Below are 72089 nucleotides of genomic sequence, written 5' to 3' on the forward strand. Positions count from 1 at the left end.
GCTGAGGATCTACCCTCCGATTAGTCTCGTTTGGTTTCTTGATTTCGACCGTAAGGGCCTCGGTCACTCCAATGTTTTTTACTCGAGACTTGGTTTTTCGTTTAGATCTCTGCCTACGCTTCTTTATTCTTGATACAATCTAGACTTCAGTCGACAAAAGGGGTTTAGCAGGGGTTTTGGCACCCAAATCCATCGGTTACCTGCGTAATACCCTTGAGCACGTAGCAACACTTTGGATATTCATCACGGCATTGTGCTGACCCTCCATCAATGCCTTCTTCTATAAGGCTTGGGCTTCTTTTGGGGTCTTCTATGATATTTGTAAGTCCAAATCCCGTCCTTGGCATTGTCTCCTGACCTTCTTGTTTCAGGCATGGCCTCACTCACTGGTTCTCGGTGTTCAACCTGCACTTGTATCAACTCTTCCAACAAGTCCTTGCTCTCGTTAGCAGGCTTGATTGTTATGTCACCACCTTCCTTGCCATTCCCTCGAGGTTCAATGAGGTCACCCTTGCTAAAGGTTGTGACTATCCTCACACTCGGTAGTGTCTAGTGTATCCTCTATGCTACATATTCGGCCTCACACTTGGTCGCCCTTTTGAAGGGTCTTCCTAGGAGGGTTTCCTTCTCACAATTAACACTATTTAGAGGAACATGAAATTGGATAGGCAAGCTTTCAATTTCAATTGTCGCAAGGATTTTGCACTTCCCTATGAGTGCTTGTGGGTGTCCCCCGTAAGGGCTAAGAGTTGCATTAGTCGGTGTGAGCTCTGGTTGGCCTAGTAGGGTCCATGCTTCATAGGTCAAGATATTAAAATCTGCTCCTGCATCAATCATAGCATCAATAGGGTGCTCTCTTTTCGCAGTGAGTTTGACCTTGAGATAAGCAGGCGATACTATGTCTTCATCTTCCAGGTCTTGGCTCATAAATTTAAGCCTTCTAATAAATGCCCTTGGGTCCCCAACTGCATGACCAGATGTGGATTCTCCACTAATGTCTTAGATCACTAGTGCAGTGCTATTCAAGGTGCATCTATCGTTAGGACTGTCATATCTATAATCCTCGCCGTTGTAGCTTGATGTTGTTGCTTTCCGCTTTGACTAGATGCAGTCCGAATGCAACACATATGTGTCTTTGCAGTGTGGCCTTTTTTTCCTTGTTGGCTATATTGGCCCATTGAGGTTCTAGGGTCTCTGTTTGTCTCTGTTCGAGTATGGGCTTTTGGTTGCTCTTTTGCAAGTGAGAATCCTTGCTCGTGTAGAGCCATTACTACACTAGGGTCTAATTTGGAGGACCTATCACGGTGCGTGTTTTCTCTCCAACCTACTCAATGGAGGTGCGGAGGGGGCAGAGCCCCCTCTGTGGGGGTCCAGGGGGAGCAATCCCCTCGGCCCACAGGGCCATTACGGTAAATGCCATGCATGATTTGAAGGACCAAGTTTTGAACTACTTGCTCTAGATTTCAGCCCAGTGATAGATCTATGATGTGGTTTCAGCTTGATATGGTCTCTCAGTCAATCTCAGGGTCTAGAAGTTAAAATTTGAAAAAAATCCAAATTCGGCCCAATAGCTCCAATAGGACATGTGGGATAGGGTGGATCAAACCCTTACCCTTTCCCTCGGTCATCCACTGGGGTCGGTAGGATTTTGGGTGTCTTGGAGCTAGTGCTTGGACCTTCGTGTCTGGGTGGGCTCATGGCTGCCAACTCTTCTTATCTTGAAGGTTGCTCCACTGAGAGGAAAATAGCGAGAGTTATGTTGTCTTCCTCCTTCTTCTTAAGCTATGCATCTTCCTCCTCAGCTCTTCTCTTTCTCTCTTCCTCAGCTCTTCTGGATTCCTCCTTTATTCTCTTTGCCTCGCCCCTTTCTTCTTTCTTTTGTTTTTCTTTCGTGCTTTTGGACTCACTTTGTGCTTTGTGTAGGTCTGTCTTCTCCTTCTTCCCCCTCTCTCCTTGGGCCTTCTTTTACGGAGTCTCTTTCTTTGACTTCTTGGCTCTTCCTTGGCCAAATTGTGCTTCTTGCTCTCCTTTGTCCTCACTCACTATCCTTTCACTGGACTTCTCCTATCCTTGGTGTGAAGGGTACCTATTTGGCATGCCACCGACTACCTCATCATCTTGTGCTTTCCCTAGTGCCTCTCTTATGATGGCTGTCAAGATTCCTCAGAAGCCAATGGTGGAGGCCTTTGAGGATGACAATTTCCTAGCTTTGGAGGCTAGGGACTCTCCGTCCGTAGGTATTTCGTGCTGATGGATAATGCTTTTTCCAATGTCTCTATTGTCTTTCTTACGAAGCCATTGAGGTTTACCTCATCAAAGGACCAGGGAGCAATGCTCTCCAACATTGGTACATTGATTCTGTTCATCAAAGTATTATACCATTGACTGGAGAACAGAGCATGCACCATTTTGGTCTAGATTTGAACCTCGAGGTCAGGGATGTTGGCTAAGCTGATGTCATCATTGGTGCAGACTATCACTTTGTCCATTCCCTAACATGTCGTACACATCTCGTTTTGGTCATTTTTCCACTTTGTTTGGTAGGCCTAATGCTTTCTATACTAGCTTAGGGCTCAGCTCAATTTCTACTTAGTGGGCTTCCTTTCTAGGTGCACCATGACAGTGCCTCGGTTTTTGTTAAAGGTCGAAAGGAACTCAGCACACTTCTCATAATTGATGGCTTGGCCCACCTTTTCCACGTACTTCTGCAGCCTACACTACTTCACCAGTTGCTGTTTGGTTGGTTCTTATACGACTATGTCTTCTAGATTTAGGACATACCTAAATTTGAATTGATTATAAGCCTTCCTCTCCAACAAGAGGTCATATTATCTTGCTCCTCCTCCAAGAATGGAAATTTTCTGCTTCTGTCTTGACCTACTATTGTAGGTACCTGTCATAATAATATAGTTCACCATTAGTGTCCTTAGGATAATTTCTTGCTAAATGGTAAGTAGGAATTGATTGTGCTTTCATGGAAATAATAAAATAATTAAGTTCAAAAAGAGAATTTTCTTTCAAGTAGTCCATTCAGTCCAATGAACTTATGACACTTCCCTCAATCACAAGTTGATTTTCATCCACTCTTTTTCATTTTTGGATGTTGATTGAGCCTTTTTCCTTGCATGTCTCCTTCACCTTATCTATTTGATTCACCTACCCCCTCCCCTTTGAACTTGAAAGGAATCCTTTTTAAGATTAAGGTTTGAGAGGTCAAGGGCATTCAACGCGTGCTTGTGGTGTTTCACTTTCACATGAGCCAATCATAGAAGTTTGGATTGTATTTGAGATTAGCATTGCAGTTCATGTTGAAAGGACAGATGCCTACTTGAGTGATGTAGGTGAGAACATCCGTGAGGAAGTCACCGGAGTCAATCCTGCTAGCAATGTGTAATTATTCCTTAGTTAGAATTCAATCTAAGTACGGGTGGGTCATGATGTGCTCTTCCAGGGGTTACGAATGGTGGTCAACACCCTATAAGAAGTTGGAGCTACATAAATGGGATCATAGTCAGAGGTCTTAATGGCACGTCATTGCTCAGCATTGGTCATGATTAGGCATCCTCTTTATTTCCACTAGATTTTGAGAACATACCACTTTTGTAAGAAGGATGAGTCATTATCAACTCGCTTGCGAAGTTTGTCCACAACTTTTGACTCATGGCAATAACTCTGCTCTTGCTATAGGAGGTAATTAGCCATTGTTTGAAGGCTTGGTCTCGAGATATCTTGGCATTGGCAAGCGATCAATTCTTCTACAACCATGGGGGTTTTTATCATCATGAATTTGTATTTCTCCCAGGTGCATGTCATGGAGTGGACCTCCCATGCTAAGGATGGATCAAGCAGACTTAAGTCCAAGTGCTTATAGATCTTAGCGAAGAGAGTGAACATGGCATCCAAGCACTTGATGTAGGTAAGCAAGTCGTCTTTGTGTTTTCAGCTAGGTATTTAGCCAACGTGAGGATCGTAGGATGGTTTAAGACCCACTGGTAGGTAGGGTTTGACTGAACTAGATAATTTGGCAGCTAACGGTTGCATCTTTGGTTACTTCTGAGAGTATGGTTGAGCTTCTTGTGTGATGGGCTTGGTTAGAGTCAGGGATGTTGCACCACTAGATGCTCATGAGGTCATAGGGGTGCCAGTAGGATTGGACTGAGGTAGTGTGTGAGTAGTAGGGTGTAGCTTTGGTCGATAGACTTGTTTAGTCTCTGCTAGTTCTACATTTGAGGCTTTGTGGGTTTTGTAGTTTGAGTCATTTGTGGCATTGGTGCCTTGTCTGTCACGTGGCTTCGTGTGGTTAAGTTTGGGAGTGGAGTTGGAGTAGGATCCTTGGCCATTCTAGCTTTAGGTACCCAAATCCAGGTGTTACCCTTGTAGTAGCATTGTGCTTGCAATAAGCTTTTAGGGACCCATCGTGGCTTGACCGTATAGGAGGACACTTCAATGGAGACACAATCAAAAAGTCCTTCAGTCTCAATTATGGTAGCCTACGATTTTCCATGATGCTACCAAGTTTGTCAAGCATTGCAATGAGTGTAAGAGCATACAAAGGTAGCCATTTGAAAGGACAAAATGAAATAGACACCAATGATAGCATGACAACCATTTGAAAAATACGGCATCAATTTCATTGGGCCCATTATTCCTATAGCCCAATACTCACAAGCTAAATACATAATTGTAGCCAGCAACTACCTCATGAAATGGGTTGAAGCTCAAAACACTAGGAAAAATGATGCTAGGATGACAACAAATTTCCTTTAAGAGCACACGATCTTTAGGTTCGGGTGCCCCATTAAACTAATAAGCAATTAGGGCACACATTTCATTAATGAAGTCATTGCTCATTTGCTATCCACCTTCCTAATGATCCATCAAAAATCATTCCCATATTATCACATGGCCAATAATCAAGTTGAAGCAATGAAAAAAATATTAGCAAGTGTATTGACGAAGACTGTGTCAACCTCATGTAGTGACTTGGGTAACAAGCTAATGGTATCCTAATGGACTTATTAGATAGTCTACAAAATGGCAACTTAAAAAACACCATTCAAGCAAACCTATGGAATAGAGGCAATCTCCCTAGTCAAATTCTTTGTTCCAAGCTTAGGATTGTTGTACAAGAAACATGGGAAGGAAAGGAGGCATGGATGAGCAGCTTGGTAAAGTTTGAACAGCTATCTAAAACTTTACTTATAGCCATCTAAGTATTCATTTGTGAGAAAGTGAGAAGAAAGGGCTAGTTTGACAAACATGTCAAAACACAAGATTTCGAAAAGGGGAAAATTAGTGTTGCTTTATTCAATTAAAGGCTACAAATAGAAAATAAAGTTCAAAGGATTGGCTCCCTTTGATTTTGTTAGTTCAACAAAACTATCAATTTGGATCTTGAAATATTACACACCGAAGGAGTAGGCTTCTTCAATGAAAGTTGAATTAAAATTACTACCCACTAGTGCACCCACTTTATGAGCCTCCTATGTTGCTACTGCCCATAGCTGTGCACATGCCTTCTCCATCACAAAGATTGACCCTAAAGATGAAGACCCATAGCACCAGACTAATTGAAGATGAGAACTACTATCCAAACGGATCATGTCCTCAATGCATTGATTGATGAATGAGCATATAATAGCATCCTTACCTACAAGGACTACTAGAATAGGACAATCCTAGTTGATTCCTACCACCGCTAAAGTCAATCTATATAGGGGAACTACTCCTTGCTAGGCAAATGCAAGATCATGATTATAATTGAGACTAAGAGCCTTTCGATAAATTTTTATGAGCTTTCAAACACTAAGGGGGTGGAAAAGGAAACATTTTTGGGAAGAGACTTAAAGAAATAGGCTTAATATGATGTTTACCCTATCAAAATTCAAAATCATAATAGCATTCAACAAGGGCACTCGGACTTCTCCAAAGCTTTTGGTACCACCAATGCCCACATCATGTACCAACTCTAGTGAGGGAGGTAAAAAACTACTAAATGGCATAAAAGAAGCCCATAAGAGCAAACATGAACCTGTTAGCAAGTTGACCACAAGTAGAGAGTACCAAATCAATTTTGGGTTTTACCAGTTTGAGAGGTAGAGAGACAAAAAGTCTATGTGATAGGAGCTTGAGAGCTAAATGGGGCTTGAGAGAGAGAGAGAGTGTGTGTGTCTTGCTCAATTTAGAGGAACTAGTAGCAAGGAGCTTGTAGAGGTGATCAACCACCAAAATCCATGCACCACTTATTGTTCAAGAGTTTCAAGCGAGCACTAATGGCTACCTCTCACATAGCCGATGTGCTATCCCTCTCTATGAGTGTAATGAGCTTACCTTGATGCCCGATTGAGTTGACTTCTCTCTCAAGCACTCTAGGTTTTGGGTGTGGATTGTTAGCCTTGCAAGGTTGTGGGTTTCTATTCCTAGGTGGTGCTCCCTATTTAGGTTTCCATTGGAATTGAGGTTCATGGGTTTCAGTGGCGGTTCTGGTGGATTGTTGGCCCCAAGGCTGGATAGGTTGTGACAAGTCATGACCCCCCTCTTGCACTTGGTGGTGGGTTTCTCTATCGGTGGTGGCTGCGTGGACTTGGAAAGAGACACACCGCCCTTGCTGAAAGATGTAACTATGCGAACGTTACCCATGGCTAGTTGGATGCACTGTGACTTGTAGTTGGCATTGCAATGAGCTTGCTTCTTGAAAGTTCACCCTAACAGATATTTTGTCCCTGCATCCTTAGTGTTGGGAAACACATAGAAAATTATTGGCATGCTCTCAAACTCGATAGAAACTGCAACCTTGCACTTTCCTAGAAGTTTGTAGGGTTGGCCTCCATAAGGGGTGAGACTAGCATTAGTAGGCTACAATGGCAGGTTGCCAATTTGGCTCCAATGGTCATGAGTTCAAATATTAAAATCAGCTCCCTCATCAATCAATGCATTGATGGTGTACGTGTGCTTAGTAGTGACCGTCATGTTGAGGTAGACTGGGGATACTGCTTTCTCATCCTCACCATCTATTTCAGTGATAGTGGCTACTTGTACGTGGATAGGAGGTGCTGGCATTGGGGGCTCATGCAATGGGTGTGTGGGAGGGAAGTACTTCTTTATGCGGCTGCCATTGAAGAAGTATATGCCTTCACTCTCTAGGGTTTTGAGTTCTATGTTGCTAGTTTGATTGATGGTCCGAACCTTTAAAGGTCCTAGCCCCCGAAACTTTAGCTTTTGCTTATGTCCTTTGACTGAGTATAGCAGTACCAGGTCACCCGATTCAAAGCTGCACTGCTTGACATGCTTGTCAAACTAGCTTTGGTGTCTTGCCTTCTCACATATAAGCGCATGGGTGGCTAGAAGTCGGGTTTCCGTTAAGCGTTCGAGTTCAATCAAGCATTCCATCCAAGCCCCCTTTCCATCCCATCTTTCTGAAGGGCAACGATCCTGAGGCTTGGCACAAAGAAGTCCAAGGGGAGGATTGCCTCTGTGCCAGATGTCAATCTAAAGGGGGGCTCCCTACAGTTGTTTTATAAGCCGTGCGGTAGGCCCATAAGATCGCCATCAACTTGTTATCCCAATCACTAAGTGAAGCAAAGACGACCTTAGTCAGGACGTTTATTAGGATTTTATTTATTATTTTGGCTTGATTTTTTGCCTGTGGGTAATAAGGCGAGGATTTTTTATGAATAATTAAGAAGGAGGATAGAAGGTGAGCTATCTCTTTGTTGCTGAAGTGGGTGCCCCGGTCACTAACTAGTTCGATGGGGTAGCCAAATCGTGAGATCACTTGCTCCCATAGGAACTTACTGGTGGTCTGAGCATCATTCTTTCTTGTGGCTCGCGCTTCTATCCATTTTGTCAGATAATCGGTAGCACAATAATGTATTTGCCTTGTGAATACTATGTTATAGGACTAATGGGTCTAATGAAGTCGATTCCCCATTTCTTGAAGGGTTATCGTGCGATAATTGGGGTTAGCTCCATGTGATCCTTACGAATCGATCCTTTGGCACTCGTCACAATGTTTCACAAAGTGTGTAGCATCTCAGAAAAGGGTAGGCCACTAGAAATGGGACTATAGTACTTTGCGAGTTGTCGCTTCTCCGCTAAAATGTCCTTCAGAGATTCTGTCATGTGCCTCTGTTAACACACCATGCATTTCATGTTCACATATGCATCTGCACAATAACCCATCTTGTCCCAACATGTAAAGTTGGCCTGCTATTAACTGGTATGGTTGGACCTTTGGGATGAGCCACCTAAGTCGGGATTTATCTATTGGTCACTCCGACAGTCTATGCTCAAGCACTTGAACTATGTCATATTCCCAATATGGTGTCATGTCAACTCTAAACAAATCTTTGTTGTTGGATAAGTGGAATAGGTGTGCGTCTGGCAATTCATCTATAATGCCTTGTCCAACCGCTTCCCCCGTGGGGATATGAGACAGATGGTCAGCCATGTAGTGATGTTTCCCTTTATGCACCACCATGGAGAAGTCAAATTCCAAGAGCAAAAGAAGTCATCTAGCAATGCATCCTGTAGCACATGGTTTATTAACTAGATACAACAAGGCTTGATGGTCGACAAAGAAAGTAAAAGGCATGGCCAAACGATAGTGCCAAAATTGCTTTGCACCAAACACCGTGGCCAAGCCCTCTCTCTCCATTGTTGACAAATTAATTTCAGTCTCAATGAATTGTCTGCTGGCAAAGCTCACTGGATAACCGAGATTGTGCTCACCAAGTTGGCACAACACAGCTCCTACGGCAAATTTCAAAGCATCGATGTGCACATGGAACGTGAGTGCACAATCTAGGGCTCATACTATTAGAGCAGTGGTTAGAGCCTTTTTTAGTTCCTCATAGGCGCGTTGACACTCTGCAGTCCATTCGAATACAATCAACATCTTATATAGAGGTCTAGCAATCAATGCATAGTTTAACACAAACCGTCGATAGTATTCGGTATACCCTAAGAAATATTGAACACCCTTGTAATTAGATGGGGGTGAAAGATTGACAATGACCTTGATCTTCGAGAAATCTATGGCAATGCCATTCCTTGACACCATGTGTCCTAGGATACATCCATGCTTCACCCAGAACTGGCATTTCAAGGGGTTCATAGCCGGCATTGTTCAAAGACCTCTCGAAGCGTGCCTAAGTGTTCTTGCCAAGCATAGTGAAGGCACAAGTCATCCACAAAGACTTCTAACTCTTCCTCAGCATGTCTTTGAGTATTGTACACATCAATTCGTTGGAAAGTGGCTGGTGCATTAGTCAATCCAAAAGGCATGACTGTGCAGGCAAAGACTATCGTCTTATGCCTATCATTAGGATGCACTTGCACCTGATTGTACCTAGGGAACCCATCCAAAAAACTGTGGTAGGCCCCCTTGCCAACTACTCTCTCAACCATGTGCTTTGTGTATAGCAGTGGGTAATTATCTCTTTTCATAGTTGCGTTTACCTTCTTGTAATTGACACACACTCTAATCTTTCCATTCTTCTTTAATACGATCACTATGGGGGAAACCCAGTCCGTGTGTTCAATTTTGTAGATGAATCCTCCTCTCATTAGCTTGTTGATTTCTTCCTTGATAGCATGGGTGTGCTTTGGATTCATGGGATATGGTCACTATTTGACCGGTGTTGCATCAAGTGTCATGGGTATGTTGTGAGTCACCACACTAGGATCCACCCCTTTAAGTTCTTCTAGGGACCATGCAAACACGTCTATATACTCTCGTAGGAGAGTAATGAAACTTTCTTCATCATCTTGCTCAACCAAGTCATCCGCTATAAAGACAGATCATGGGGTCTCCCCATCCTTAGCTAAATTGACCTCCTTAACCTTGGCGGGTCCCTCAATTGGTTCACTTGCTTGTCCATGCCGTTTGGCTCCCAGCAAGATCACCACCCTATCTCTCTTTTTGAATTCCGTGAATCGTTTTGGTAGGTCTTGTGGTTTTCGTTGTTCTTTTATCCATGTTTCTTTGCTCAGCATTTTTCGTTCCTCCCTTAATTGTCAATGTCGTAGGTGAATTGGCATGTCCCCCTTAGTGCATCTAATCTTGGGAGGCCGAGATATTTCAAGGTCACTATCAGAGCTGACTTTTGATTCGGAATCAAACTCTCAGTCTTCATTAGAAGGGGAGCTCTCTCCAAGTGGTCATAGCTCAGAAGGTGAATCCCTTCACAGTAGTGGTGCATCACTTGGTTGGGCTAGGCATGCCCGCTCGTAATCGATTGCACCTGTGTGCTCCAGCAAAGCTCAATCACAATCCTTATGTCAGACTCCACCTCTAAGTGCACTTTTCTTGCGTGGTCTGGGGTCTACTTGTATTTGTTCGATTATATGCCCCCCAGTGTCGTACTCTAGGGTATCGAATTCCTTTTCACTCCCATCAGTGGAGGAACAACAGTCCTCATATTCATCATCGGAGTTGTCTTTGTCCGGTTGCTCCTGATTCTCCTAGTTCTGACTATTCCCTTCTTGTTGATTGAGAAGTAAGGCCCAATTGTACTTCAAGTTCAAATCATGCACCTTGGACCATCGCCATTTAGGCTCATCCAAGAGATCTTGGAGTGGCTTAAGGTTCATTGCTAGATTGCCATCCAACTTATTGGTTAAGTATCCTAGGATCTCATGGAGCTCACATCTATTGCTTAGGACTTAGAATGCAACCTACGTGGGTCTTCCACATAGACTCCCGATCATCATGCAGACTGGCACTAAAGGTCAATGGTAGCAAGAACATGCATCCAGTCTCTTTCATCCTTAGGGCATGGGATATACTTGGTAAGAGCTCCATACGATCCCCTAGTCTGTACATCGCCCTTCAACATGGTGGAGATGGCATCTAGGTCAACTGGCATAGTCTTCCACAGCCTCTGTTCGATTTCCCGAGAAGATAAGACCGTTGCCACAGTCTTCTATGACTCTCGTGTTGCGCATCCAGGGTCGATCTAGTAGGATGTCATAGTTTACTCCCTTCATGACTATGAAATCTACAAAGAACTGGATCCCTTCAATCTTTACTGGCCAATTTTTTAGCACTCCAAACAGATTCATCTTCATTCCATTTGCCAGTGTGACGTTAAATCTAGCAGTCTCAACCAGTGGGTTGCCCCAAGTTTGGAGTACCGCATGACTTAGCACACTCACTCCTGCCCCTATGTCCAAGATCCCCTTTCTAGTGATGTCCCCCAGTGCTAAGACTGGTAGGACTTCATGCATTTCGGTGCCTTTCCAAAAGGCATTGATGTGTAGGAATTTTGGCATGGAGTGCAGCGTCAAATGCGGTATTTGAGTTTCTACATCATGCTCAAGAAAGTCTGTGGAAATTGGCTCATTTGGTCCTTCAACCCACTGCTTAAGCTCCCACCATAGCATTGGGTGCTCCCTAAGCAGGTCGCCTAAGCTCAAAGTTGCCGGAGTAGTCACTAGTGTATTAAGGAGGTTGCTAGTCACTCGCCTCTCTTCTAGGTCTGTGGTTCTTGGCCAATGGCCCTAATTAATTTGTCGGCTTGAGGTAGTTAGACTTTGTTCGGGAGGCCCAACTTGTGGTTCCCTCATCTCTCTTGATTTTGGTTGTGGGAGAGAGATTGGGGTGCCTATGCTTGAGAGATCGTCGATCTCATCCTCCAATATGGGCTCAGTGTCCTTTAGGTGCTCCTGGGCCTCCTCACCCATTCTTTCACCTTCTTGATGGCTTCGAGTTGGCACTTTGGGTTGGGAAAATCCCCAACCTTAGCACTTCCCTTTTCAGCCATTTGAGGCATCAACGTCTCTTCTTCTGCATCAATGACTTCCCCTCCAACTGGCAAAGTCGAGGCACTTTCAATTTTGAGGGTGACCTTAGCATCGAGTCTTTTCTTCCTTTGTCTCTGACTCTTTTTTCCAATTGGGGTTGCGTTAAGGTTGCTAGGCCCTGGCAATGATATGCCAGTATGCTTTGTTTGCGCATGGGTCATGACATGCAACATGATAGGTGTGGCCTCTACGTCAAGTGTCTTGACAATGAACAACCCCAATGGAACCGATGGCTCATTTGGTTAACTAGAGGATGGTCTCCGCCTAGGGCAGTTGACAAAGAGATGAGTGATTCCATACTCAGTGCATCTCAGGTCGGCCTTATCTCTGCTTGCTTGCTCCCTCTCGAGGCAGCGCGAAGAAATATGTCATGGGTGACTGCAAGTCCAGCACATGATTGTCTCTTAGGCTTGCCCTCCTAGGCCCTGCCTCTCCCTCTTCCCAATGCCATGGGTGACCGCAAGTCCAACACATGATTGGCTCTTAGGCTTGCCCTCCTAGGCCCCTGTGAAGAAATATGTCATGGGTGACCGCAAGTCCATTTGGCTCTTAGGCTTGCCCTCCTAGGCCCCTGCCTCTCCCTCTTCCCAATGCCATCATCGGTACTGATCGATAGTCCATGAGGATAGCATTTCCTTCCTCATTGTATGACACATATGGGTTTACATAAGGCTCATTGTTGCTAGGCTCGTCCACATAGTGGACTGGGGTGTCGCTCAGTGGATGGGTCACATAGGGTCCAAGCAGTCTAGGGATACCTATAGGATTTATTTCCATCCTAGGGATGGTTAGTTTAGCATCATTTGGTGCTGTAAGAGCCAATGGGACTCCCCTTCCAAAGAAATTCAATGGCTTGTTCACAAGGTGGGGTTGACCGTAAGGCTGTGGGTATAGGAGCCTCTGAGGTAATCGACAATGCATCGTGTCATGGCTGAGCCTACCACAACTAGCAAGGTTGTGACCTAGGGTCATGACAACTAACTGGAAAGTGGTTTCCACCACAATGCACACATTGGGCATGTGGGCATGTTGGTCATCTCATCATCTCCTGTAGTTTGGCTATGTCCATTCTAATCTCAGCAAGCTCTTGTCCCGACTCGGTGCCCTTCCCTTTGTCCTGAGTGCTTGAGTCCGCTCTCTCACTTGGTGTTGGGGCTCTCTTGAAGCTCCTAACATTGGACTCTTCTTGATTCGATCCACTCTAATAGCTTCTTCAAAGACCCTTGCCAGTGCGTCTCGCTGCAAACTTGAGTTGTCGGCCAAGGCTTTATAGAGCTCTTCGCTTTGTATTCCATTGATGAATACCATGGATACCGCCCTTTCGGTTGGTCTCTCACCCATGGGGATTCTCTTGAAGAGGCTCCTCACATGGGTCACGTAATCTCAAATATCCTCTCTCTCTTTCTGCTTGACATTCATAAGTCACACCAACAGGTTATCGGAGTATTTAGGTTTTGAAAAATCTCTTAATCAAGAAATTTTTCAAGCCATTGAAATCGGTATGCTTTGCAGCATCTAGACTCATGTACCAGGTCCGACCCTTGTCGTCTAAGCACAATCTGAAGGGTTGGGAGTGCTTAGTAGGATCAGTGAGGTTGTTGGCCTCGCAGACCTGCTCAAATTGTTCCACAAAGCTATATGGGTCATCGGTAGCTTTGTACTTGTCTAGCTATTTTGCTACCATAGGGATTTTTGATTCGCTCTTAGAGCCTTGGTTGACCCCTAATCTTGTCAGTAGCGTTGTTTCCAATGCTGCAGCACTTTGTTCGGTTGTGTTATCTAGCAGCTGCTTTGTCAAGAGCTTGCTCATTATGAGATTTTCTTCTAGTGCTCTCTCGCTATCTGATCGATTCCTACCCGCTAGGACCAGCACTCTCTGGATCTCTCACATTTCTAAACTCTGGCGTAAGTTCCTAGTTTATTGATACTGGTTGTACGTAGCTAGGCCTTGCAAAGCCTTGTGGGCCAGCTTTCTTTCCTCCTCTAGGCCTGCTATGATGTCCTCTACTAGTCTACCACAGTGTTCTAGTCAGGTTTGAGCATCGTATTTGTTCACTAACTATTGGACAATCTCAGGAAAGTCTCCTAGGTTGAGCTCTCCATTGCTTCTACAGCCTGAGCTACCTCCTTCCATGTCCAGGACTTCCTGTTCTATGAAGTTGTCGATCAAGTTGATAAGGGCGGGTAGGTCTACTTCCGCGATATTGTCTGTCCTTGTTGCATTTGGATTTTTAGCTATGTCCTTCGCTTGGTTCTACTTTTGCGAATTCGATCTCCCTTCTATGTCCTTGGGTCTTCTCTTACTGGTGGATTCCTTCAAGTGCTTAATTTCGAGTATATTCCTTGTTACTTACAACCAATCCTCAATTTACCCTCACTCTATGCGTGTGTGCGTGTGTGTGCTCTTTTTTGTGCACTATGCAAAATCAAGCTTTTAGCTTTTCTCCATCGTGCTTTGAGGGCTAGAATTTAGAGTGAGGGAGAAGACAAGTGCCTAAATGACTCTATCACTCTTGTTGTGGGTTTAGCCTGATAGGATCGTATGCCCATCCCTGCTGATTTGTAGGATTCATTGCTAGTCTCTCCACCCAGTCATGATTCGGTAGTGCTCTGAGACTCCACTCAATGCTGCTATTGGGTAGAATCACTAGATGGTTGGCTAATGTTGCCTCTATGTGCTCGAATCTTGCTAATCCCCTTATTCCTTGCGCTAGAATGGCTTCTTGAGCATATGTATGGCCTTTGGGTGCTCGGACAGCCAAGGTCTAAGGGGTCTAGTCCAATGTTTAAAAAATTCTTAAAAACTCAAACTCGGTCCAACATGTCCGAGTTGCCAAGGCCGAATGTCTGAATGGCCGAGGGCCGAATGCAATTGGTTTGAGTGTCCAATTTGGACAGCCCAAACAAGGTTGTTCGAGGGCCAAGTGGCCAAATAGTAGTAGGTCGAATGGCAGGGTCAAGGGCTGAGTGGTTTGCCCGAATGGGTTTGGTCCGAATCGTCGAGGGCCGAATGCAAAGTTGGTCTAAAAGGTTAACTTGGATGGGCCGAGCGGTGGGTGTCCAAGTGGTAGTGGCCTAAATGGCCAAATATAGTAGGTCCAAGGGCCAATTCTGGGACTTGGCCCAGAATTTTCGTCACTCGAATAGGCCAATGTGATGCGCTTTTCACCGAACTTGCACAAAATTAGTTGCACCAAACGATCGAGGCCTTTCCACTGGTCGAGCACCTCCACATCCTAGCTACACATGCTGGAGAAGGTGTGGGAATACCTATAGTGGGCAATGAACTCGATGACAAGATTGAAGTAGGTCCACTCAATGAAGCTCTCTCTCTCTCTCAAGCAACTAGGGTTTCAAATGAGCTTCCCCTTGGTCTCCTGGCTATTAAACCCTTCCTCGACCAAGTTCTTGCCACTCCTGCCCCCTTGCTTGTTAGTCTCAACCCCCTTCAGCTCTGCTTCCTCCCGTTTTTCATAGATCCGTGCCATGTTTGGCCTGTTTTACAACAACAAAACCCACACCTTTGTCAAGATTGTGGGAGAGAAGGAAGGAGTCTCACTTGTAGCTTTCTTGCTTGCACAATGGGGGAATACACACACAGGTGGAGGCTAAAAACAGTTTTCCTCTTCTTAGTTGTGTAAGCCAAAAAGAACTCAAGTACAAAGAAATAGAAGAACCCTATACATGGGTCTCAAACCAAACTCAACTAACTAAGGTGGCATACTAACTGAGCCACGAACTAGAGTAGATAAGGATAGCTGTCATTTAGCTATTATTCATGGGTGGTGTACCAACCACATCTGCAGCTAACAAGTCGGTGAGACTGGCGCTATAACTATGCCAGCTGTAAATAGGTGTAACAACGTGAATATAATAAGTAATGAGTCAGTGGCAATGTGAGAGTCATAATGACCGCTAACGTGCTAAGTGTAGATGTGTAGACCCATCTAACCAGGTGGTCCATCATCAATGTCCACATGTGTTGAGCTTGTCATCTCAACATATCCAAGTGGGCTAGAGTCGTAAATCGCTCGAATAGGGCATCTTCATCACCCAAAAAATGATTGGTTGAGAATCTTATGGACGACAACTCAATTTCTAAGGGCAAGATACACTTTTCCCCATAAAGTAATTTGAATGGGGTGTAGCAAGTGGCTCGTTTAAATGTCGTATTATACACCCACACCGCCACATACAATTTTGTATCCCAGTCTAGTTTCTTTTCGGAGACTATCTTGGACAGGATATCCACAAGCTGTTTATTGATACTTTCAACTTGTCCATTTGCCTGTGGGTTATAAGGAGTCGTCTTGTTATGCTTAATTTTCCATGCTTCAGTCATAATTTTAATCACTTTAATTTAAAAGTGAGTTCCACGGTTTGATAATATTTCCTTTGGCGGGCTGAAATGGTAGATGGTCTGCTCAAGTAGGAAACTGGCAGTCTCTTTTGCATTGTCATGCCTCGTCGCTTGTGTGCTTCTAATCACTTTGTGAAGTAATCCGTGGCTACTATAATATATCTCTTTCAAGTAGTAGACGACGGGGTAATAGGACCCACAAAGTCGATGCCCCACTTCTCAAATGGAAGGATAGCCATAATTAGAGTAAGTGGGTGCTTCCTATTCTCTCTACTATCATGTCTTTGACATGTATCATATCTCTTAACATACTCAAATGAATCTTGGAAGATGAACGGTCACAATGTCCAGCTCTTAAAGCCTTCTGTGCCATCAATTGCCCATCAAAAAGTGCCCCCCACAAGCGGAATCATGGCACTTCTCTAGGATAAATGCAATCTTGTCAGGTATCACTCATCAGAAATAGATATCATCAACACCCTACTGGTAAGTGTTCATGCGATCAAGGAAAATTTCAATGCCTGCTATTTAATTTTCCTCTTCTTGGATTTGGATAGAGCAACTCCAGTCTCTCCTTTGGTATTTGGACCAGCTTTGGTGCCTCTTTTTTAACTTTTTCCTTCTTTCTTTCCAATCCTTTATCCTTCTCGGGATCAACTTTACTATCAACAGGCCTTAGAGGTCCACCTTCCATATCAGGATTGAGGACTTGCTTTCCCCTAGCATCTTGCTTAGGGTTTTCCTCAACAGGTTTTATAGTTCCTTTGTCACCCTCTCTAGTCTTTTGACCTCTTGTTACGGCTCTTTAATTAGAAGTTTCAGTGTCATTGACAAGTATGGCCTCAATAAGACTGACTCCACTGCCATGAGGCAACTCCTCTACAATAGCCTTTCCTCTTTGCAATGCTTGTCTTGGTCCCTCATCTTGTTGAAGATTATTCCCTTGTGTGCAATGATTAAATGGACCTAGTTGTTTACTTCCTTGTTGGAGAGAGCTGATCTTACTCCAACTAGTAGTTAAGTGGCCAGACTTTCTACAAATATCGCATTTGACATTTGGACAATTTCTACGGAAATGTTGGCTACCACACCACTTACAACTGAATCTTGAGGGGGCACCCTCTTCAGGGCGTCGACTCCCTATTAAATTTTGCTACTTCTTAAGGAAATTGATATCCACAGATATTTGTCTATATTGTTCGCTAATCATGTTGGTGTAGTGCTTCATCATGTCCTTGACTTCACCAAGGACATTTGAGGCACTTGACTCATAGCCGCGATCGTCTATTTATCGTCCCATCGGCCTAACCACTTGATTAGGAGTTGGCCACTGACTTACTAGGACAACATTCGGGTTTGTTGTTTGGCCTCCACCATTTTGTGGGCTCGTCTAACTGGCCATAGGCATAGTCATCCTGGGAGGAGTTGGTAACACATGCAAATTTGGCATGATACTCCCTCTTCCATTCGAATTTGACATGGGGTCCCCTTGACTCCCATTGGTCAGTTCCAAATTATTACCATTCCAATTTATCCTTGCTGCATAAGCCGCTTGCAAGTGTGACTCTACTCCTTCTGCTTGGGTAATAGCAGTGTCAATGTCAGCCAAAGCAACACTACTCAGCTGCACCTGTATATTGAAATCTAATTCAACTTGTTATCCCAGTCGCTTCGTGAGGCTGAGACCACTTTAGTTAGGACATTGATGAGAATTTTGTTGGTTGATTCCGCCTAGCCATTAGCGTGAGGGTAGTATGGTGAGGATTTGCAATGGATGATAAGAAAGGCGGATAGGAGATGGGCTATCACTTCGTTGATGAAGTGCGTTCCCTGATCGCTAACTAGTTCGATGGGGCAACCAAAACGCGAGATTACTTGCTCCCATAAGAACTTGGCAGTCGTCCTAGCATCGTTTCTCCGCGTGGCTCTCGCCTCCGCCCATTTGGTGAGGTAATCCGTGGCCACCACGATGTACCTAGCTTGTGAGTATTGCGCCGTGGGGCTGATGGGTCCTATGAAGTCAATCCCCCATTTTTCGAAGGGTCGGCAAGCAATAACAGGGGTTAACTCCATCTGATCTTTACGAATCGGGAATTTTGTTCCTTAGCACTCGTCACAATGCTTGACGAATTGTGTAGCATTGCAAAAAAGTGTGGGCCACCATAGCTGGGACTGCAGCACCTTCCGTGCTGTCGTGTCTCCGCTGAAGTGTCCTCCTGCAATACCGTTGTACGCCTCTGAGAGAACATCGTGCATCTCATGTTCACATACTCACCTACGTAGCAATCCATCTTGCCCCAGCCTATAGAGCTGGCCTGCAATCAGCTGGTAGGGCTGGATTTTCAGGATCAAGTGCCTAAGCCGTGCCCGTTCTATTGGTCGTTTGGGCAACCCATGCTCGAGCACTTGAACTATGTTGTCTGCCCAATATGGTGTTAGATTGGCCTTGAATAGGTCTCCTTCGCTGGACAAATGGAATAAGTGGCTGTCCAGTAACTCTCCATGATGCCCTATCCAGCGGCTTCTCCTATGGGTATACGGGACAAATGATCAGCCATGTAATGTTGTTTTCCCTTCCGCACCACCACGGAGAAATCGAACTCTAGGAGCAGGAGAAGCCATCGAGCTATACGTCCTGTAGCACAAGGTTTGTTCACTAAATAGAGCAGGGCTTGATGGTCTACGAAGAAGGTGAAGGGGGTGGCCAGTAGGTAATGCCGGAACTTCTTTACGGTGAACACCATGGCTAATCCCTCCCTTTCCGTTGTCGAATAATTCATCTCCGTCTCAGTGAGTTGCCTGCTAGCAAAACTCACTGGGTAATCTAGGTTATGCTCACCAGGTTGGCACAACACTGCCCCCATGGCAAACTTAGAGGCATCAATGTGTACGTGGAAAGTAATGGTCTAGTCTGGGGCTCGTAAAATAGGTGCCGTTGTTAGAGCCTTTTTCAATTCTTCGTACGCCCGTTGGCATGCTTCGGTCCACTCGAATACAATTAGCAGCTTGTATAATGGCCTAGCGATCAATGTGTAGTTCAGTACAAACCGTCGATAGTATCCTGTGTGACCTAAGAAGCATTGAACTCCCCTGTAATTACCTGGGGGTGGAAGGTCAACGATAACTTTGACCTTCGAGAAGTCCGTGGCAATGCCGTTCTTTGACACCACGTGTCCTAAGATGCATCCGTGCTTCACCCAAAACTGACATTTCAAGGGGTTCAGGGAGAGACGATATAAGCGACACCGTTCAAAGACTGCACAGAGTTTGTCTAGATGTTCAATCCACGTTGAATGGACACACAGGTCATTGACAAAGACCTCTAACTCCTTGCGAAGCATGTCCTTGAATATGGTGCACATGAGGCATTGAAAGGTGGAGGGGGCATTGGTTAACCCGAAGGGCATGACAACGTACGCAAAGACGCCCCACTCAGTGGCGAAGGCAGTCTTGTGCCTGTCTACAGGATGCACTTGCACCTGATTGTACCCCGAGAAGCCATCCAGGAAACTATAGGCTTCCTTACCTACCACTCTCTCAAGCATGTGCTCGGTGTACGGTAAGGGGTAGTTGTCTCTCTTTGTAGCAGCGTTCACCTTCTTGTAATTGACGCACACTCGAATCTTGCCGTTTTTCTTCATCACAATGACTATGGGTGACACCCAGTCTGTGTGCTCAATTTCGTAAATGAATCCAGCTCTCATCAGCTTGTCGATTTCCTCCTTGACAGCATGAGCGTGCTTTGGATTCATGGCATATGGTTGCTGCTTAACCAGCATTGCATCCGTCGTCATGGGTATGTTGTGAGTCACAACACTCGGATCTACCCCTCGTAGCTCATCTAAGGACCAAGCAAATACGTCCATGTACTCCCGCAAAAGAGTGACAAGACTGGACTCTTCTTCAGTGGTCAAGTCCTCGGCAATGAACACTGGTCGGGGTACTTCCCCTTCCAGGGCTAGGTTTACCTCCTTGACCTTGGCTGGCCCTTCGATTGGTTCGTTGGTTTGCCCTTGGCGCTTGGCACTTAGCAGAACCACTACCCTGTCCCCTCTTTTGAATTTAGAGAAGCGTTTAGGGAGGTCTTGCGGCTTCCTTTGTTCCTCTGATCGTGCATCCTTGGGACGCTTTGCCTCATCCCGCCGCAACTGTCTGCGCCTCAGGTGGACAGGTAAGTCCCCCTTGGTGCGTTTGGTCATGGGTGGCCTAGGGATTTCTGGGTCACTATCCAAAGTAACTTTCGATTCAGAGTTAAACCCCCCATTTTCACTAGAGGAGGTGGTCTCCCCTGGTGGCCGCAGTTTAGATGGTGATTCGGTTCTAAGCAGTGCTGCCGTTCCTGGTTGGGCTAGGCCGGCTTGCTCAAGGTTTACTACTCCCATCCATTCCAACCAAGCACGATCACATTTCGTACACATAACTCCTTGGTCCACTCTAAGGGCCTGTCTCTTCTGCGGCTTAGCATCTGCCCAGATTTGCTCAATTTCTCGCCCTTCGATGTCGTATTCTATGGTATCTACCTCACCCTCACTTTCATCATCAAAGGATTGGCAATCTTCGTATTCATCACAGGAATCTTTATCGCTCGACTGCTTATCGTCTCCCAAGGCTTGCTCTGCCTCATCTTGTTGGTCGGGAACCAAAGCCTAGTTATACCTGAGGTTCAGTTCGTGTACCCTGGTCCACTTCCACTCGGACTCTTCCAAGAGGTCCTGGAGTGGCTTGAGATTGGGGGCTGCGTTGCCTGCCATTCGGTCCGTTAAGTGCTCCAGTATTCCCTGGAGTTCCCTCTTGTTGGAAGGTACTTGGAAGATGACAGGCTTAGGCCCTTCATGGAGGCTTGTTGCCATCATGTAGACATGTGTAGAGAGTGTTTCATTTGCCTTGCCAAATGTTTTGACAGCCTACTCGTACGCCTCATGGTCTGAGAACGGCAGGTAAAGTGTAGCGAGAATGTGCATCCAATCCTGCTCGTCCTCTGGGCATGCGATATACTTAGTTAAGGACCCATAGGGTTCCTTGACCTGAGTGTTCCCCTTGAGCATAGTAGAGATGGCGTCTAGGTCGACTGGCGAGGTCTTCCAAGTGTCCATCTCTATTCTCACGGCGTCAATTCGGTTTCCAAGGAAGATCAGACTGTTACCCCAATCTTTGATAACTCTAGCATTGCACATCCAGGGTCGACCCAATAGGATATCATAGTCCACTCCCTTCATGACTATAAAGTCGACAGAGAACTGGACTCCTGCAATCTTTACTGGCCAATTCTTCAAGACCCCGAATGGCTTCACTCGCATACCGTTTGCTAGCGTGACATTAAACCGAGCAGCTTCGACAGGCAAGTTTCCCCATGTCTGCAGCACTGCGTGGCTAAGCACACTAACCCTAGCTCTTGTGTCTACAATTCCCTTCCTCGTTGCGTCCCCTAGGGCTAGGACCGGCATGATTGCGTGCATCTCCGAGCCCTCCCAGAAGGCATTGACGTGCAAGGATTTAGGCCCGGAGTGTAGCATCAAACTTGGCAATTGTGTTTCCGCATCCTAGTCTTGAGGATCTGCCGGGGCCTGCTCTTGCAGTCCCTCGACCCACTGCTTGAGGTCTTGCCATAGGGTAGGGTGTTGCTTAAGCAGATCTCCCAGGCCAAACGTTACAGGGGTGGTCACTAGCGTGGTCAGGAGATTGCTAAACACTCATCCTTCCCTTAGCCTAGACTGTCTGGGCCAATGGCCGCGGCTGATCTGTGGCTCTATTGTGTCTAGGCTTGGCCTCAATGGCACTGCTTGTGGCATAGTAGCCGCGGCGGCCGACTTAGGTTGAGGCGGTGATATTGGCGTGCTTATGCTGGAGAGATCATCAATCTTGTCCTCCGTGATGGGTTCAACATCCTTGAGGTGCTATTGAGCCTCCCTCACCCATTCCTTCACCTTTTCTATGGTCTCTAATTGCTGCTTGGGGTGTGGGTATTCCCCTATCTTAGCGCTTTCCTTTTGGGCAGTCCCCCAATCGGCGGTCTCTCGCCTAAGGGGATTCTTTTAAGGAGGCTTCTCACGTGGGTCACATAGTCACGGATGCCCTCCTTCTCCTTCTGCTTGATGTTCATCAGGCGTACTAGCAGGTTGTCAGAGTATCCGGGTTCGGCAAACCTCTTGACAAAAAGGTCCTTGAGGTTATTGAAGTTGGCTCGTTCTATGGCGTCTAGGCTTGTATACCACGTCCTACCCTTATCGCTTAAGCAAAGTCCGAATGCTTGCGAACATTGAGCCTGGTCGTTGAGGCCATTGGCTTCGCAGACTTGCTTAAACTGCTTGACAAAGCTGTACGGGTCGTCAGGTGGCTGGTACTTGTCGAGTTGCTTGGCGACAATAGGTATTTTGGCTTAGCTCTTTGAGCCTTGGTTTGCTCCCAACCCTGCAAGTAGCGATGTTGCTAGCGCAGTGGCACTCTGCTCTACCGCGGTGTTATCGAGCAGCCGTTTCATGAGGAGCGTCAGGTCTTCCTCTAGTGCTCTTTCCTGGTCTGTCCAGTTCCAGCCAGCCAAGTTCAGCACTCGCTGCACCTCATGCAGCTCCATGCTTTGCCTTAGGCTCCTGGCTTGTTGGTCCCTATTATACTCGGCTATGCCCTGCAATGCCTTGCGGGCTAGCCTTCTCTCCTCCTCTAGGTCCGCAATGATTGCATCTACCGTCCTGCCACGGTGCTCGTACTGGGCATGCAGATCATAACTGCTCACCATTTGCTGTATAGCGTCTGGGAATGCGCTCACATCGAGCTTCCCTGTAAAGCGATGGTTTGAGCCTCCCTCTGTCATGGTTGAATTCTTGCGCCCGGTTGTGAGACAGATCCTTGTCGTTGACGCTCCTTGCTTGATTCTACCCTGCGCTTCACGCGTTTGCCTATACCTTGGGTCTTCTCCTATTGGTGGGTTTTTTGGGCGATTTATCTGAGTGAGTTCCTTTAATTTTTGAATGCAGTGCTCAACTTATGGTCACTCGTGAGTGTGTTGTTCCTCGTGCACTTGTGCTCAATCAGGCTTTCAACTTTCCTAAGTGTACTTCAAGTGCGGAAATTCAACATGAGTGTTGTGCGGAAATTCAACATGAGTTTCGGGCCTGATAGGCTTTGCTACTCCAGTCCTGGCCGTTCTATGGGTTCTAGGGTCTTGTGCTGCTTCCTATTGTTCGCACGGGGGTGGGTCCCTGGGGAGTGCCCCAGTATGTCCCTGGATGGGTCAGATTTTTGTTTTGGTTTGACTCTGGGAATCGGACGTCCGATTTACCAGTGGTCCGATTCTGGGAATCGGACCAAGTGTATCAGGGCTGAGTGGCAGTCTCAAGGTCCGAGTGTCCGATTCTCAAAAATCGGACATGCAAGTGTTCGATGAATCGGACAAGGGGGGTCCGATTCTGGGCTAGTCCGATTTTGGGTGGTCCGATTCGTCTTAATGGTTCGATCGGACAGGGTGGTCTGATTTCTAGAATCGGGAGGACTGGTCCGAGTGTCTGATCCTAGTGGTCTGATTATAGACGGGTCCGATTCTGGGAATCGGACCGGGCAGGTGGTCCGATTGGTGACGTGTATTAATTCATCCGATCGGACAGGGTGGGTCCGAGTCAAAGCGTCCGAGTCGGACGGGTTGGTCCAATTCTAGTAGTCAGACAGGTTGGTCCAATCGGACAGTTGTCCGAGTGTCCGATTCTAGGAATCGGACACTGGGTCGGACGTCCGAGTCCGCCGGTCCGATGAGCTTGCGCACACGGATTCGCCCAAATATCTCCAGATGTCTATTACTATTGACCACGAAATTCACCAGCGATGGAGTTGGAGTGGTGAGGGGGAGATCGGTTACCTGGGGATCACCGAACGCAATGTCCTCCGTGCCCTGGTCGATCGGATGGCTGCCAAACTCGCTCTCTCTCTCTCTCTCTCTCTCTCACTCTCCGTTGGTTGGAAATGGGGGTTCTCTTGCCCTCCCAGAATTTATACCCTGCTGGTTCTTCCTGAACACCACGGATCCCTTTCCTGGCGTTTCCTACGCAGTTACCTTCGCATTTACTCTATTTCCCCCCTTGTTTTCTGCGATTTTCTCCCTGTTTCATAGCAGCAACCCTCTGCCTCTTCGTGTGTGATTTCCTACTGTTAATCTACCCTAAACACAACATAAATCAAAAGCAAAACATTGAACTAGTTTCTCCATGTTTTCCAATCATCAACAACCAAAATATCCCAAAATACTTACATGTTCTAAAGATCGAAAACACCCAACTTCCTACCTATCTCAAGCTCCGTTTCGGGGATGAATACCCTACTTCGATGCTTGATATGAGGCGTGCAAGTGCTCAAGCTTGAATCCGTTGGTCCTGGCAACGGAACCAAAATGTGGAAGCTTTCGCTCAACCGCCAAGACCCTCGGACCGCTTATTCTTTGAAGCGTTTCAAGCGAGCTCCAATGGCTATCTCTCACCTAGTCGACGCGCCATCGATCCTACGAGTGTAGCGAGCTTACCTTGATGCTCGATCGAGTACCCTCCTCCCTCTTGCACTCCGGTAGCTCCACGATCCTAGATGCCAACTCAAGCATCCTCAAGCCTCCTCCATCTCCAAGCTCCATCCTCCATAGCCGCGCGCGCAAGAGGAGAGAAGAGAAGAGAAGAGAAGAAGAGGAGAGAAGATGGTGAAGAGCTTCACCCTCTTGATCCCTCACTCTCACACACACTTACTCCCTCACACTCTCACACTCCCTCTCTCAAGAGCACACACAAGCAAAAAAGAGAGAAGAAGAGAGGAAGAAGAAGACTCCTTTTGCCACACACCAAAGAATAAGCTTCTCATTCACTTTTCAACTTTATATACAAAACCCTAAATCCCTTTTGGGCGGTCATCCCCTTTTCCCCTTTTTACATGGCCGGCCATAGCCTAGGCCCTTTTCCCCATTGTCCTTCTATCTTCCTAGCTTCCTTTTCACTGCCCATCTACATTTACAAATTGCACGGGTGAGAGCCCGGCGCTCTTTTACAAGATTTCAGGGTGCGCCTTTTTATTTAAAAATGCACCTTTCCCCTTTTGTATTTGCCTTGGACTTTTAAGGTTGCCCTTGCGCTTTTGGCCTTTTCTCCTTTTCTTTCTTCAGTTGGGCTACCTTTTTTCCGCCTTTGCCCTACGTCTTTTCCACTTCCTTTTGCTTTTTTCATGTTGGGGTTAACACAAGTTCTTGAAGAGCTTCCACCACTTGATGAAGATGGAGTGATTGTCTATGAACCTGAAAAGATTATTGGGAAGCATGAAAAGGTTCTTAGGAACCGAAATCTCATTGAATTCCTGATCAAATGGAAGGGGCTACCTATGCAAGAGTCCACTTGGCAACCCTCTTCTTATTTGGATGCTTTTCCATGGCTTTTGCAAGATGAATGATCATAATCTGTGCAAGGACAACTTATTGTTGTTATTGATTAAATTTCCTTAATGACATTAAAAAGTGATCTTGATGGTATGAGATGATGTCTTAGGGTGTGTACTTCATTTCTACTTTTCAAACACTGGTAAATCTACAGAAGTAGCCCTATTTGGATAGCAAGCAATCAATTCACTGTTTCAGGTTCATTATGTTTTTTCTTCACACAAAGTGCTTCCACATGATTATGGATCTTCATCGACATAATTTGCTTCATTATAAACTTGCCTACTACTCAATATCTTCAGTTTTGAGGACAAAACATCTCTAGGAGGGGATGATTTGTAATGAAGCAAATTATCAACATGAGAGTTAAAGCCTATTTCAAGTATAAAACTTTGTAAATACTTGAGCCTAGAAAAGAGGACTTAGGTTTTAGTATAAAAGGCAAGAAGTGCTAATGTAGCATCATTCTTTTGGCATTATCAAAAATTCATTCTTCTTGTCTTTCACATTTTCTTGTACTTGGATGACAGTCCATGGCTACATTGTGCTATGGTAATGGAAGTTGTACCATGGTATGGCCATGTTGGAATCTCAGTTTAGTTCATTTCTTGTCATTTGTAGCTTAGAGTATTTTTTATTTCCTGTTCATTTCCATTGTTAGATTAGTCCTTCTTTACAAATCTATTTTAGATACAGAAAAAAGATGTATTTTAGGAGCACTAGATAAGAAACACATGTTGCCACCTTAAATAAGAGCACAAAATCCTAATAATATCTACCATTTGTAAAGGGTTGGCCCATTATGTGAATTAATGATACAAAATTAGATATACACTTCAATGGAGTAACAAACTGTTCTTCTTATTTTAGTACTCAAGGGTACATTACTTTTGCTAGCGAACGATTTAGAACATTTGCTGAATATATTTATAGATGTAATGCAACTCAAATGGTAAAATCTTTCACACACGTAACATAATGTTGTAGGTGGGAATATGCTAAGTGAAGTGACACGTATTATGTGAAAATACGTGTCACTTCACTTAGCATATTCCCACCTAGTATGACTACTTAATGTTCATTTTGCAATAAAAAATGACATTTTGTAAGCAACTACTAGAAAACATATCCCAATAAGATGAAGTGCAACAAATGTAAATAAATGGGCATATCACTAGTATATGTCCAAACTCTCTTGAAGTACCTGAATAATTAGAAGCTAACTATGTCTTCAAAGCATATGATGGCTGACTTTTCTAGTATCCATTGTATCATGTTTCCTTAAACATCATTGTAGCCCATTTTCTAAAGGCATACCATTGATTGATTTGGGGGGGAAGGGGGGGCATTTACAATGCCACCTTAGCATTAAGGGGGGCGGGGGGGGGGGGGTTTGAATTGAAGCATGGGAACCTTGGATAAGCAAGGGTGCATGAGGGAAGGTGAGGTGTGAATGGACTAGAGGGTAGGGGAGACCCTATCCCTAGTTAGCTAGAGGCTATATAAAATTTGCCAAGAGTCACTCTCAGTAGAGATGAGAGAATATCCTGGCTGTATTTGTGGGAAACTTAATAAGCAAGATTTTGTTCTTATTCTTTAAGCTCTCTTTTCCCTCTTGTGCACATTTCCCCATGTTGCTACTTTGATATTCTAACAATATTGAGATTGTGATAGATCTTGATATCAGTTGTGTGCATGCTCATTGCTCTTACGTATCCCATTTGTTGTTGGATATACCTAGCAATGCGAGCTTGGATTTTCTTGATCATTTAGTTGATCTTGGATTCATTATTGTGTTTATTATAGTAGTGCTATAATTGCATGTATATGCATTATTTATGAGAGTAGATGCTTTGATTTGACAGTTCACTATTGGCACTTAGTGGACACTCCTACATTTTGGTGTTTTCTTCTGTTTAGACCTTGTCTTGGCTATGATTTGGGGCTGATTTGCACTCATTTACAACAACTTGGTCTTCTTGTATTGTGCTTTCATTTGTAGGCATGATGGCTAATGGATCAAAAGATAGTGCTATATTTAACATTGACAAACTGGATGGCAATAATTAAAGCTACTCGAAGACATAGATATGGTAAGTTTTGGTACATAAATTGTAGATTAAGCCATTGAGACACAAGGATGTAAAGCTTGAACACTTTGATGCAGAGGATTGGGTTAAATTGGATGAGTTATGTATATCTACAATCATTTTGTCACTCTCTAAGCAGGTATTCTACAATGTTGTCTCTAAAGGGCACACTACATGGCAATTATGGGAGAAGATCCATGATGTCTATGATAAATAGAGCCTTACCTTTCAAATGTATTGGCTAAAGCAACTCATGGATCTTCATATGAAGGAGGCGACTTCCATGTCCATCCACTTAAATGAGTTTCATTTTATTTTCAGCCACTTTTCTTTGAAATGGGATTGACTTTAAGGACAATCTTTCGCTATTGTTCTTGCTGGTTACATTGCTGGAAGCATGGGACACATTTTGTACTGCTATTTGTGCAAATATGCCTGTTGATGGATAAAATTATAGGATGTAGAGGGTGCATTATTAAATAAAGAAGCTAATAGAAAGGATGTTGATGCTTCTCATACCTCTCATGCTTTGATTGTTAGAGATAATAATGTTGAGAGTAGTAATGACTACCATGGGAGAGACTCTCAAAAGTCTAATTCTTAGTCATGTGGATAGTCTCGTAGTAAGTCCCATGGCCATAAGTCTACATTGACTTGTCATTATTGTGGGAAACCATCTCATATTCCACCATAGTGCCATATAATGCATGATGATGAGTGCAAGGAAAAGAAAAAGGACAAAGTGTAGGAAAAGAATGATGATCGCAACATTGTTCCCAGTAAGTCCAATGTCAGGATTGAAGAGATTAATATAGTGTATACTAATTTGGATGATGATTACATACTTGAAGCTTCTTCTTTTAATGTTTCATAGTTGATTAATGCCTTGACTTCTTATGCTCAATGTTGGTTGATTGATTCAAAGGCTTATTTTCATGTTACCCCCCCATTGAGAGTGGTTCTACTCCTATCGTAGTATGATAGGATCTATTAGATTGGGTAATGACTTGGCATTAGATATTATGGGTATTGGAGATGTATGGGAACAATTTGCTTTAGGCATCATCTTTACTTTGCATGATGCATGCCATGTTCTGGCTTTGACCAAATGCTTTCTTTGTGCTAGACAATTGGATGATGTAGGTTATTTTGTATCTTTTAGTGATTCCTTATGGATGATTACTTGTCCTTGCATGAGGTGCCAAGTCTGACACTCTTTATCCCTTACTTGTATCTAGGTCTATTGACCATGTTTTGGATGTAGCTACAGTACCATCTATATTGTTATGGCATCATTGCCTTGGAAACGTGTCATTAAAAGAAATGAAAATGCTTACCTGTTTGTAATATATTCCATCCCTTGACTATAAATTATTTGATGCTTGTGATCATTTTCTTTATGGTAGGTAGATATGCAATCCACATAAGAATTCTAGCATTACATGCATGGGTGAGCCTCTAGCTCTTGTTCATTTTGATGTTTGTGGATCTATGCTTTATCAATTGTCATTAGGTGGCATAATATATTTTGTTACTTTCATTGAAGATTGCTCACATAAGTTTTGGGCATGTCCCATAAAGCAGAAATCAAAAGTATTGGCTATGTGTAGTATCAACTTGCTCTTGTTGGGAACCAGTTTGGATATAAGCTAAAATATCTATGATCTAACAATGGGGGTGAGTATATATCTAAAACCTTTAAGCAATTTTGTGATGAGAAGGGTATCAAGTGTCAATTGATAGCCTGCATATCCCACCCTAGAATGGTATGGCTCAGTGTATGAATATGATGATTCAAGAGAGAGTCTGTAGTATGCTTAACCAAGCAGGCTTATCACAACTGGGCTGAGGCAGTTAGTACTACAATATATTTTGGATTCACTGCTTTTAACTATCAAGTTGTAGAGGAGATATAGTTTGGAAAACCTCTATCATATGCTTGATTGTGTATCTTTCATTGTATGGCTTTCTACCATGTTCATAAGGAAAAGCACAATAAACTAGATTCTAAGTGAGTGAAATGCATCTTTCTTGGTTGCGGAGACGTAGGTGAGGTGGGGTATCACCTAGGGGTTTGCTAGCTTGGAAGGTTATTGGCAACCATGATGTTATTTTCCATGAGAAAAAAGTGCATAAGCATCTTGAGTAGGTAGACTAAGTTGAGGTCCATAGGGTGATATTTTAGGAGGAGCCTCTTGCCCCCGTATAGCTAGCTAGATAGCCAGTAGCAACTAATGCTCCAATGGCCCATGACCATGATGTTAGATAGAATGTACATATGTCATAGCCTAATTTGAGATATTCTACTAGAGATAGACATCCTCTTGAGTGGTTTGAGCCCTCCATGGATCATCTTATAGTGATAGATGCTGATGAATCTTTTACTCATGCTAAGGCCATGGATAAAGGTGATAGTTACTCTTGGGAGGGGGCCATATAGTCAGAGTGTGACTCGTTGTAGAAAAATCATATATGAGATTTGGTTCCTTTATCTAATGGAAAGCATACTTTGCCATGAAAGTGGATGTACAAGCTGGAGAGTACCTTTGGAGCCAATGTATAAGGCCAAATTGGTTGCTAAGGGTTTTAAGCAAGAGTATGGTGTTGATTTTGATGAAGTCTTCTCTCTTGTAGTCAAGATGACTACCCTGTGATTGATATTGGCCTTGCTTGCACAAGATCTAGACCTTTATTAGATAGATGTAAAGATGGCTTTTTTACATGGAACTTGGATGATGATATTTATATGGAGTAGCCTAATGACTTTGAGGAAAAAGGCAAGAAACACCTAGTGTGCAAGTTAAGAAAGAGCTTTTATGGCCTTAAATAGAAACCTAGGAAATGATACCACAACTTTGATGCTTTTAGGTATTCATAGAGGTATCCCTGCAATAATATAGATCTATGTTTATACACGAAGAAGGCCCGTGATGGCAGCCTTATGATTTTGGTACTCAATGTAGATGGTATGTTGATTGCTGAGAGTGCTAATGATGAATTGGATACCTTGAAACCTCAACTCAAGAAGAACTCTGAGGTAAATGTGCATGGGATAGGCCTCACATATTCTTGGGATGTGCATCACGTGTGATCACTCTAAGGGGCTCCTTTACTTATCACAGAAGGAATACATCTAGAAGGTCCTTAAGCGATTTCATATACAAAATGTTAAGCCTATCGGCTATCCTTTACCTTCTCATATGAAGGTTAGTTAGGCCGACTATTCACAATCTAACTAGCAAAAGGTTGAGATGGCTAAGCTCCCTTATGCATTCGTTGTGGGCAGTTTGAGGTATGCCATGATAACCACTTGTCCTAACATAGAATTTACAATGAGAATTGTGGCATGCTATATGGCTACATCTAGTAGTAGCATTGGAATGTTGTAAAGGGTATTGTATGGTACCTCAAGGGTATTGTAGATATGAGTATATATTATGGTGGCCAAGCTATAGGAGTGGTGGGATACATTGACTTTGATTATGTAGGACATGCAAATAGTAGGAAGTCCACCTCTGGCTATGTCTTCACCTTTGCTAGAGGTGATATTTCTTGGATGTCTAGGGTACAAAAATGCACAGCCCTCTCTACTATAGAGGTAGAGTATGTTATAGCCACTGAAGCTTGCAAGGAGGTTCTTTGATTACGCTGTTTGGTGGGATAGAACTTGGTATTACTGATGTGGTCCCTACACTAAATTCAAATTCTATGAGTGCATTTTAGGTGGCCAAGAGTTGCGGTCTTCCATGCAATGACAAAGCACATTGAGGTGCATTACCACTTTATTAGAGGTTATTTTGAGAAAAAGTCCATTGAGCTTGTCAAGATCTCACAACTGGCCAATATCCTACAAATCAGCTCACTAAAAGTCTTTCAGTGGAACGCTTTGCCTTCCTTGAAAAGATGATAAGCACATGATGAGATGACATCTTTCATCATCCTATTGTACGTTATGTACATTTATACTTTGTTAATTTTTTTCTTGTTCTCTCCTCATTAGAGGCACATTTGCCTTTAAGTGAGAGCTTGTTGGGGATAAAGACACTTGTGCCTATGCTGCCCATGTATTCACTATATTTATAGTACCTGCATAGTTGTACATTGCAGGTGGTGGACCCGCACAACTATACACTACAAGTGGTGGATGCGCATCACTATCACTTCATTCTTTATTCTTTTAGTTGATAAATAAGGGAAGTCGATCACACATTGTGACTATTGGGGTTCTTACATCTTGAGTCTCTCTCTCTTGCTCTCCTCTCCATCCTCCATAGCTTGCACTTTCCTTGCTCGTGCTTCCACTTGGGCTTCACAGAGAGAGAGAGAGAGAGAGAGAGAGACTTTTTAAAATAAATCCATTATTAAAACTAATATTTTTCACTATGGATTTTCGGGATACCCACCACATAGGTTTGTGTCAGGTTTGGTGGTATGTTTGGCACATGTTATAATAAAATATAATATAGATATAGGCATAGAAGTAGATTAAATGATTGTTGTTTACCGCAGCACAGAGGAGCAGGAAATGGAAAAAAGGAAATAGCAAAAGGCGCAGGACAAAAGAAAAAAAAAGGCGCCTTAACCGGTAACCAGACCTTGAAAAAATTAAAAGCACGGGCACGACCCTCAGGAAGTCTTAGAGTCGCCCAAGGAAAATAAAAGAGTAAAAAGCGCACCATTAAGTGTGAAAGCGCTCCCGAATCCTTGTAAAAGAGCGCCAAGCTCACTCCTGTGCAAATTGTATGCATTAGTTGGGAATAGGATAGATTAGAATGGTGGAAAATGAGAAATGGGCCTAGGCTAATGGCCGGCCATGTAAAAAAGGGGATGATCACCCATGAAAAGTAGAGCATGTATATAAAGTTCAAAAAGTGAATGAGAAGATCATTCTTGTGTGTGGCCAAAGCTTCTTCTTCTTCTTCTCTTGTTTCTTGCCTTCTTGCTTGTGCTTGAGAGAGGGATTGAGAGAGTGAGGGAGTGAGTGTGTGAGAGTGAGGGATCTTAGAGAAGAATCTCTCCATCTTCTCTCTTCATCTTCCCCTCCTCTCCTCTTCTCTTGTCTCACGCGTGGCTATGGAGGATGAAGCTCATGGGAGAGGGATTGAGGTTGCTTGAGCTTGCCTCAAGGATCGTGGAGCTACCGATGTGCAAGAAAGAGGAGGGTACTCGATCGAGCATCAAGGTAAGCTCACTACACCCGTAAGATAGGCATTGCGCATCGGCTATCTGAGAGGTAGCCATGGCCGCTTGGTTCGAAACACTTGAGCAATAAGTGGTCCGTAGGTCTCGGGGTAGAGCTTGTAGCTCCCCTTCATTTTGGTTCTGTTGCCGGGACAGACGGAATCGAGCCTTGAGTGCCACACGCATCAAATGGAGCATAGAAGTAGGGTTTGCAGCCCGAACTGGTGCTCGAGATAGCTAGGAGATTTAGGAGGTTTTAATCCGTGAAACAAGTAAGTGTTTTGGTTTGTTGGAAGCATTAGTGTAGGACTACCATTCTGCATCTATGTTTTGCATTTTGGCTGTACTAGATTAAGGTTAGATTAGGTTAAGAAAAGAGAAAACAAAAGGTTTTGGCTGCTGTTGGAAACAAGGAAACAGGGGACCAGATTCAAATTTCTGGGTAAAACAGGGAAAAGGGAACTAGCTTTAAGGTTTTGCAGTGCTAGGAAAGGACCTTAAGAGGCTTGGGAGGCCAGGGCAAACCTCATTTCACTGGTTAGCTTTGTGAGAGAGAGAGAGAGAGAGCTTTTGGTTGCCAGGAAGAGGGAGCACTATCACAATTCTGGGTGCCATCGATTTGTGCTACTCCAGCTGAGTCTAGTGCTTCTTAGTAGTGCCCTAATCATATTTGGAAAGTCTCTTGTGATTGTGTGTAGTAAGAGTCAAGTGGGATCGAAACGCATCGAAATCGCGCCTGCCCTGCCAGACGCAGTCGGACCAGGTCTCAGTGGTCCGATTCCCAGAATCGGACCACCCGAGTCCTATAGTCGAACCGTCCGATTCCAAGAATCGGACCGTCCGATTGAGGGAGTCGGACTACGTGCTTGTCAGACCATCCAACATTCGGATCGGACCAAACAATTTTAGAATCGGACCCCACTACCGGATCGGACAGTCCGATCGGACGTGCCACATGGCACTTGGACCGCCCATCATAGTCAGACCATCAGACTTTAGGAATTGGACCCGACCTGTCCTACTGCTGGACTCGGACCACTCTGTCCAACTGTAAGAATCGGACCTGACCTGTCCTACTGCTGGACTCAGACCACTCTATTCGACTGCAAGAATCAGACCGTTCGACTACTAGAGTCGGACCAGCCCTGTTCGATTCCCAGAATCGGACAGTCCGATTCTGGGAATCAGACCATCCTGCCAGAATAAAAAATAAGGATCTTTAGTTGACCCTGCCACAGACCTGACCCCTAGGACAACCCTGAACACCCCCAAGACCCAGTTTGACCATTAGAACCTCAGAGACCAATCTAACTTAGAGCAGAATAGAAAACTCAGCACAGACCTTCAGAAAGACCATAGAATAGCCAGGAACCGAGCTTAGAACTCAAATCAGGCTAAGAATGTGGAGAGAAACAGAGTGGAGTTCGCATTAAACGCTTTCTGCATCAGCACTTCACTCTTGTGTTCCACTAAGTTTGCACTGCAAGAAAAGAGAAAAGCCTATTTTCACACCAAGCACCACGAAAGCACTAAGCATAACGTGTGAATAAGGATTGCAGCTGCTTCCAAATAACAAGAAACACATCAGGATATCTAATAACATTAAGGAACCCACTAGTAGGAGAAGACCCCAAGACTTAGATAGGTGCCTGAGTGCCCTACTAGTAGGACCTGGAGAAGACACGAAGACACGGAAAGCAACAATATAGAGGATTGGACCTTGCCGGAGCTGCTTGGATTTATTGACAACCTCATGGAGGAAGTAGAAACAATGTCGGGATCAAGAGGCGAATGAGGAGAGGACCAATTAGACTAAAGAGAATTTCCAACCTCAGTCCAGGAACTGGTCCACAACTACGATCTACTCACTAGGACCGTGATCCAGGGTAGACCTGTAGAGGAAGTGGTAGCAAACTTGGAAGAAGAGAGAAGAGCAATCAAGAGAGCACTAGAAGGCATAATTGCCTACAACCATGAGCAAAGGGCTAGAAGGCTACAGCAAGACATAGATATGTACGAGGCTAGACGAGTGCTAGACCTAGCTGGAGCGGCCAAATCTGAACCGAATGTAGAGAGGGAACGGGCAGTAGAGGCTGACATGACATTGAGTGAACTGGTAGCAAAGCAACCCTTGGACAATACATCCATTGAACAGAGCGCTACTGCCCTAGCCACTGCGCTACTATCGGGATTGGGAGTCACGCAAGGGGCTAAAGGGTAGGCTAGAATCCCCATCATAGCAAAACAACTAGCTAGATACAAACCTAGCAGTGACTTGTACAGCTTCATGGAGCAGTTCGAGCAAGTATGTGAGGCAAACGGTCTTACTGACCTTGCGCAGCGAGCTCAAGCTTTCGGCCTGTGCTTAGGCGATAAGGGGAGGACCTGGTATTCTAGTCTAGATGACGCAGAACGTACAAACTTTGTTCGCCTTAAGGGCCTCTTCATCAAGAGGTTTTCAGAGGTAGGGTATTCGGATAACCTCATCATTGGGTTGATGAATATCAGTCAAAGGGAGAAGGAAGACGTTAGGGATTACATCACTCAGGTGCGTAGCCTCTACAAGAGACTCTCTGCCAATGAGCGACCTACCGAGAGGGCAGTGTCTACAGTGTTCATGAACAGGATTCGGAGTGAGGAGCTCTACAAGGCTTTGGCCAGTAACTCCACCTTGCAACGAGATGTGCTAGCTAGAGTTTTCAAGGAGGCAATACGTGTAGATAATCAATTCAGGGAACGCAGCATGAGGACTACCAACCGAGAGAGTGCAAGCCAGAGGAACCCTGAGAGATCAACTACTTCGGGGGAAAAAGCAACTGCTAGTGTGCAGGATAAGGGAAAGAGTGTAGACCACGACCAGGGGATGGCAGAATGAGAATAGAGATTGCACGGTTGCAAGAGTTGGTAAGGAAGCCTGTGAGATCACATGTACAATGTATATATTGCGGCAGCCAATCACCTCCCAGTTGAGTGCCAAGATCCTAGATCTCGGTCGTGCTCAAATTGCGGTAGATTCGGGCATGGTGCAGTGCATTGCAGAATGCTGAGGAGATTCCCATACGCCCAGCAGTACAACCCTCCATACTTAGGTAATAGGCCACCCAATTTCTTCAGTTAGCTCTCCCAGTACTGACTGACTCAAGACCTGCCGCACCTGTTGAGATATCGAGCTCCACTCGTGATATGCCAGGGTGACCGTTATGCATTTATGTCACCGACTTGTCAGTTGTAGATGCGGTTGGTACACTGCCCATGAATAATAGCTAGATGACAGCTATCCTTTTCTACTCTAGTTCGTGGCTCAATTAGTATGCCACCTTAGTTAGTTGAGTTTGGTTTGAGACCCATATATAGTGTTCTTCTATTTCTTTGTATGTGAGTTCTTTTGGCTTATACAACTAAGAAGAGGAAAATTGTTTTTAGCCTCCACCTTTGTGTGTATTCCCCCATTATGCAAGCAAGAAAGCTACAAGTGAGACTCCTTCCTTCTCTCCCACAATCTTGACATGGTATCAGAGCCTTGTTCGTGGTAAGGAGCTCAAGAAAGCAAGCCAAGCTCGCGGTGTTCTGGTAAGAGGAGCAGTGTTGCTTTCATTTTCTGTTTTGGGAGCAGATCTCTGGTAGCACAGCCAGAAATTGCAAGAGTGCATTGTCTTAGGTTGAGACGCCTTTCGCGGTAAAGCAAGAGGGCAGTATATGCTGCGGGGAAAGGGCTTTAGCCCTTGGCGACCCTGTTTTTTTGATTTGAGGCCATTTCGGGGCCTGTTTTGGAGGCGGAAGTTTTCTGCACGCACTCAGGGAAAGGCCCAGTTTTATACTGTGCGATCATTGTTCTATAGCTCGATGAAAAGTTACTGTAGAAATTACATCGTATGCCTGTGCGCAGAGACATTGGGAGTTACAGAATCATCCTTGTTGCCTGTTGATGCAAAATCGTCACTAGGAAGTGACTCTGTGGTCAAATACCACTTTCGTCAGTTTTGCAGATTTGCCCTTGTGAGGCTGAAGTTGTGTTCTTTGCAGTGACAGAATTTTTTGCAGTGTCCTGTAATGGCGTCTGATTCTCTTTCACAGATTGTCACTGAAAATCTTGACAAGAACAACTTCCAAGCATGGAAGTTTAGAATGACGAATTTCCTTATGGGAAAAGGATATTGGGAATTTGTTGCAGGAAATGAAGAAGAACCAGTTCTTCCTGATGTTCCCAATCAACAGCAAATGCAGGCATTTAAAGCATGGCATGAGAGAGCCAGGAAAGTTATGTACTGGCTGTCTATCAGCATTTCAGACTCTACGATTGTGCATATTCAAGATGCAAGTACGCCAAAGGACGCATGGGATACTCTGTCAAAAATGTATAGCACAAATACGCAAGCCAGGAAAATGCAGCTCAAGCAAGAGTTGCACAATGTGCAAAGAGAAGGTATGAGCATCAATGACTACCACATGAAGGTGAAGAAGATCGCAGATGCACTTGCTTCCATTGGGTCGCCAGTGGAAGATGATGATTTAGTTTCTGTGACCTTGAATGGTCTAGGAAAGGATTATGCACAGTTTCGGACATCCATTTCAGTTTGTGAAAGATTTTTTGATTTTGAGGAGTTGATTACTCTTCTAATTTCTGAGGAGCAAAGAAATGGTGGTACATCTTCTTCAGGAGGAACTTCAAAAGAAACTGTCTTCTACTCAAATGCTGGAAGAGGTAGAGGCAGAGGTAGAGGAGGCCGATTTGGAGGCCGTGGTAGAAATCAGAATATGCAGCAAACTCAAGAAAACCAGTCTATGGAATAGGACGTGGTAACTCTAGAGGCAGGGGGAGCCAAAGAGGTCATGGTGGATGGCAAAGAGGCCAAAATGCAAACAACAATGTTGAATGCTACTACTGTGGTAAAATGGGTCATATGGCTAAAGACTGCTATAAAAAGCAGAATGACATCATGAATGGGAAATTGCAACAAGGGAATTATGCATCTTCTAGTAGATAGGGTGATGACATAAATGAGCATTTGTTTATGGTGCAGCACATGAACAATTCTGTGACAAGTGTAGAAAAAAGCAACGATGTGTGGTATGTTAACTCAGGTGCATCAAACCACATGACAGGTCATGCAGAATGGATGGAGAATGCAAGGAAAATGGAAAAACCAGGATTTGTGGAGATTGGTGATGATACTGCACATCCTATTGTGTAGATTGGAAAATTTTCTTTGTCTATGCAGGATGGGAAAAAGAAATACCTATCCGATGTATTTCATGTCCCGAATATCACCAAGAATCTGGTTTCTGTTGGTCAAATGGTTGAGCAGGGCTTGCAGGTCAGATTTAATCCTCATGGATGCTTTGTTGAGGATATGAAAAATAAAGGTCGCTTGATAGCAAAAGGAAAGAAGAAGGGCAGAATGTTTATGTTGGATGCAGACATGTCTGAATTGAGTGCAGCAATGTTTGCACATGGGACCGGTATAGTTGCAAATATTGATATCTGGCATAAACACATTGGTCATGTTAATGTACAGCGACTTAAATCAATGCAGGCCCAAAATATTATTGCAGGGTTGCCTAAATTCAAGGTTGCAAAAATGCATAAGATATGTGAAGCCTGTCAATTTGGAAAACACGGAAGGAAACCATTTCCTAGACATGTTCAAGAGAGTAAGAAGCCATTGGAATTAATCCACTCTGATGTGTGGACTACTAAAGCTGCATCTCTTGGAGGCTGTCATTATTTTGTCACTTTTATTGATGACTATAGCAGAAAAGTTTGGGTGTATTTTATGAAAAAGAAAAGTGAAGTTTTTGGGCATTTCAAAACTCTTAAAGCTATGGTTGAAAAAGAAATAGGTTTGCAAATAAAATGCCTAAGGTCAGATGGAAGGGAAGAGTACCTCTCAAATGAGTTTGCAAGGTTCCTGCAGGAGCATGCCATAAAGCAGCAATATTCATGCAGTCATACTCCACAACAAAATGGAATTGCAGAAAGGAAAAATAGGCATATTGGAGAGGTATCTCGTGCCATGCTCAATGAAAAAGACATGCCAGATTTTTACTGGGCTGAAGCAGTTGCTACAGCAGTCTACATAATGAACAAGACTCCCACTGCAGCAATACATGGAATGACTCCAGAGGAGAGGTATATTGGTAGGAAACCAGATATTTCTCATTTGAAGATTTTTGGTTGCATTGCCTATGTACATGTGCCAGATGAGTTTAGATCCAAGTTGGATCCAAAAGCTGAGAAATGCATCTTTATTGGTTACTCTTTGCAGCAGAAAGGGTATAGATGCTATAACCCTTCTACTCGTAAGTTTACAGTGAGCAGAGATGTTGTTTTTGATGAGATGAGTAGCTGGTATAAACTAGTAAATGTGATTGATAATGTAGATGCACAAAATGGTAATGCTGCACAGAATTCACAGCAATAGTCACAAGATATTAGTGGACATGGAGCATCCTCTAGCAGTGGTTCACATTCTTCACCATGGACAGACAGATTGAGAACAAGACAATCTTCTGAAAGCAATGCAGATAGTGGTATGCAGGTATAACGAAAAGGAAAAGAGAAGGTAGATCAGCCCATGTTTGATGTGAATGCAGGTCACTCTTATGTGGATGGTGAATCCAGTGGCTCAGAACAGAGCATTGATGATGAGTTGGGTATTCCTTCTATTGTTACACCTGGAGTAAGGAAGACCAGGGATGTTTTGAGAGCACCTGGGAGTGAACCTATTTTGCGCAGGTCTATGAGAGCTAGGTATCCTGTGGATAGGCTGAAATATGATGGATTTACAGCCATTCACTATGCATAGATGGTCAAAGTGATACAGGAACCAGAACCCACTTCTTTTGAGCAAGCCATGGGAAAAGAAAAATGGGAGAAAGCCATGGATGAAGAAATGGATGCCTTGGAAGCAAATGCTACATGGGAATTGGTACCTTTGCCTAAAGGTAAGAATGCAATTGGCTGTAAGTGGGTTTATAAGGTGAAGCACAATGCAGATGGTTCTATGAACAGATACAAGGCAAGATTAGTAGTCAAGGGGTATGCACAAACATATGGCATTGACTATGAAGAAACATTCAGTCCAGTTGCAAGGATGGCAACCGTAAGAGCAGTCATTGCTATGGCTACATCAAAGGGATGGTCTTTACATCAGATGGATATAAAGAATGCCTTCTTGCATGGTGATTTGCAAGAAGAGGTCTATATGGAGCAGCCACCAGGTTATGTGCATGCTGTTCATCCTGAGTTTGTTTGCAGGTTGAAGAAAGCCTTGTATGGCTTGAAGCAAGCACCTAGAGCATGGTCTGACAAGATAGGACAGTATCTTGTCACTATTGGCTTTCAGATTTCCAAGGCAGATTTCTCACTTTATGTGAGAAAAACAGAGAAATGTATTATGCTACTTGTCATTTATGTTGATGATTTGATTATGACAAGTGACAGTGATGAAGATATCCTTCATGTGAAAATGCTATTGAAATAGAAGTTTGAGATGAAGGATTTGGGAGAGTTGCATTATTTCTTGGGCATTGAGGTGATTAGATCACCAAGTGGGATACAGCTCTTGCAGAGGCAGTATGGATTGGACATGCTGTCCAAATATGGGATGACAGGCTGTAAACCTATTTCAGTTTCTTTGGAGCAGAATGTGAAGCTAAGCACAGATGCAGGTGAGTTTCTGGAAGACCCTACTATGTACAGACGCATAGTAGGAAGTATGATTTATATGACTATTACCAGGCCAGATTTGAGCTATGCTGTTGGATTGGTAAGTCAGTTTATGCAGGCTCCAAGGAAACCGCATTTGGATGCGGCTAGACGCATACTCAGGTATGTGAAGTCCACATTGCAGTATGGACTATTTTATGAGACTGGGGTTCAGATACAGTTGCATGGATACACTGATGCTGATTGGGCTGGTAGCATTTCTGATAGACGATCTACTAGTGGATATGTGTTCTCTTTTGGGAGTGCTGCAGTCACTTGGAGCAGCAAGAAACAGCCTACAGTTGCCTTGTCCAGCACAGAGGCTGAGTACAGGGGTGCAGCAATGGCTGCATGTGAGGTAGCTTGGTTGCATAAGCTACTTTATGATATGCATCAGCCTACAGATGGGCCAGTTGTCATTTATTGTGACAACATGAGAAGTATACACTTGGCAAATAACCCAGTCTATCATGCTAGAACAAAGCACATTGAGGTGCATTATCACTATGTGCGGGAGAGGGTTTTACTAGGTCTTATTGATCTAGTTTATGTCAGCATAGAGGATCAGGTAGCTGACATATTCACGAAGGCATTGGGCGTAGAAAAGCTGCGCAAGTTCAAAGACCTGCTTGGTGTGCAGGAATTGGGATTGAGCTCGAGGGGGAGTGTTGAGATATCGAGCTCCACTCATGATATGCCAGGGTGACCGTTGTGCATTTATGTCACCGACTTGTCAGTTGTAGATGCGGTTGGTACACCGCCCATGAATAATAGCTAGATGATAGCTATCCTTATCTACTCTAGTTCGTGGCTCAATTAGTATGCCACCTTAGTTAGTTGAGTTTGGTTTGAGACCCATATATAGGGTTCTTCTATTTCTTTGTATGTGAGTTCTTTTGGCTTACACAACTAAGAAGAGAAAAACTGTTTTTAGCCTCCACCTTTGTGTGTATTCCCCCATTATGCAAGCAAGAAAGCTACAAGTGAGACTCCTTCCTTCTCTCCCACAATCTTGATAGTACCTAGGCTGGAGATGAACCCAACTGGTATACCCAGACCACCAGGGCCTTTTGTAACCCACCCATCTAGCGATGCTCCTGTTCACTTTGTGGAGGAGCCTAATGAGGAAGAAACATATGTCAACCCGTACATATCCTATGACGAGGAGGGCAACCCAATCCTGATGAACTATTGGCTGGTGCCGGTGATGGCTTTAGGAAGAGGAAGAGACAGAGGCTTTGGAGGGCCAAGCCAAGATCCAGTCACGTGCTGGACTTGCGGCCACCCAGGCCACATTTCATCACGCTGCCCAGAACGAGAACAAGCTAACAAGGACAAAGCGGATCTCTGATACACAGATTTGCCAACATGCCATCGATGCCTTTGGGGCTTTTTGGAGTGGAAACCTTTGATAGTGAGGATACACCCATCCCACTACATGTTATGATGCGAGCTCAAACAAAACAGGCAGGCATCTCTTTGCCGGGGCCAAGTAACCTTGACGCAACCTCAATAGGAAAGAAAAGCCGGAGGAGACGGAAAAGGAGAACCGATGCAAAGATAACTCTTAAAACCGAGGAAGCGACTACGTTAGTAATGGGAAAGAGGGTCATAGATGCAGAGGCGGAGACCTTAGCTCCTAAGACAGCCGAGCTAGGGAGTGCCAAGGTAGGGGAATATCCCCATCCCAAACGGCAGCTCGAGGCTATAGCTAAGGTCAAGGAGTGGGTCAAGGACGCCCAAAAGCACCTCAAGGATACTGAACCCATATTAGAAGATCCTACTGACGATTTCTCCAACGTGAGCACACCAGTTTCACCTTCAAAACCACAAGCTGCAAGCATACCTGCTTACTACAAAAACTACAAAAAAATACTAAATCCACAAATGCATTTGCAAGTTAATGAACTACTATGTACAACTCAAATGAACATATTTATTGTAAACATTAAATATCAATCCAGCTGTCCATTGCTAGAGGGTGAAATGGGTGTTCTTTAACAAACTCTTAGACTTCCTCGTGAGAACCAATTAGCTCAGTCAAACATGGAAGCATGTATTCCAAGAACATAGTATTGAAGGGATTTTTCTCAATCAAATAGGAAAGCATGTGTTTGAAGAGGATGGTATCCATGGGATTTTCTTGAAATATAAATGGATATGTAAAGGAGTTAGGTGGGTTACATTGCATCTTGTTTATGCTATCATCCACAAATAGTATCATTGTAGGGCTAAAATGTGACCAATCATTATCATTAAATTTTTTAAGAAATTGTAGCTTCACCTTGACTCCTTATCGAGAAGAATGAATTACGAGAACAAATGCACTAGAGGTATCACTTTCCTACAGTCAGCCATATTCTCTTTAGAAGAAGACATGAAAGTGTGACATATTCTAAAGAATACATATGGAATTACTTACCAAGACTCTAGATCCTTATGTCTCTTGAACCTTTTTTTCTTCACATATTTTTTGTGCAATGCATTCTTATTGGAGGGGAATTCATATTTAGGTAGTCGAGGAAGATAGAATATCTCTAGTATACCTCCTCATTCCATTGTTGCTCAATTTGGTGATCCTTATATACGAGTACTCCTTCAAGTGCACCAAATCTTTGCAGTTTCCTGGCAAAGTTTGCAACATCCCCTTCTCCAATTGCCCACACATGAACTTACTATTCATAGTTCTATTATATACAGAGAATACATAAACAAGATACCATTGCAAATATACTTCTATTGAAGGATACCAAGTTATGCCTATAGAGAAGTCTCCATGCTACTAACTTGCATGACTTTTGAGACTCAATATCATCATTTGGTTTGAAATTCTGTTTATCTCCTATGTGAACTAGAAGAACAAACCTTTGTTCACTTGAATGTTGTTGTAGTTTTCTCATTGAGAGAGAGAGAGAGAAAGAGATTATGTGACTTTATAATTATCTCTCTAAAGGGACATGATTTTTTTTTGTTGAAACAGGGGTTGTCGACAACCCCTTCTTGGGGGGAGAGAGAGAGAGAGAGAGAGAGAGAGAGAGAGATTATGTGAATTTATAATCATCTCTCTAAGGAGACGTGATTTTTTTGTCGAACAAGGATTTTCGGCAAACCCTTCTTGGCAATAGAGAGAGAGAGAGAGAGAGAACTTTGAATCACAACTCCCTCCATCATCTCTCTAAGGGGACGTGAAATTTTTTGTCACTAGACAAGGGTTGCTGACAACCCCTTCTCGGAGAAGAAATTTGACAAGTTGCCTCCATCTCTCTAAGGGGACTTATGATTATTATTATTTGTTTAGGAAGGGATTGATAATAGCTCCATGTTTAGTGGAAAAAAATGAGAAAGGACTTGTGAAAAAAAACTTTCGCTAAGAAGGGATTGTCAACAACCCCGTGTTCGGCAAAAAAAAATCACAAGTCCCCTCAAAGAAATAATGGAGGAGACTTCTGAAAAAAATTTCATCTTAAAAAGGGGTTGCAAGCAACTCTCTTCTCGGCGAGTTGCTAGCAATCCCCTTCTCAACCAAAAAAGTCAAAGCAAGTCATATAAATCTCTCTCTCTCTCTTCTTTATCTTGCTTTCTCCTTCTCTCATTCATCAGTTTTTTCTCCCCTCTCTTTATATATTTTTAGTAATTAATTAAAAAATTAGTAATTAAATTATCAACTAAACAATAAACTAAGTAGTACACGTATGTATGCACCTCTCTCTCTTTATGTGTGTATATGTATGCATTTGTGCATGACCCTTATCTTCATCTCTCTCTCTCTCATCATTAGGACTCAATAGAGTCATTATAGAAAGAGAGAAGGGAGATATATATATCTAAATAATTTTTTGATAAGAAAGAAGATGAGAGAAAAGTTTTAAAATAATATTTGATGAGAGAAAATATATAAAAAATCATTGCTAGTTAGGAAAATCAAATTATGTGTATATTTATGATATGTTTTAATATAATACATAATAGATTGAGACTTTTTGAATGAACTATATTAAAATATTTGGACTTTATGAACAAAAATTAGTTCTCTCTTTTGGGGCTTTTTTTCTCCTGACATAGAAAACTAATAATTAATGTAACATATAATGGCTATTTTATTTTGCATTGTCTATGTGGAAAAATAAAGACTTATCAAAGATTTAAAAAGTTTTATACTATTGAAACTATAATCAAAATGTGACTTTTTAGTCTAATTGTACTTGGGCCAAAAACTTTTAAATAAAGAAAGTTGATCTCAACTTGGAGAGAGAGAGAGAGAGGTGTGTTGATAAAGATCCAAAGCTATTAATGTGTAGAAAATGCCTAAATGTAGTATTATAAGAGAAAGTTAAAATAAAATTTTAAAGTCACTCACACACACACACACACACACAAAGAGAGAGAGAGAGAGAACACTTGTGTGTGTGTGTTTTGATAAAGGTCCAAAGCTATTAATATAGGAGAAATCCAAAGGTAGTATTGTGGTATTATAGGAGACAGTTGCTAGAATTTCTTAAAGCTACATACATACATACATACATACATACATACATATGGCTTCAAAATTTTCTAGCACTCTCTCCTATAATACTACCTTACTACTCTTGGGCCGGCCTCTTTTACATTAATTTGAAAAAGGTACCTCTCTATCCAAAGTACTTTTCACATTTCTTTCTCTTCTCTCTTATCAATGATTTTTAAAAACACACCTCTTTCTTGTCTCTCATCAATAATTATTTTTATCTCCTCTCTCTCTCACACACATCCAAAAGTTATTTTTATCTCTCTCTCCTCCCTCTCTTCTCCATTGAATCCTAATACCCTTCCAATTGAAATTCCTTACATTCAAAGTATCTAGAATATATTTTTGATTTTAAAGACTAGGCAAACCATTGATGAATTACTTGATCAAGGTAGATTAGAGTTTTTATACGCAATAATCTTTAAAGCTATGTCTTTAGTTCTATAATATACACTAGACAAACCTACCTTGATTTGTTTCTCTATGTGTATGTGCGTGTGCTTGCATGCACGTACACATGTCTCATTAAGAACTTGTTTCTATATCTCTCTCTTATTAAAAAACTATTGTCACTAAAAAACTATTTTTCTCTCCCTCTCTCTCATTAATATATATAAATATGTATGTGTGCATGTATCTATGTGTGTATATTGAAAGTCCTAACATGCACACACACATGTACACACATACAGCTAGTTCAAAGAAGTATAACTATATATACGTATGCATATGTGCATGTATTTATGTGTATATATTGGAAGTATTAACACATGCACACATACATGTGCACACATATGATTAGTTCAAATACGTATAACTATATTTTATAGCCTTGGTATATTAATATTACAACAACATGATGTCAAGTTAGCAAAGACATGCACAATGAGATGGTCTCTCTCTATCTCTCTCATTATGTATATTGATTGTGTATCGAATTTATACTTATTTTCACCAATCAATATCCCTTCTTGCCACCACAATAAATAATCCACAAATGTGCAAGCTTTAATAATGAATTTAATTTTTTAATCAATGTTTAATGAGGTTGCTAGAGCCATATATAAAGACAAATATTTATTGAGTATTTGGAATGGATGCAGATGTAGACATATTTATATACTAACCCATGCTTACTGTAGAGGACTTATATCTCATATTTGAAAAGAGAATAACTTTTCCAACATCACCCATAGTGTGACCAACAAAGTAAAGACTTTGCTAATTCTTAAAGAAAATGCATTTTATTTTGTTGAGAAAATACTTTCATACCTCCTTTGGCTAGCTATGATTAAATTTATGATAATATTTTATTATCATTGTTTATTAGTTTGTGGAATAATAGCACACTTGCCAAAGGTTAATGTAGTACAAATCTAGATTTGCATTGCTTGCAAAAATTATTTTGTATTGTAAAAGAGAGAGAGAGAGAGAGAGAGAGAGAGAGAGAGAGAGAGAGAGAGAGATTGTGTGTTGTGTGAGAGGAGAGAAAGAGAGGGAGAGACAGAGAGAATAAGCTACTTACATGTATAGAGAGAGAGAGAGAGAGCGAGAGAGAGAGAGAGAGAGAGAGAGAGAGAGAGAGAGAGAGAGAGAGAGAGAGAGAGATTGTGTGTTGTGTGAGAGGAGATAAAGAGAGGGAGAGACAGAGAGAATAAGCTACTTGAATGTAGAGAGAGAGAGAGAGAATGAATGAAGGTAGTGATGAGGGCAATGATGGCGGCGGTGGTGGTAGAGTTGGTAGCGATCATGGTGGTGGAAGGGGAAGTGAGATGGGTACATCTAAGGATGGAATAAGTGAACTATGTGGAATAAGAATAGAGGGGTTGCCAAAAAAAAAACTCACTTAAAATCTCATTCAAAAAACTTTCCTTTTGCCCTTTCACTTCTCCAGATAGACTAGGAAACTTCTATCGCCTTAGAAGAAAGTAGGTGGGCAGGGTTGATAAGGGGGGCAAAGTGGGGGAAAGAGCATGGAAAGTGTTGGCCACACATCACCTTGATGGTTTTGATTGTATATTGCCTATTAAAGGTGCTTGGCCTCTAGAACAATGTGGTCCAAGAGCACATGCACCCAAGTAGTAGGAGTATTAGGGGGGAGGAAAAAGAGCAACTACTTTTTGTGAGAAAGTAAAGGCCTTAACCTGTAGGTAGAGGGCCCCGAGGAGGAATCTGAGGGCTTCGAGCTTGCTCTTGTGGTCCTTGACTAGGTTGGTGAGCTTGTACTTGTTGGTGATGGGGTTGAAGAGAGCTTCCATGGTGGTGATGGGGAGGGATGGTGGATCTTGTCTACCATTGGTGGGGAATTGGAGCATTCTTTGTACTCTCTTCATGGAGAGCTTGTATGTGTTGGCCCGAATCTGCATAATTGAGCTAGTGATTAGCTACTCTAAGATTGATTATGTATCAAGGTGGATAGGGGTAGAGCTCGATGGGAGGTTGGCAAACTAAGTGAGTTATAGGGACTCCAGCCATGCTTGAGGAATGACAAGTGTTGTAGGACTGATTGGTGTAACCACCTTAGTGGGAAGCTAGAAGGACACCATGATAGAGAGAAGAAAAGGGTGCAAGGGATAGAGGGGGTGAAATGAGGCAAAGAAGAGATGTGCACAAATTTTGCGCACAAAATGAGAGTGTTGAAGAAGAGATTATTTCTTCAGTGATGGTGTGTTTAAGAGGAAAACACGTTGGCCAATGCATATCTGCCATGTCAGCAAAATAGACTGTAAGCAAATATGATGAGGGTGGGTATTTTGAGATGCCAAAACAGAGTTGGTTGCATTTATTAATGAGTAGGTTTCATAAATTAGCATCACATTGTACAAGTGGGGGCTCTTGAGAGCCATTTGATCTGAAGATAGGTGACTAGTGGGATAGGGAATGCTAGAATTTGATGGGAAAGTGAAAATAGGTGAATCCGATGTGGAGTATGAATGAAATTGGCCTAGAGGTTTGTCCATTGGCTATTAGAGTTGGCTACTCTAGTCTCTTGCCATTTTTTGGCACAGGCCATCTACTACATGCCATTGTATTGGCAATACTCATTGTTGTGCATGGCCATGCTGTAAATGGTACACCATCTTTTGTTCAAGCTGCATTCAGCTTGGAGATGTTTGGGACTATTGCACTGTATGCACCAAAGTTTTCACCTCATTCTTCTTGGTGTTTTCCATCGTTTTCTTTCCTTTTTTCTTTCTTCTTACTATTACGTTGCTTTGTTTCTTCCTTCTTCTCGGAATCAAACTCTGTAGTACTATTGGATTTTGCTTCCAAATTAGAACTAGAAGTTGATTCACTACTATAATCATTATGATGTTTTTTAGTGGACTTGCCGGATTTCTTTCCTTTTCATGACTTTTCTTTTGGTAGGAATTGCTCTAACTTGAGAACTTTTTTATAGAATGGTCAATGTTGTTTATCAGATAGATCATTGAAAGAAAATGCTTTCCAAATAGGTTTGTTGAAACCTTGGACATATAGGGTATTCAATATTTCAGCTTTGGTTGTATATTTGGATCAATGTGACTATTCAGTATTGTGAACTTGGTGGTGTATGCTTGGATTGATATATCACATTACTTCAGATAGTGGAATCTTTCAAGATTTTGCGCATCCATTTGATTTGGTTGAAACCAGATATGGAAGGCATTTAGGGCTTCATTCCATGATGGCCAACCATATTCTATCGCTAGTCAAGTTGCAACCTTCTTTTGCATCGAGGATTCAAATACGATAACTTTGAGGGCTTCATTGATCTGACCAGGGTAGTTGACTATATATGCCTCATCAAATTGCCAAATAAAAGTATCTGAAACTTCATGGGAAGATCCAAATAACTTTGGGAGGGATATGCTAGGTTGGTGTGCCATTAGGATGGGCATGATGGGAGGATTTGTGACTACTGATGAAACACATACACTAGTTTGAGTGAATCTAGAAAACAATTTGCTAGATTCAATGGTGTAATGGGCAGAAAGAAAGATTTGCTAAATTCATTCCCAATCAAAGGAGTGCAATATGAATGATACTTCTAGAAATTTGAAGAAGCTTCATACACTTTGGATATGCCCTCATCATTGAGAAATGGAATAGCCTCAGAAGGTGGTATTGTTTGGTGATGTTTAGACTAGGACCATTGTGAATGGCCTAACATTGGAACGATCGATGAACCTTGTGAATACATATGCATTCAAGTAAGTGTGTGGAGGAATGGTAATCATGGTGGCTATGTATAATTGGTGTCTAAGCACAATCGCTACAAAAATGATGATGGGCATACTAAGAGCTAACACAGACAGACACTAAGATCACTTTTGACATACAATGCCTAGGTTGTAGAGTGATATGTATTCATAGCATAGAGATCAAATAGGAAATGTACTCCAAACTCAACCCAATATGTATATTGTTGAAGTTGAAATCGATACATCGATTAGGGACCTAATAGTATCGACACAGTTCTTTGGCAACAAAAGACGACTGTAAAATACAATGATCAATGTAGTACTACTGCCGAACACAAGGATTAGTGAACGATACAAGAAAAGCTTTGATGTGAGAGCACCCAGGATGCTAGTCAAAGAAGACTTGGCAGAAAGACTCAAGAAGGATATGGCATCGAGCTAGAGGATCCTTCATTTCTTAACCTCTATGGCTATGTGTAGGGTCGAAATGATGATGATTCGCTTCCTTTCATTATATAGGCTATTGCCTATAGTGTTACATTCTCTCCACCCATGTGCCATGCTAGGTCGCCCTTACTACATCTGCACCCATTAGCTCCTTAATGCATCGCTAGTAACTGGTGTGTTTAATACTGTTGTAGTCTTTAACATTGATTAGATGGGCCCACACATCCACACTTAATGTGTCATTGGCAACTAGTGGGTTTAATACCATCACTATCTTTAACACTAGTTAGATGGGTCCACACATCTACACTTAGCATGTCGATAGTCATTATGACTCTTACATGGCCATTGACTTATCACTTATTATATTTGATTTATTATACCTATTACAATTGGCATAGTTATAGCCAGTTGATTAGTATAGTCCATTATGCATTGTTTGACTTAATATGCCACTTTCCTTTATGTTGTAACTTATCTATGCTTTGTGTACATTGAAAAGTGTGTGATAGAAGAAGAAGAAACCAAAAAACGTTTTGCCCTCCATTTCTCTTTGTGTGTATTGTGTGTGTTTGGCACATAAGCTTGAGTAAGTCTCCCCACACTCAATTTGTGATACTTGTTGCTCTTCTAGGGGTACTTGTCCTACCACCAAGTTGGCTTGTATTGATTTGAACTCTTGGGTGTCAACTACAGCATGCTCCACTAGATCGATGGCATCTCCAAGTGCCATGAGTGTACCCTAATATATTTGATCTTTAGATTATTGTATTCCACAAGCAAATCCTTAGACACGAGGAAAAATTCATTGGTAATTGCTAGAATTGAAAATGACTTACTCTTCCTCACTTGAAAAATTTCTCCATATCATAGAGAAACACAAAAACTTTATCCATAGAAGAAGACTTCACTCATACTATTTATGTGCCGGTAGTTTGCATTGACAGTAGATAGTGTGTTCTCTTCCTCACATGAACCACTCCCCATGCTACTCTCCATAGTGACTATAGCTCTATCAACCATAAGTTCTAGAGATTTTATCTCTTCTACAACCTTAGCTTGATTAATGGTGTTGTCTAGTGGGTAAAGTATTTGGGAGTCAAAGACATCTTTTAGTAAGCCTTCCACATGCTCTCCAATATTCACTGTGACTGCATGAAGGATCCTCACCTTCATTGAGTAACAAAACAAAGTTGGCCATCCAAGAGGTAGTTAGTGTCATGTTGATTAAATCCATATTCATTGGTTTGCTGAGAAGTAAGCTGCTTGAAGTAGGCCAGGGTGATATTTGCACAAAAACAACATAGTCGTTCACAAAATACCTCTACGTTGTTGATATACTTTAGAAGGTTGTAGGGCACTCATTCCTTGATGAAATCCTCAAAATCAACGGTAAAATCTGAAATGTATATACTCATGTAATCAATAGGATATTGTAGTCTTGGACCATGCCACAATATTGTATCATAATATTTGATATTGGGATAAAAGACTTGGTAGAGGTTTGATCTCCTAGCAAACTCCATGCCTTAAAGGAATTGTACAAAGCTAGTAAAAGTGTGATCCATCAAGGGAGAAGGGGTGTAGGAGATAAGCTCAAGGGTGCTTGGAAGAGAAGAAGTGGTTGGAGAACTAGAAATAAAAATGAGACTAAGTTATTGGTCTATATAGGCAATGGACTTAAAAAATCCATTAATTTTCTAAGAAGATTTTTGAAAAGTTTATGAAACGATAAAAAACTATATAAAATATTAGTGAATCAAAAATAAATATAAAAATAAAAAATAAAATTTCTCTATACATTGATCATGAATTTTTGATATATCATTTATCTCTATAAAAATTTCTCTATCTATTGATCATGAATTTTTGATATATCATCTATCTCTATACAAATTCTAACCTATTAATGTTTGCAAAGTACTTGTCAATACTATATAGTTCTTCTCCATCCTTTTGCCCATCTAAAAGGAAAAAAATTAATTATTTTTTAAATATAATATTTCCAACTAAAATAAAACACTACCAATATTAAAGAGGCTGACCATTCTACTACCAATACAAAAGTTAAAGCTCTCTATATTCATGCTTCCCTTCAATATAAGATGCTCTTGTAGATTTAGGAGTCTCCAAAAATTACACACTATGTGGGAATGACTCAAGCATTCCACCTAGCATATGGATTAAAATATCAAATGTTTGTCCTATATGTCTTCCGTGGACTCCAAGGGAATCCATTGGCTTGCTTTCTTCATCCAAGGTCGGTAATAAAAGTGCATATATAATGATGAGACTTGTAATCAAGTAATAGAAGGTAACACCAGGAACCATCATTTTGCACAAAAATATATCACTTTTGTGTATCCACGAATCTCATCTCATCCTTCTTTAAAATTGGAACTAAGAAAGTCCTAACTTATGTTCTTATAAGTGAATATGGAGAGAGAATAAATATAATAATGGTTTTAAATATCTAAGCAAAAGTATGAATTGGGACACAAACCATGAAAGGTCCATTGATCTTAAAGCTCTCCCAAATTTCATTGATCTATGAATGTCATGTACGATCTTCAGTTTCAATGTCTGAAGCATCCACTCATTTGAAATAAATCGTTCCAAAGAATTGAGAGATGGACAACGAAGTAACCATATAAATTAACTAATATAGGTACAAATGAGCTTAAGAAGAAAATTATCTCACCCACATCCAAATGTAGAGATTTGTATCTCCCAGAAAACCTTCTCAAAGATTGATCCTCAACAATATTCAAAGGAAAAATGTCTGATATGAGAGAAGACGTAAAAAACTTAATAACATATAGAAAGTTAAGAACACAAAATTAGTAACTTACAATTTGAGAAGAAGAATTTTCGAGCTGTCCCAAGAGGTAGTTTCAAGTTCTTCACATCATACACATGTCGAACTGATGCAACAATATCATCATCTCAAGTCTTTCAAACCCCAAGCACTCTATCCTTTCAGTGGTTTGTAGTACACCATGGCGATGAACTCAATGAAGCTCCACTGTTAAAGGCTGTATATAACCATATAAATCCTTCTTGAACAATGCTTCCTCCCATTTTCCATGCTCATCCTTTTTATCGTATACATAAATAGCAAATATAGAATCATGATATGGCCTTTGTTAACATCTAGATACCATTGAAATGGATTTAAGAAGGATGCTACTTAGAAGGAAATGAATGCAAGTAAGAATACTTCAGAATGGTGATATATATGGAAATGGAAGAAATAAATAAGTTGGGTGATATGTAGAAGAAAGAGAGAAGTTAGGGATTTTATAGCTATGGCTATGTGAGCATAGAAAGATGAGAAGATTTGTGGAATGGAAGTAAGAAAATGACAAAAACTAGAAGCATTTCGTATAGAAAGATGCTAAAAATGTACATTTTTTTTTACTATACATGATTTAACAAGAGATTTGGGGGGGAATCCTTTTAAGATGGAGAGAAAATTTTAAATTTTGGGTCACCCTTTTGGACATCCAATGGAAACATAGAGGGACAAGGCTATAAGTGGTAGGAGTAAGGAAAAAAAGAAAGTAAATAAAATATACACATGACCTCCCCTCCCATCGGTCCACTTCCACTACAAGGGTACACACATATAGCGACGCTAAGTAGCGACGTTTTTTTTCGGCGTCGGTATTAGCGTAGCTGTTAGCGTCGATATCTGCGTCGCTAAAAACATCAGTATTTGTGTCGCTAAATAGCGACACAAATATCGACGTTTTTAGCGACGCAAATACCGACGCTAATAGCGATGACTTACTACGGTAACATTTCACAGAAACCCGAACGTTTCTTTCATATGAGCGTGCAAAGGCGGAGAGAAAGAGAAAGGGAGGTGAGCAACGAAGCAAGCCGTGAGCCGCATGCGAGGAGAGGAGCGTCGCCCGCACGAAGAGGTCGTGGAAGAAGAAGAGAGCACGACGGTATGCCCTGTTTTGGTTTCTTTACAATCTTTGTTTTGCTTTGCAATGTAGGTTAGAAAGTGTTGGTTTGTCTTCGATCTTTGTGTTGCTTTGTGTTGCTTTGCAATGTAGGTTAGGAAGTATTGAAAGAGAGAGAAATGGAAGCGAGTGTTTTCAAATTTTTTCTTGTGTTGGTTTTTATTCTTTGCAATGTAGGTACGAAAATGTATGTGTGTGAGCATAGTTTAGAGCCGACCTCAAAGATAGATAAGTTTAGAGCCGAACTCAAAGAGATAGGTATGAAAATTTAAAAAAAAGACCTGAAATATATATAGTGGAGTGGTCCCAATATACAATATAGAATCGTTATTAAATTATCATTCCATTACATCGCAGTCAAGATGTCTAGCACTCACGACCAACATGGTGGTGATCATGAGGCTTGGCTCAATCAACGTGTTCCCTGTCCATGCACGCAATGCAAATTGGCCATTCGTCAGAAATGTCGTTTGTCCATAGAGCATGTGCAACGGTATGGAGAGTTTCGAGTTGAGATAATCGACCAAGCAGTCTTGAATTACGAGATTGCGGTAAGTTCTCTCTCATTACATACTATATGACATGTAATTGATTTAAGTATAACAGTTTGGGGTTATCTTAGAAGTTAGCTCCTTAACGTTCTTTACAGGGTCAGGGCCATGTCGATACATTGCAGTCCGCAGATCTCTTGCATCCAATAAGACGGGTTTGTCCGCACTCTATACAAATGTCGTCCTAGATAACTAACTGTCTCATAGAAGGTGATAACTCTCAACCCCCTTCTATGGGTGAGAATGCTGGAGACATGGACGATCCTCCTGCTTTTTTGGAGCCCGAGTTAGAGGACATGATCGAATCATTGCTTCCGACGGACTCGGAATCCCAAGATCCTTTAATTGCGAAAGCTGCCATTCCATTGTATGGTGGGAGTCGGGTATCCCGTTTGAAGACACTTCTTGCATTGTTGAGCATACTGTGGGAGCTTTTGCTCAACCGCCAAGACCTACGGACCGCTTATTGTTTCAAGCGTTCCAAGCTGAGCACTAATGGCTACCTTTCACATAGCCGACGCGCCATCCATATCTACGGGTGTAGTTGTCAAGATTGTGGGAGAGAAGGAAGGAGTCTTGCTTGAAGCTTTCTTGCTTGCACAATGGGGGAAGACACACAAGGGTGGAGGCTGAAAACAGTTTTCCTCTTCTTAGTTGTATAAGCCAAAAGAACTCAAGTACAAAGAAATAGAAGAACCCTCTATATGGGTCTCAAACCAAACTCAACTAACTAAGGTGGCATACTAACTGAGCCACGAACTAGAGTAGATAAGGATAGCTATCATGTAGCTATTATTCAGGGGCGGTGTACCAACCGCATCTACAACTGACAAGTCGGTGACATAAATACACAACGGTCACCCTGGCGTATCACGAGTGGAGCTCGATATCTCAACACTCCCCCTCGAGCTCAATCCCAATTCCTGCACACCAAGCAGGTCTCTGAACTTACGCAGCTTCTCTGCGGCCAATGCCTTCGTGAATATGTCAGCCACCTGATCCTCTGTGCTGACATAAACTAGATCAATAAGACCTAGTAAAACCCTCTCTCGCACATAGTGATAATGCACCTCAATGTGCTTTGTTCTAGCATGATAGACTGGGTTATTTGCCAAGTGTATACTACTCATGTTGTCACAATAAATGACAACTGGCCCATCTGTAGACTGATGCATATCATAAAGTAGCTTATGCAACCAAGCTACCTCACATGCAGCCATTGCTGCACCCCTATACTCAGCCTCTGTGCTCGACAAGGCAACTGTAGGTTGTTTCTTGCTGCTCCAAGTGACTGCAGCACTCCCAAAAGAGAACACATATCCACTGGTAGATCGTCTATCAGAAATACTACCAGCCCAATCAGCATCAGTGTATCCATGCAACTGTATCTGAACCCCAGTCTCATAAAATAGTCCATACTGCAATGTGGACTTCACATACCTGAGTATGTGTCTAGCCGCATCCAAATGTGGTTTCCTTGGAGCCTGCATAAACTGACTTACCAATCCAACAGCATAGCTCAAATCTGGCCTGGTAATAGTCATATAAATCAAACTTCCTACTATGCGTCTGTACATAGTAGGGTCTTCTAGAAACTCACCTGCATCTGTGCTCAGCTTCACATTCTGCTCCAAAGGAACTGAAATAGGCTTACAGCCTGTCATCCCATATTTGGACAACATGTCCAATCCATACTGCCTCTGCAAGAGCTGTATCCCACTTGGTGATCTAATCACCTCAATGCCCAAGAAATAACGCAGCTCTCCCAAATCCTTCATCTCAAACTTCTGCTTCAATAGCATTCTCACATGAAGGATATCTTCATCATTGTCACCTGTCATAATCAAATCATCAACATAAATGACAAGTAGCATAATACCTTTCTCTGTTTTTCTCACATAAAGTGAGAAATCTGCCTTGGAAATCTGAAAGCCAACAGTGACAAGATACTGTCCTATCTTGTCAGACCATGCTCTAGGTGCTTGCTTCAAGCCATACAAGGCTTTCTTCAACCTGCAAACAAACTCAGGATGAACAGTATGCACATAACCTGGTGGCTGCTCCATATAGACCTCTTCTTGCAAATCACCATGCAAGAAGGCATTCTTTACATCCATCTGATGTAAAGACCATCCCTTTGATGCAGCCATAGCAATGACTGCTCTTAGGGTTGCCATCCTTGCAACCGGACTGAATGTTTCTTCATAGTCAATGCCATATGTTTGTGCATACCCCTTGACCACTAATCTTGCCTTGTATCTGTTCACAGAACCATCTGCATTGTGCTTCACCTTATAAACCCACTTACAGCCAATTGCATTCTTACCTTTAGGCAAAGGTACCAATTCCCATGTAGCATTTGCTTCCAAGGCATCCATTTCTTCATCCATGGCTTTCTCCCATTTTTCTTTTCCCATGGCTTGCTCAAAAGAAGTGGGTTCTGGTTCCTGTATCACTTTGACCATATATGCATAGTGAATGGCTGTAAATCCATCATATTTCAGCCTATCCACAGGATACCTAGCTCTCGTAGACCTACGCAAAGTAGGTTCACTCCCAGGTGCTCTCAAAACATCCCTGGTCTTCCTTACTCCAGGTGTAACAATAGAAGGAATACCCAACTCATCATCAATGCTCTGTTCTGAGCCACTGGATTCACCATCCACATAAGAGTGACCTGCATTCACATCAAACATGGGCTGATCTACCTTCTCTTTTCCTTTTCGTGATACCTGCATACAACTATTTGCGCTGCCTTCAGAAGATTCTCCTGATCTCAATCTGCCTGTCCATGGCGAAGAATGTGAACCACTGCTAGAGGACGCTCTAGGTCCATTAATATTTTGTGACTGCTCCTGTGAATTTTGTGCAGCATTACCATTTTGTGCATCTACATCATCAATCACATTTACTGGTTTATACCAGCTACTCATCTCATAAAAAACAACATCTCTGCTCACTGTAAACTTACGAGTAGAAGGGTTATAGCATCTATACCATTTTTGCTACAGAGAATAACCAATAAAGATGCACTTCTCAGCTTTTGGATCCAACTTGGATCTCAGCTCATCTGGCACATGTACATAGGCAATGCAACCAAAAATTTTCAAATGAGAAATATCTGGTTTCCTACCAGTATACCTCTCCTCTGGAGTCATTCCATGTATTGCTGCAGTGGGAGTCTTGTTCATTATGTAGACTGTTGTAGCAACTGCTTCAGCCCAATAAAAATCTGGCAAGTCTTTTTCATTGAGCATGGCACGAGATACCTCTCCAATATGCCTATTTTTCCTTTCTGCAATTCCATTTTGTTGTGGGGTATAACTGCATGAATATTGGTGCTTTATGCCATGCTCCTGCAAGAACTTTGCAAACTCATTTGAGAGGTACTCTCCCCCTCCATCTGACCTTAGGCATTTTATTTGCAGACCTGTTTCTTTTTCAGCCATAGCTTTAAGGGTTTTGAAATGCCCAAAAACTTCACTTTTCTTTTTCATAAAATACACCCAAACTTTTCTGCTATAGTCATCAATAAAAGTGACAAAATAATGACAGCCTGCAAGAGATGCAGCTTTAGTAGTCCACACATCAGAGTGGATTAATTCCAATGGCTTTTCACTCTCTTGAACATGTCTAGGAAATGGTTTCCTTGCCTGTTTTCCAAACTGACAGGCTTCACATACCTTATGCATTTCTGCAACCTTGAATTTCGGCAAACCTGCAACAATATTTTGGGCCTGCATTGATTTAAGTCGCTGTACATTAACATGACCAATGCGTTTATGCCAGATATCAATATCTGCAACTACACCGGTCCCATGTGCAAACATTGCTGCACTCAATTCAGACATGTCTGCATCCAATGTAAACATTCTGCCCTTCTTCTTTCCTTTTGCTATCAAGCGACCTTTATTTTTCATATCCTCAACAAAGCATCCATGAGGATTAAATCTGACCTGCAAGCCCTGTTCAACCATTTGACCAACAGAAACCAGATTCTTGGTGATATTCGGGACATGAAATACATCGGACAGGTATTTCTTTTTCCCATCCTGCATAGACAAAGGAAATTTTCCAATCTGCACAATAGGATGTGCAGTATCATCACCAGTCTCCACAAATCCTGGTTTTTCCATTTTCCTTGCATCCTCCATCCATTCTGCATGACCTGTCATGTGGTTTGATGCACCTGAGTCAACATACCATACATCATTGCTTTCTTCAGCACTTGTCACAGAATTGTTCATGTGCTGCACCATAAATAAATGCTCATTTCTGTCATCACCCTGTCTACTAGAAGATGCATAGTTCCCTTGTTGCAGTTTTCCATTCATGATGTCATTCTACTTTTTATAGCAGTCTTTAGCCATATGACCCATTTTACCACAGTAATAGCATTCAACATTACTGTTTGCATTTTGGCCTCTTTGCCATCCACCACGACCTCTTTGGCTCCCCCTGCCTCTAGAGTTACCACGTCCTCCTCCATAGGACTGGTTTTCTTGAGTTTGCTGCATATTCTGATTTCTGCCACAGCCTCCAAATCGGCCTCCTCTACCTCTGCCTCTACCTCTTCCAGCATTTGAGTAGAAGACAGCTTCTTTTGAAGTTTCTCCTGAAGAAGATGCACCACCATTTCTCTGTTCCTCAGAAATTAGAAGAGCAATCAACTCCTCAAAATCAGAAAATCTTTCACGAACTGAAATGGATGTCCGAAACTGTGCATAATCCTTTCCTAGACCATTCAAGGTCACAGAAACTAAATCATCATCTTCCACTGGTGACCCAATGGAAGCAAGTGCATCTGCAATCTTCTTCACCTTCATGTGGTAGTCGTTGATGCTCATATTTTCTCTTTGCACATTGTGCAACTCTTGCTTGAGCTGCATTTTCCTGGCTTGTGTATTTGTGCTATACATTTTTGACAAAGTATCCCATGCCTCCTTTGGCGTACTTGCATCTTGAATATGCACAATCATAGAGTCAGAAATGCTGATAGATAGCCAGTACATAACTTTCCTGGCTCTCTCATGCCATGTTTTAAATGCCTGCATTTTTTGTTGATTGGGAACATCAGGAAGAACTGGTTCTTCTTCATTTCCTGCAACAAATTCCCAATATCCTTTTCCCATAAGGAAATTCATCATTCTAAACTTCCATGCTTGGAAGTTGTTCTTGTCAAGCTTTTCAGTGACAATCTGTGAAAGAGAATCAGATGCCATTACAGAAGACTACAAAAAATTCTGTCACTGCAAAAACCACAGCTTCACCCTCACAAGGGAAAATCTGCAAAACTGGCGAAAGTGGTATTTGACCACACAGTCACTTCCTAGTGACGATTTTGCATCAACAGGCAACAGGGATGATTCTGTAACTCCCAATGTCTCTACGCACAAGCATACAATGCAATTTTTACAGTAACTATTCACCGACCTGTAGAACAGTGGCTGCATAGCATAAAACTGAGCCTTTTCCTGAGTGCGTGCAGAAAACTTCCGTCTGCGAAACAGGCCCCGAAATGGCCTCAAATCAAAAAAACAAGGTCGCCAAGGGCTAAAGCCCAGTCTCGCAGCATATACTGCCCTCTTGCTTCACCGCGAAGGGCGTCTCAACCTGAGACAATGCACTCCTGCACTTTCCGGCTGTGCTACCTGCAGAGATCTGCTCCCAAAACAGAAAATGAAAGCAACACTACTCCTCTTACCAGAACACCGCGAGCTTGGCTTGCTTTCTTGAGCTCCTTACCACGAACAAGGCTCTGATACCATGTCAAGATTGTGGGAGAGAAGGAAGGAGTCTTGCTTGAAGCTTTCTTGCTTGCACAATGGGGAAAGACACACAAGGGTGGAGGCTGAAAACAGTTTTCCTCTTCTTAGTTGTATAAGCCAAAAGAACTCAAGTACAAAGAAATAGAAGAACCCTCTATATGGGTCTCAAACCAAACTCAACTAACTAAGGTGGCATACTAACTGAGCCACGAACTAGAGTAGATAAGGATAGCTATCATGTAGCTATTATTCAGGGGCGGTGTACCAACCGCATCTGCAACTGACAAGTCGGTGACATAAATACACAACGGTCACCCTGGCGTATCACGAGTGGAGCTCGATATCTATACAGTAGTGAGCTTACCTCCGTGCCGTTCGAGTTACCTCCTCTCCCGCGCACTCCGGTGGCTCCACGATCCAAGTGCAAGCTTCAAGCAAGCTCCATCCTCAAGCTCCACGCCCCAAGCTCCATCGCTGTGAGCAAGACAAGAGAAGAGAAGAGAAGAGAAGAAGAGAGGAGAAGATGGAGAGCTTCTCCTCCTTGGTCCCTCACCCTCACACACTCACTCCCTCACACTCTCACACTCCCTCTCTCAAGCACAAGCTCAAGCAAGCAAGAACAAGAAGAAGAAGAAGAAGAGGAGAGCTACTTTTGGCCACACACAAGAATGAGCTTCTCATTCACTTTTCAACTTTATATACAAAACCCTAAATCCCTTTTGGGCGGTCATCCCCTATTCCCCTTTTTACATGGCCGGGGCCATAGCATAGGCCCTTTTTCCCATTGTCCTTTTGTCTTCCTAGCTTCCTGTCCACCATCCGTCTACATTTACAAATTGCACAGGTGAGAGCCCTGCGCTCTTTTACAAGATTTCAGGGTGTGCCTTTTTATTTTAAAATGCACCTTTCCCCTTTTGCCTTTGCCTTGGACTTTTAAGGTTGCCCTTGCGCTTTTGGCCTTTTCTCCTTTTCTTTCTTCAGTCGGGCTACCTTTTTTCCGCCTTTGCCCTGCGTCTTTTCCAATTCCTTTTGCTTTCTTCGTGTTGGGGTTAACATTACCCCCCTCCTAGACGAGTGCCAGTCCCATGGCACTCACTGTCGTAGGTAGCAGGCTGTAGCGTGCACCGAAGACGTGGGTGACAAGGACACCTGTGGTGTCCGTATAGGAGTGTTGGTGGTGGTGTGGCAGAAGGTCCTGGGGGCTTGTTGGTGGCCAAGGTGGCTGGTGGAAGGTTGTTAGAGTTGGTGATAGGGCTATGCTGTGTTGGGGATTGCATTGATGGCCAGCACAAGTGTTGGTTTGTTGGGGATTCTACACATGACAATTCTTTGCGGGCTTGTCGGATGGTAAGGGACAAGCATTCAAAGTTGAGTGTTGATGAAGAGCGAACAACACCTTATACCTGCAATTGGAAAACCTCACATGTGGTCTCTCCTTAAGGGGTAGTGCTAGGCTTCTCATCATGCACAAGACATATTTTGATTAGTTTGGGAGACAGATCGAACTCTAAGCAAGCCTAGAGTATTGTCCTGCACTTGAGGACCCAAACTGTGGATATACTTCAGTGCATATATTATGTGAGTGCTCGTGCATACTTAGATATTACATAGTTAGAAGACTGTGGGCTAGTTTCTCATAACAATGCGTGGATGAAGCAAAGTTGTCCATGTGGAGAAGGAGTACACGTGAAGGTATATGAGACATCCTTTGCATTGTGACTGCACGATGTAGCATAATTGAATACAAGGACACCGCACTTTCAGTAGTAGCTGGAAACTATTGGACTTGCTTGATGAGCACGGTGTACTTTTCATGGCCAATCGTGCGGTGCTTATCACCACTGATTACAATGGTACTAAGGCAAAGTGCAAAAGAAAATTGTGCAAGTGGGTCAGGGTGATAGGTCTAACCCTAGGCGAGACAAGCTCCCCAGGTATGTCCTACCCTTGATGTGCCTTGAACAATTGTGGGTGATTGTAAGGGGCTAGGGGACTAGAGACGAAGCCGATCGACCAAGGTCACCATACGTACCTAATTTGAGGACCCCTAGGTGCTAAGCTGTGATCATGGGTGCTTCTTATCTTTCCATTCATTTCTTTGTCTTTTCTTTTCTTCTTTTTTCTTTTCCTTTTTTTTTTTGATTTTCCTGAGTACAACTATTACAATATGTTGAGGCTATCAGCCTTTCAATGGGTTGGAAAATGTCAAGCTTCGAAGGCTCAGAAAATGGGTAGTACAATGATGATTGTGCCCTAGCCCCGTTGTTAGAGAAGCAGTTCGTGAAAGGGGGAGATACACTTGAGATATTGCAACCCTCCTTGCGGCACATGCGATGTGGGTATAATTGAGGTAACGACTGCCGTGAGCCAACTATAGAGCTTGACGCAGAAAGGGGCATGGCCCAGGAATGTGTTTTGGGCCATGCAATGTGGGCGGTTGGCAAGGGTGATTCTTGATTTCGGCAGGGTGGCTTTGCCGCGGCTCCTTGGGGGGTCGATGGTCTTGCGGTGATCGAGCATTGAACACTTTCACCCAAAGATCTGTCCCATCCTGTATCTACTTGTCGCTTCATGAGAGTACATGCATTGTATATGCCGCAACTATAATAAACCAGTGCAATGCAAGGAGACCTCACTTATTGGAATTCTATGGTGTTGACTTAGATATTTATCACCTGCGCTTGATTAGTTTTTTTCTTTTGCTAAAGACATGAAATATATTAAACGCAGATATGAAAAGTTCGTACAATTCGGGAACATGTCAACACTTAACAAGTCAGGAACACTTAACCATTCAAAAACAAAAAGTTATGTCCAGTTATCATTTGATAAGCCCTTTATGCATCATGGGCTACTCGATTTGTACAAGGCAAGGCGAGTCTGGGTGGCCGGGTGATTGGGGCTCTGCTGGTGTGGGGCTCTCGTGGGGGTAAGCAGGGAACATGTCGGCCGGGACATGAATGGTGTAATCCCGGCCCGCTACCGTCTCCAGAATATCTTTAAATAATTCATTAAATTCTTCTCTTTCCCGAGTTGCCCTTTCTGCCTTTGAGCATCTGGGGCCCGAGCGGGAGTTGGGAGTTCGTGCCACTAGTGCTGCCACCTGTTGCGCATTTCGAGTCTCGACTTTCTTGACTCGAGGATTCTTCAGCCTTCGCCCTGGGCAGTGTCACTTAGGGCCTTGCTTCTTGGCATACCTCTTGATGGTGGGCACATAGCGCTTCGGTGGAGGGGCGCGTGCCACATGCTCCTGCCTTCTGCGAAGAGCGTCTTTACATGCTAGATCTCCATGATTCTCCATGCGTTCCGCCGCAAAAGGAAACCTGCAAGATGCAATCCACGGGTTTAGACCTTGATACAAGATACAACTATTTGCATGGAAGGGATTTTAGTGTGGTTTATGAAGCGCATATGACAAGAAGGGGAGGGGTGAGGCATGCAGTGTTTTGTCGTAAAGGGATGGCCCCCATGATGATGTTCGTGTTGCCTCCAGCCATTAGCCAATATTGGCTTATGCTAAGTTGTATGGACCGGTTGTCATGGAGTGGGATAGGGCACATCCTCGGAAGGATAGACCAAAAAGGGAAGGAGGTGTATAGAAAGGGGCTACACCCTGTCTACACTATCAGTGTTGTTGGTCAAGGCTTCCTATGGCGGTAACGTGGGTTGCATGCCCTTCACTTGGAGGTGGGAATGGTCACACGGCTTTTAAATGTGTGATGAGATGAGGACTTGAGGAGGTTAGCATGTTAGAACCAACTCTTCTCCCTGCGCTTGACTATCATTACTTGTGTGTGTTGACATTGTTTATACATGGTGACACAAAAAGCAATGTTTATTTATATACATATTTATGAATCCATGTCACTTTACGAGTTCTGAGACCGTCATGATCTGAGCCCCTAGTTCGGCCATTACAACGCGGCTTTCACACCAACGCTGCTCAAATTGACTCTGTCCTGCTGACAGTCGCTTTAGTAGCTCTATGTCTACGAGATTTGGTCGACAGAGCACTTCATTGAACGTGATGGTTAAGCGTAGTTCGTCAGCCTCCTCGTCAGGGATGAGTCACATCTGTTCATGCAGGAGCCTGTCGTAGTGCCCGTTAAGATGTTCTTGTTCTTCCCATGATAGAGGAAAGGTCAAGTAATCTCCAAGCTGCTCCTTGGGGATCGTGCCCATGTCCGCAAGGACATAGACACGCATGACCACTTTGAGCTTAGCCTCCAACTCAGTTAACCATTCTGCGACACTTCTATGTTCAATGAGGGCGCTAGCTACCCTTGGTGGATTGCGGTGTCAAGTCCCTAGGGCAATCAGAAGTGGTTGTGTCTTTTGTTGGCCTTTGAGCACTCATCTGTGTAGATCGAGCATGAGTTGATCTGGTCACATTAGGTTGCTCATGCATATCCTTGGGTCGAGAGTTACAGATGGAGCCATGTCCCACCTTTTGGACATTTCGAAGCTTAGATGGAGATAGAGATTGGAATGGAGCAGTTTCCCTTGACAACCACTGTTGTGCTTCCTGTGTCCGTTTGGAAAAAGAGGATGTAGGAGATCTAGGACTCTTAGGTGGACTTGGCACTCACTGAATGATTTGCTCGAGGCTATTAGACGATTGTGCCATTTGCTTTGTTGAGCGATCAGCCTTGCTTTGAGCAATGTTGTGCCTATGATGCTTGTTCTCCCCTTGGGAAATCAAAGGCTCCTTGGGCACTAATGATTTTTGTGCCTGCTCAATGGCTATGTATGACATCTGTCTATTTAGCATGCTAGGCTGGGGCTCCTTTCTTCGAACAATCATGTCTGGTTCCTTGCCTTGAGGCCTAGAGTTTCTCTTAGATTTCCTCCTGTGCCACGCTTTTGATGCACTCTGGCCTTCAGCTGATAGAGGCGGTTTAGCAGGGGGTTTTGGTACCCAAATCCATTGGTTGCCTGCATAATACCCTTGAGCACGAAGCAACGCTTTGGATATCCATCATGGCGTTGTGCTAGCTCTCCATCGATGCCTTCGCCTATAAGGCTTGGGCTTCTTTCATGGTCTTCTATGATTTTTGTGAGTCCAAACCCTGTCCTTGGCCTTGTCTCTTGACCTTCTTGGTTCAGGCATGGCCTCACTCACTGGCTCTCGTTGTTCGACCTGTGCTTGTATTAACTCTTCCAACAAGTCCTTGCTCTCGTTAATGGGCTTGACTGTTACATCAGCACCTTCCCCTCGAGGTTTGCTGAGGTCACCCTTGCTAAAGGTCGTGACTATCCTCACACCCGGTAGTGTCAAGTGTATCCTCTGAGCTACGTAGTCAGCCTCACACTTGGTAGCCTTTTTGAAGGCCCTTCCTAGGAGTATTTCCTTTCCACCATTCTCGCTATTGGAAGGAACATAGAACAGGAGTGGCAAGCTTTCTATTTCAATTGTTACAAGGATTCTGCACTTTCCTAGAAGTGCTTGTGGGTGTTCCCCGTAAGGATTAAGAGTTGCATCAGTTGGTGTGAGCTCTGGTTGGCCTAGTAGGGTCCATGATTCATAGGTCAAGATATTAAAATCTGCTCCTTCATCAATTAGAGCATCAATAGTATGCTCTCTTTTCGCGGTGAGTTTGACCCTAAGATAAGCAGGTGGCACTATGTCCTCATCTTCCGGGTCTTGGCTTGTAAATTTAAGCCTTCTGACAGATGCCCTTGAGTCCCCACTCGCATGTCCAGACGTGGATTCTCCACCACAGTCTTGGGTTGTCTGTGCAGTGTTGCTCAAGGTACATCTCTCGTCCAGAGTGTCATGTCTAGTCATCTCGGCATTTGCAGCTTGCTAATGTTGCATTCCGCTCTGACTAGACATGGTACAAACACAATGTCTTTGTGTTCTTGTTGTATGGCCTTTTTGCCCTTGATGGCTAGATTGGCCCATTGAGGTTCTAGGGTCTTTGTTTGTCTCTATTCGGACACGGGCTTTTGATTGCTCTTTTGCAAGGGAGAATCCTTGCTCGTGTAGAGCCCTTGCTATACTAGGGTCCAATTTGGAGGACCTGTCATGGTGTGAGTTTTCTCTCCAACCTACTCTGGGGAGGTGCAGAGGGGGCAGAGCCCCCTCTGCGGGGGTTCGGGGGGGTAGTCCCCCCCGGCCCGCAGGGCCGTTACGGTAAAAGCCATGCACAATTTGGAGGACCGTTTATAGCCAAATTTTGAACTACGTGCTTTAAGTTTCAGCCTAGTGATGGACCTCTGATGTGCCTTTGGCTCTACGTAGCCTTTGGGGTCAATTTCGGGGTTTAGATGTATCAAAATCTGTGTTCTAGATACCTGTCCGATTTTGACAGTTTTCTGTCTGATTCTCAAATGTCCGATTATCAGAATCGGACGTCCGATTTTGGGTTGGTCCGATCGGCCTAGTGGTCCGATTTTGGTCACGTCCAATTCTGGGAGTCGGATCAAAAAGTGGTTTGATTTTCAAAGTGGTCCGATTCTAGGAATCGGATCGGACAGGGTGGTCCAATTCTGGCAGGTCCGATTCTGAGCGGTCCGATTATGGATTGGTCTGAGTATCCGAGTGTCCGAGTCGGACAGGTTGGTCCGAGCGTCCGATTCTCAAAATCGGACGGATTGGTCCGAGTGGTCCGAGTGTCTGAGTCAGACGGGTTGGTCCGAGTCTGAGTGGTCCGAGTGCCATGTGGCACGTCCGATCGGGCTAGTCCGATTCTGGAAATCGGACCAGACTGGTCCGACTCAATCTCAGTCGGACGGTCCGATTCTGCAAACTCTGGTGATTCTCGCATGTTTGACCCCTTCTTACTGTCTGCTGCACACAATCACCACAGACTTTCTAGATCTGACTAGAGCACTTGTTGGAAAACACCAAACTCACTTGGAGCAGCACAAATCACCGGCGCCTAGAAATCGGGGTAGCACTCCCTCGTCCTATGAACCAAAAGTTCTCTCTCTCTCTCTCTCTCTCTCACAAGGCAAACCAAGGAACTAAGGTCTATCGTGGCCTCCCAGGCCTCTTAAGGTCCTTTCCCAGCACTGCAGAACCTTACAGCTAGTTCCCTGTCCCTGTCTCACCCAGAAACTTGAATCTGGTCCCCTGTTTCCCTGTTTTAGCCTGTTATACAGCAACAGAGAACCCTATTGTTTGCTTGTTTTTTTTCTTTGTTTTTTCCTATCCTAAATGCATCCAAATCACAAAGTAAATACCTACACTACTTCATTCCACAAAATAAATCTCAAGAAAGCAAAAAACCTACTTGCCAAGGAGATCGAATACCCTCTTTAACCCCCTCGCTTTCTACCTATCTACCTCAAGCACCAGTTCGGGGAAAACCCTACTCCAATGCTCGATTTGGAGTGCGCAAGCGCTCAAGGCTTGAATCCGTTGGTTCCGGCACGGAACCAAAATGTGAGAGCTTTCGCTCAATTGCCAAGACCCACGGACCGCTTATTGTTTCAAGCGTTCCAAGCCGAGCACTAATGGCTACCTCTCACATAGCCGACGCGCCATCCATATCTACGGGTGTAGTGAGCTTACCTCCGTGCCGTTCAAGTTACCTCCTCTCCCGCGCACTCCGGTGGCTCCACAATCCAAGTGCAAGCTTCAAGCAAGCTCCATCCTCAAGCTCCACGCCCCAAGCTCCATCGCCGTGAGCAAGACAAGAGAAGAAAAGAGAAGAGAAGAAAAGAGGAGAATATGAAGAGCTTCTCCTCCTTGGTCCCTCACCCTCACACACTCACTCCCTCACACTCTCACACTCCCTCTCTCAAGCACAAGCTCAAGCAAGCAAGAATAAGAAGAAGAAGAAGAGGAGGAGAGCTACTTTTGGCCACACACAAGAATGAGCTTCTCATTCACTTTTCAACTTTATATACAAAACCCTAAATCCCTTTTGGGCGGTCATCCCCTTTTCCCCTTTTTACATGGCCGGCCATAGCCTAGGCCCTTTTTCCCATTGTCCTTTTATCTTCCTAGCTTCCTATCCACCGCCCGTCTACATTTACAAATTGCATGGGTGAGAGCCCAGCGCTCTTTTACAAGATTTCAGGGTGCGCCTTTTTATTTTAAAATGCGCCTTTCCTCTTTTGCCTTTGCCTTGGACTTTTAAGGTTGCCCTTGCGCTTTTGGCCTTTTCTCCTTTTCTTTCTTCAGTTGGGCTACCTTTTTTCTGCCTTTGCCCTGCGTCTTTTTCACTTCCTTTTGCTTTCTTCGTGTTGGGGTTAACACATACAAACAAAGTATGGATGGAGCGATGCGAGTATGACAGAGCTATTCAGGTATATTATGATGTGTATGATTCTTTATTGAAAGCCATTAAAATGTGCTATGTAGTTGGTGCGCAGATCGGACGCAGGTAGCTCACGTAGTGAATTCCCAAAGGTCCCCAAGAACAAAGCACTCTACTTTTTAGCACAAAAACCAATGTAAAAACAAGCACGACATGAGACAAAAGACAAATTGGGTTGAATCTCCCCCATGCCTTGTGTGAGCGCTTCACAAAGCATGTATTTAATATATATTTTCAATCTTTTTGCTCAAAAATAGCCCAATTACAAAAATATACAAGCTTTTAGCTTTTGAGTTTGCTTTCTACCAAAAATAGGAAAATAAAGCTAATGGACGGTGCCCAAAGAGTCTGGCACGCCCAATCTCAATGTCCAAATAAAAATAACATATCCAGGCGCATAAGCGCATACAAAATAATAATAAATAGTCGATGTCTCTATAGACATAATCAAAATATAGGCGTGGCGCCTATCAAAATATAGTCGAAAGATCGGAAACCCGCTAGACTCCAATGCTTTCCTCCGCCACTGCTGCTATCTCTACACATCAACTGAAGCATTCACAATCGTTAGTAAAATAACACAATTAAACCGACAAAAGTGAATACCTAGCAGTCTTCAGCTACATAAATAAATCAACTGGTTAGAAATAAATCCTAACCTTAATTTATTACGAGTGCGCACTCTAAACTCATAAACGTTTATTAATTTAATATGCATTTTGCGGAATCACCCGCTATGGAATCACCCATGTACACACTAAATTAATGAAACGCCCGAAAAGGACAGGCGTCCCCATCAACTTCTCGCACAAAGAATCCTCTTTGCGTATGAGCCCCGGTCATCTAAGTTTACGGAATCCACCGTAAAACCTCACGGAATCCACCGTGGAATATGCCTCCTGGCATCATACCCCCGGGGTGGGATAGCAATTGACCTCAATTGCTATTAGCTCAATGTGGAGCTAACAGAGTGGGGAAAGCATTTAGGTCTCTAGCGTGCATCCATTGTGCTTCTTCTACAGGATGGTTCTTAAATTTCACGAGATATCTAGAGTACCTTCGGCCAGTTCTAGTGGTCATGTAATCAGTGTCTATGATGGCTTCTGGTTCAAGGATTTCAGTCTCTTCTTCTAGTAAAGGTGGGTTTTCATAGACAGGGTGGATAGGTAATTGTCCTCTAAATGGTCTCAATAAACTAATATGAAAGGTATTATGAATTTTCCAATGTGATGGCAATTCTAACTTGAATGCATTGTCATTAATCTTATGAATGATTCTAAATGGTCCGTAAAATCTAGGGGCTAATTTGACAACTGGATGTCTATCTACACTTTGCAGTCTACATTTCTCTATTCTAAGCCAAACATAATCATCAATTTTGAAATTCATGGCTTGTCTTTTCTTGTTGGCTTGTTTGGTATATGATTGTTGGGCTTTAGCAATCATATTCTTTACTTCATCAAAAATAGTGTTATGCATAACAGCAATATCATCGGCACTTTGTATTCTATTAGACAAAGATGCAACAGGTGTAGATAATCTATGTCCATAAATAACTTCAAAAGGTGCTTTCTTTGTAGATGTGTGCGGTGTATTATTGTAGGCAAACTGTAATAAATGCAAATGAGTATCCCATGTTTGAGGTTTAGAGATAGTGTATGCACGTAAAAGATCTAAAATAGTGCTATTTGTGGCTTCTGTTTGTCCATTTGTTTCTGGATGAAATGCAGATGAGAAATCAATCTTTGTGCCTAGATTTGCAAACAGTGTAATCCAGAAATTATTACAAAATCTAGAATCTCTATCTGAAATAATCACTTTCGGCAATCCATGGTTAGTAAAAATAGTTTTCAAAAATAACTGTGCTGCTTGTGATGCTGTTAAAGTTTTCTTACATGCAATGAAATATGCTTGCTTACTAAATCTATCTACAATTGTCCAAATCATGTCATGGTTAGATTTAGTATTTGGTAAGCCAGTAATGAAATCCATAGATATATGTTCCCAAGGTTTAGATGGAATAGATAAAGGCATTAATAACCCATACTGTTTACCATGATGTCTCTTTATTCTTTGACAAATCAGACATTCAGAAACAAAATTAGACACATCTGCTTCCATATGCGGCCAATAAAAATCTTCAGTTAACATGCGTAATGTAGAAATGATACCTCTATGACCTTGATATGGGGGACAATGAATTTCATTCAAAAGAAAAGATCGAAATGGAATAGTAACACACAGTCTCTTTTCAAAGAACATGAATCCATCATTATATGATAATGAATCAACAGGAATGAAATTATTTTGAACTAATTTTTGCCAATCAGAATGAAAAGTAATATCTTGGTGATATGTGTCTTTCATAGCAATCAAAGAATCAAAAGATATGATAGAAATGTTATAAATTGCAGGTCTTCTACTTAATGCATCAGCAACTACATTTTCTTTTCCAGGTTGGTATTGAATGATAGGATGGAAACTTTGAATGAATGAAGCCCATTTGATATGGCGGTCAGAAATTTGGGGTTGGCTAAGTAGATGTCTAATGCTTTGCTGGTCGGTCTTTATCATGAATTCTGAACCCATTAAATAATGCTTCCATTGTTTCAATGCTTGTACAACTGCTAAGAGTTCCTTGTCATAAGTGGAATATTTAAGCTCAGAAGGTTTCAGCTTAGAACTAGAATATGCTATTGGATGGTTATCTTGCATTAACACGGCTCCTATTCCTGATCCGCTAGCATCAGTCACAACTAAAAAGAATGGTCTATTAAAGTCAGGCAATTGTAGGACAGGGGCATTGGTCAATGCACGTTTAAGTAAATCAAAGGATTTCTGCTGGTTTTCAGTCCATTGATAAACAATGCCTTTCTTAAGAAGTTTGGTCAGTGGTAAAGCAAGTAATGAGAAATTACGTACAAACTTCCTATAGAAACTAGCAAGACCAAGGAATGAGCGTAATTCATGTACATTTTTAGGAATAGGCCAATGCAATATTGCGTCAATTTTCTTAGGATCAACTTTTATTCCTTCTTCTGATACAATATGACCTAGATATTCTATTTCTGTCTTAAAGAATTCACTCTTGTCAGGATTTGCAAACAATTGATTTTCTTTCAGTAATTGAAAAACTAATGATAAATGCTCATAATGCTCTTTTTCACTTTGACTGAATACTAAAATATCATCAAAGAAAACAATCACACAATATTGATATTTTAGAAAAATACGGTTCATCATTCTACTGAAAGTGGCAGGTGCATTAGTTAATCCGAATGGCATAACTAAGAATTCGTAATGGCCAAACTGTGTCCTGAATGCAGTCTTAAATATGTCGGATCTATCTAACCTCACCTGATGATATCCAGATTTAAGGTCAATTTTACTAAATATAGAAGATCCTTGCAGTTTGTCCATAAGGTCGTCAACTCTAGGTATAGGATACCTATTCTTTACAGTGATCTTGTTTAATGCTCGGTAGTCAATACACATCCGATAAGTATTATTCTTTTTCTTGACTAAGAGCACAGGTGCACCGAATGGAGAACTGCTAGGTCGAATTAAACCTCTATTTAGTAATTCTTCTACTTGACTCTGGATTTCTTTTTGCTCTATTTGATTGTGCCTATATGGGGCTTTGCAAGGTGGTTGTGTGCCAGGTATTAGGTCAATCTTATGGTCTTCTGGACGTGATGGAGGTAAACCTGGTGGTAGGTCTTCTGCAAAACAGTCCTTAAAATATGCGAGAAATTCCTTATGCCTAGGGTGCATATGAGTTTCTTTTGCGTGCAATTCATTCACCCAAATGAGATATGATTTAGTATTCTTGCGTAGTGCACGTTTTGCTTGA

The sequence above is a fragment of the Lygodium microphyllum genome, chromosome 11, assembly GCF_053477565.2.
Source record: "Lygodium microphyllum isolate KBCC chromosome 11, Lygodium_microphyllum_v1.1.10, whole genome shotgun sequence".
NCBI lineage: Eukaryota > Viridiplantae > Streptophyta > Polypodiopsida > Schizaeales > Lygodiaceae > Lygodium > Lygodium microphyllum.